At 40.3% G+C, this 72,089-nt stretch overlaps 1 protein-coding gene across 1 annotated transcript; it reads left to right on the forward strand.

The window, feature by feature from the left end:
- The first annotated feature begins 5,563 nt into the window (after positions 1-5,563).
- On the forward strand, positions 5,564-32,168 carry EMB (embigin). Its single transcript, XM_057403078.1, has 11 exons — positions 5,564-5,673; positions 10,693-10,782; positions 13,067-13,156; positions 14,413-14,493; positions 16,900-17,074; positions 19,809-19,897; positions 23,337-23,464; positions 24,640-24,919; positions 25,708-25,741; positions 29,809-29,879; positions 31,723-32,168. The coding sequence occupies exons 1-10, from the start codon at positions 5,589-5,591 to the stop codon at positions 29,861-29,863; spliced, it is 1,107 nt and encodes a 368-aa protein (XP_057259061.1). The 5' UTR covers positions 5,564-5,588; the 3' UTR covers positions 29,864-29,879; positions 31,723-32,168.
- The last annotated feature ends 39,921 nt before the right edge of the window (positions 32,169-72,089 follow it).

A 72,089-nucleotide genomic window follows, 5' to 3' on the forward strand; every position in this document is an offset into this window, starting at 1 on the left:
GGACTAACATAAACTTTTATTTTTTTTTTAATTACAGTACTAAGCTATTCAAGTCTGAGTAGCATTCATTTCAGAGGGTATTCAAATAGTACCTGTTAAATAAATGTTGCATTTGGGTGAATTAAGCGCTATGAGAATTATCACTGCAGTAAACTCTCAGATGGAATTTTCTCTTGAATAGAAACAGTATGGTACAAGAAAAAGGGGTATATTATTGTAGCATGTGGATTCCAGGGTACACCTGCTTGTGCTGCCTCAGATGGTGTACTTCTGACAACCTGTGTACAGTTCAGTTTTAGCAGAGTGAATATTCACAGTCAGTTACAGTGACTACTGCTAGGTACTCCCAGTGCATAGGGACTGAATTCTCTGCCTCTGTGCTGATGAGGAGAGGCACATACCTTACCTATACTCTGCAAAGTTCTGCAGTGATCAAATGACAGCATAGCTCTTCCCACTTCAAGTCTTCAGTTTTGGTTATGACTCTGCAGTCAGTAAAAGGGCTGAACATTTTTATCACAACTTTTGCAATCCTTTTTCTTTTTTCTACTCCTTTTGTGGAGTCCTGTGATTTCAGGAAGAAAAACAAACCAAACGAGACAAACCCTTAGCTTTCATTTAAGAGACAAAAAATTTAAAAAGCAGATCTAATAAAAACTTTTAAAAACTCAAGATTTTGATATCAAAAATAACAGGTTTAGTTACATACTTTTCTCCACTTTTTTTCCTCATTCTAAAATAATACATGAAGACTAAAGGGAAAACTGCATTGAAAGTGAAAGGATGATGTTAACGTTTCTAAAGTTTACTGAGGTTGACTAATAAATGCATGGAGCGATCTTTATTGTGAATGACCTCCCTCCACCTGGAATATTATCACTAAGGCTTAGGTCACTTCCCTTGTTACTTTTTTATGGTGTCTTATCTTCAGGCCTTATATAAAAAGCCTCTTACAATTTTTTATCTTTACCACAAAAGAGAAACCATTTTAAAGATCTTAAAGTTTGGATATTCTTTCTGATATTAAAGCAGTAGTTGAGACTGTGTAAACTCAGCATAATTACAATTATACAGAGTAATTGCTCTTAAATTGTGTCCAGATCAGAAGCTGTCTTACTTTTTCCAGGTACACTACTGTAATGAAAGATACCACCCCCCCCCCGAAAGTGTGGTCTTGCTTGAGATATTTAAAATGTTTTCTGCACACTGTGAAGCAACAGCTTGCAAAACAAACCCTGTAATAGGGTGGCATACATAGTTGTAGTTTCTACATTAAGATAACAGATTGTAGGAAATCTTGTAGGTATCTATATATAAGATTTCAACTGCATTTTAAACACTTTTATTTTTTCCATTATTTACATTAAAAATGTCAGTTTTGTTCAGGCTTCAGGTTGGGATGTATGTGTGTGTGTTTGTGTGTGTGCTTGTGTGTGTGCAAGCAGAAGAGACAAAAGAACTGTTTGCCAGAAATCTTACTTGGCTGATTTTCTGGTTGCCAGTAATCTTACTTGGCTGACTTTCTGGTTGCCAGTTCCTGATGATGGTGGGTTTGCCATGTGAATAAAGCCTTTTCTGAGCAAAGCCACAATATTGCATCATCTGCAACCCTGCACAAAAGCAAATCCTGCACAATAACAACTGATACTGTATCTTGTATGATCAGTATTGCCAATCTCAAAAATTGGTACTGGTAGCAACCTAAGATTTTTAAGAAATATGTTTCTAAAGCACTACAGCCCAAACTTTTGTTTCATCTACAGCTCCGATCTTAGAACATGACACTAAGCATTTGATAAATGGCAGGATTCTCAATAGAGATTATATACTTAATCTTTGAAATTGCCTTTGAGGAGGTTACAGGAGGTACTGGGATTTACAGCTGCTCAGCAGAATGCAGACATCGCAGAGCAGGCAATTGCAGAGTATGCAGATTGCATAATCTGGCCAGTAATTTTAAATCCAGATAAGAGGTCAGTTTAAAATCCTTCAAAGAGGGCAAGCAAAAGATAAGTGTTTGAGGAAGACAATACAATTTTGGTTCTAGTCTTGTTCTAACACTCAGTATATCGCTTTGGCCTTCAGAAACATGTATTATGCATTGTTTTTTTGATTATAACCTGACTGTTACCATAGAATGGGGGACTTGTGGAGATGTTCCATAGCACCTACTCCAGCACATATTTTTTGATAGTGGCCCATACAGATTGGTCACTATCTAGCCTTGCAAAATTATTTCCTGGCCATGCTTACACGGCTCATTTCTGACATAAATCTAAACTGGTTCTCCTATTTCCCACTGTTTATTTTGATATTTTTCCAATCAAAAAAATTCACACCCATAAACAAACACCTACTCGTTACTGTTGGAATGTTAGAAAAATCTAGAGACTAGTATGGTCTTGATGACTCAGCTTCAAATACTGAAAACTGCTAAGCACCATCCTTGAAGCATATCTGAACTGCCACTTCAAGAAGTTTTCAGTCCCTTTTGACTGTTTCTTCCTTTTCCAGGTTCTTCTCACATGTGAGTTAGTTACCTTTTCACAGTTTGAGTGGATTTTATAAAAAAGCAAACATCCAGCCACGGAAACTGCTGGATCAAATATGCCCTTTTGTTATTTTACTTGGTTCGTTTTTAACAGAAATAAAGGAATGCCAAAGACTGGGCTTTGAGAACATAGACTTGGTAGCTGTGAAAGTACAAATTGTTATCCACATCTTTCTTCAGCCAATAATCAGCATGTCACAGCAATTTTCAGAGTATCATTTCAAAGTTTTCTTGTAAACCAGAGTATGGTTCAACAAATGAATGTTGAATATCCTTGTTTCCAGATGACTGTCGCATTTGCCAATTAATTACCATATGAGAACAAGTCAAAGTCTCTCTCTGGAAGTGAGAGAAAAGAATTAGCTCTTAGGAAAATATGCTGTATGTTAACAGATGGAGCAGGATAGTCTTAGTATATAAAATTTAAGTAGAGATACATTTCTTGAAACTCCTCATTACTCACCAGTGTTTCCAAATGCAAACAAATAAAATGGCTGGTTTAAGATCCCCAATATTTTACTTTCTCATAGTTTGTTAATACTAACCTTATAATTTCTGAAATCTCTCACTCCTACACTTTTAATGATCTACCAAATCCAGCAGCAGCACTGGATTATTATTATGTAATAATAGTAACTATTCCTAGCTTATTATTCTGTACTAGCTTATTATCATGGTACTGCAAACTCTGGAGCACTGAAAGCTTTAAATAACTGTTTAGTTCTTTGCTCAATCAGTTCCTCCAAATTCTGCTTCCTCTTTGCCTTTCTCCCTTCCACTGCTTTGTGGTTTGTGCATTTCATGTAATGATTATAGGAAAATACAGCACTCTCAGAAAAAGTTTAGTAATCAGTTGTTTTCTTCCCTCCACAGAATTAGGTATGTGTTGGATGTACCTTCAGCAGAGGACAAGCCCTGAAGAAGAGTTGAGAAGGAATCCTGAAAAGGTCATCATGTCTCCAGACTGCTTTGATGCTCTCTGCCCAAGATGACTTGGTGGGAAAGACAGAAGACAGTTCTATAAAACAGGACATAATGTCAAGCAACTCAAAATGAATCACCTTCATCAGAACCTCTATAATTTTCACTTAGCAAGGACTGACGAATTACAGCTAGGTCCTAGATGACGCTGCCCTCACAGCTCCACTCCTGCCAGCTTGTGGAGTTTAGCCACACAGATTTCCACACAGACTCACCCAACACTGTGAACCCATCCACATGGTTCACAGGTGGATAAAATCTGCCTTACCAGTCAGGTGAACATAAGGTTTTCTTTTCCCCCAGTTCAGGGAGAGCTAACTACAAACCAGCCCCTTCATACCTAAAGGAAGTCAACATACCCTTTTCTCTCCTTTCTCCCCCGAGGAGATGAGGCTATTCACGCCTAACTGGTTCAGATAAAACAGCTTCCAAGTTCCATCTTTTTTCCTGTTAAAAGCTGACATGTTCCACCACTCCTAAATAGCCTTATCTGAATTGGATTCTCTCTCCGAATTTCATTGCTCTGTGCAGCTGTAGCAGGCTGGCAGATTAACAAAACTGGGGGTTCAATCCCTCCCTAGAGCACACTGGCACTATCACACCACAGAACTATAGGTTGGAGCTATATTTCAAAAGCAGTGGATTTGCAGCTGTATAGTCATCAATGTCCATTGACTACTCATATGTATGACCTCTTACACTTTGTACGTGAGCTGAACCGCCTTAGAGCTGGAGCACAGAAGGCTCCACAAACATATGAAGGGCGTTAATTCTTCTAACAACAGAAAAGACTCCTATCTATACGTGGTCCCATTTAGCCAGCAGGAAACCTGAGGCTTCCTGTGACATGCAGCACGGGCTTAACAAAACAATCCTGTTCCCAGTCTTTTGCCATTAATTTTATTTATGGGGAGATTTTATGATGGAAAACTTTAATCTGAAGGACACTGTACTGGTATTGGAGTACATGGATGGCAGCACGTCAAACATGGGCAGTGCTAGAAAATCAACACACTGGGCATTTGATTTCTGCTCTGCATAAACTTCTACAGCTCTGTTAGCACAGGAGAGCTAAGATGATGTATCGGCTTAGTTGCAGTGACCTTTTTGCATCATTGATAGAGACCTCATACAGAGTTCCAACTTCTGCATTAGCCAAAGCTACCGTATCTTAATAGGAACAGGCAGCAAGCATCTCATCATCGAGATTCTCCCTCAGAGAATGCCGCCCTGACAGCTGTAAAAGTCAGTTATTTATCAAGTAACAAATGCATACATACTTATATGTATGACAAGATTTACTATACATGCACTTATATATAGATTCAAACAGTCTGAGCAATTAAACTATTTTGAAGGCTCCAAGCCTTCTGGATTTGATCTTAAGGGTCTTTTCCAACCTAGTTGATTTTATAGTCCAAATCCTGAGGCACGTTTGTTAGAACGGTTCTCCCTGGGCACTGCTGCCCGAACCCGGCGATGAAAAGCCACAACTCTCACACACTACAATCCACCCGCCCTGCTGCGGCTAACCTTCTAAGCTGGGCTCTCCGTAAGAGCACCTGCCAAAGCAGGAGGCCGGCTGCGCCAGGCACACTCCCCCAGACAGACTCTACCACAGCCAGCGGCCGTCCGGAGGGCTGCTCGACTCGAGGTGGGTCCCGCAGCAACACCTGCTCCCAACCACAGGCAAGACTGGACCCACCCCCACCCGCGCTCTTGTCAGCTCCAGCCGCCCCAGCGAGGCTTCGAGCTGGGTCAGCTGCGGAGCACCCACCAATTACCAAGTGGTGGTTACACCCGCCCTTCCGCCCGCTGCAGAAAGCACAGCGGGGACATGCTCTCTCTGTGAGGCGCAGCGGTGGTGCCTGTGCTTTTCTCGCAGTCGTTGCCTGACACTTGCCCTGTTCTGCTTTGTTTTGGTTCTGATCCGTGCCGCAGCCGACTGTGCCTCAGAGCCGCCCCTGCCCGCTCGAGGCTTCCTTCCCCAGTGACCGCTGCCGAGCCAACTGCCTGTGCGTCGAAGGGAGCGGCAGATCTTGGCGGCTGTGGCGCTATGCTTGCCGCCTTCGCAGGGAAGTGCCTGGGGGGGCTGCTGCTGTTTTGCCTCTACCTCAGTCTCTCGGGCGGGAGCTCAGCAGGTAAATGCCCCCTCGTTTCGCGGGTTGGGCTGGGCTAGGTGGTTGCCATGCTGCAGCCACCCTGTCCGCCCTAAGAATCGGAGTGGAATGGAGCAAGGGGGCCACGGGTGCGACCTGGGAGCTGCGGCCGATCTAAGGTTCTCCCTGCCCTGCAGCAGCCCCCTGACTTCCCTGGGAAGGAGGCGGTGGCGCGGCGAGGCGGGTGTTCCTCGACCTTGCTTGTTCAAATGATCGAGGCGTTTCTTCTCGGCGACACCGACTCCCCCCCCGGCGTCGGACCGCCTCGGTGCCGTCTTCCCTCTGCTTCTGCGTGCTCTCGCCTTTAGTTTCATAAACGTGCTTGGGTTTCTTATAGGTCTGCTGGCAGTAGGGACCCCCTCCCTGTCGCCATCTAATTGGCGGTAACATGGTGGTCGGCGCGGTGCTGGCTGAGGGGCAGAGGGCGCACTGGGGCTGGGGTCTGGCAACATCCCGGCTCCCTCCCTCGCGGACGGGAGGGTTTGTTAGTTCGCAGGTGCAGGACAGTGTTTTATTGCTGCTTTATGATTATCGGGTAAAGCATTGTTTTAAGTTCTGAAAAAAAACCTCAAATTGGTAAGTTGCATAAACTATAAGTGTGCCTGGCAGGTTGTGAGGAATGTTCCTTGGAGGATTTTAGATTGGGGTTTTAAATGGGGCATCTAAAATCCAAGAGGGAAGAGGGACTGTCTGGGCTCTGTTCTTCCTTTAGTAGTTTTCAACAGAAATAGGAGTTTGGTGGGTTTTTTGTGTTGTTTTTTTTTTTGTGGTTTTTTTTTTTCCCTCCTTCCCTAAAGCTAGTGTATTTCTGTTAATTGCTGGTTTTGGAGCATTGCAGAGTAGTACAGAATGGTAGTGGAAGGAAATATCAGATTGCTAATGTCTTCTGTGCAAGACGTGACTGTTGGAGTGTGTCTTATCAGGGTAGGAAGTTCTGCCAGTGCATGTATGTGAACATTATTGCTGAGATTTCAGTTCACTGTCAGTGGTTTAGCTGCATTTTCAGCATGTGATATATAAGCAATTACATACCAACACAAGTTTTTGTGCCTCTGTTGGTTTTTCTAAGAGAAGCAGTACTACTCCCTGTGTATGATAACTTCTGTAGAATTTACAGTAGTTTCATATAATACATAAATATGATTTTTATGAATATATAAGGACACAAAATGTGTTTTACACTTATTAAGGCTTGTTTAAAATACATATATTTATGTATGCAAGCAGAGGAAAATCTGTAGTTCTTAAGCTGTAAAATACAAGTATATTTATGTATACAAAGGTTTAAGTCCTTTCAGTTTATTTCATTAATCAAAATGTTTTGTGACTGTAAATGGCCTGATAATTGTAGGAGCATGAGTCACATTATAGCAAGTTAGCCACATGTTGGTGACTGCTACTGCTGAAAACTACCTAAAGGTAGTTGAAGCAGTTCTAAGTTCATGTAAACACATCAGTGATACATAATCTTCTCGAAAACAAACAAAATATATATTTTTTTTAAAAAGGCCAAAAGCCACACAAAAAAACCCAACCCAACAAAGTCGTATTTGTGTTTCCAAAATTTCCAGAGTCGTACCTTCCTGAAGTGGTGGATATCATGTCTGGCTTTGAGCAAACTTCAGAAATAAGCCACCTGCATTAGTACCCTTTATCTGTATAGAGGCTGTTGTTTTTCAGATTTATATTAAATGCTTTTATAGTTGTATAAACTAGGTAGGAAGGCTTCATACTTCCTACCGTGGTGATTTCCATGGTGGTTTAAATGTGAGGAAGAGTGTTTTAAGCTTTCATTGATTATTAACCAAATGTACAAAAAGCTTGTCCGGCGCAGGGGCTATCAGCACACGTGCAGTAAAGGGGAATATCATGTTCTTTTGGAGGGTGGAGAACTAAAATTGCCTTCCTGTGAAGTCCAGAAACGGTATGCGTTCAGGGGATGTGGGGGTTCAGCAGACTTCTTCAGGCAAAAGGGGTGCTTGCAGTAGAAACAACCAGAGGGAGTAGTAAGTGCACAAGGCCAGTTGCAGAAAGCTGGGTTGCGTAGTCTTCTGCAGCTGGTCAAGCAGAAACCACAAGAGGCCTCTTCGATTTTATTTTGATAAGTAGCTTGAGAAGAGTTCTTCTTCTGTTGCTTGAAAAAAAGAAAACCACCACTCTTAATCTGTACTGAATTGAGAGTAATTTCTAAGGGAGGGTGGTGTCGCAACACTTTTCTTCAGAGTTTGCTGTTTCATTAGGCAGCCTTTGTGGTTGCCTAGTTTAGTTGCAGCATTCCTTGAGGAAAAGCAAACCCCCCACATCTCATCTCCCAGCTTCTGCCTGTAAAGATACTAAGGAGTTACAGGAGTAGAGGATGCACCTAATTTCTTAAAGACTTGGCTTCCAGGTTGGATTTTTCTGGTTTGTCCTGAGGGAAGAGCTTGTATCTCAGGGCATTTGGGAGTCTTATTTATGTGAATCCTTTGTTGCTTTCAGGAGCACTCAGCATGCAGCTTTTACCTTTCCTAGGAGTATTGAGAGGTTCTGGTGGCTGGTTTTGGATAGTGAATGCTGTGTGCTTGCATGGACTTGTGAAATTGGTATGAAATAAATTGGCATAAAATTAAACATAAAATTGATGATGTTAAATTAAACCAAATTATATCTCAGTGCTTTTCTATTCAGCTGCTTTTCTGGCTGAAAAAGAATGAATAGATTTTAAAGCCTGAAATTGCTCTGGTGATAACTGCTCTGGTGATACATCTACACTCTATCCCTCAAGTACTGGCTGCAATATAGAGCAGAGGTAAGGCAGAACAAACAAATTAATGACCTCATACTCTCCGCAGCTCCTTCCTGCATAAAGATCAGGGCACCAAGAGAATAGCAAGCCACCACACTATTGATTAAATCTAATGCACATCAATTGTAGGCGAAGGTATGCAGCCATGACTCAGTAGTTTGAGAAGTTACTCTGTTTCACTTGCTTACATTACTGCCTGACTTGGTGACCCTAAGCATGCAATGCTGGGTTGTCTTGATTTCTGATGCTATTCAGCAGGTGTGTATGAAAGGACAAGAGCAGTGCAATGTTATCTCTGTTATGTAGTTTGACATGTGGACAGATAAGAGCTAAGATGTGGACTAGAAATAATGCTACTTGAACTGTTCACTTGGTACATGAATCAAGGAAGACAGCCAAGATGAGAACCGTATTAGTATGCAAAACACGTTGCAGGTTATCTGCGTTCCTTGCAGAGCGATAACAGAGCTGCTGTATAGCTTGGCTCTAGCATCTCCTAAATTAATCATCTTTTGGGATTTTAATTACTGTGCAGGTGATGCATCTACTGAGCTGACAGTCAGGTGATCCATGACATCTTTAGAATGCCTCAAGATGCTACAGATATAAAAATTCATGGACCTTTCTTCAACCTTACCATGAATATTGGAAGCATAATGGCTCTCCGTGCTCTCAGCAGCTTTGTTAAGAAGATAATAAGACTTGGTCTTCTTGCTGGCTGGGTCATAAGTGAGCAGATAGCCAGAGCAGATTTATTAAGTTTTTTGCTTAGGTGAAGCGCTGTGAGAGAACACTTGGCTATAGGACCAGTGGATTGGTGTGGAGAAGTATGAAGAATTAAGAGCCTGTTACTAAGAACTGCTAATGCTTAAATTTTTAATAATATTATTTGACTATCTTGTTTTACTTTTGAGGCAGATTGAGAAAGCGGATGCTGCAAGCTGGTCATGACTGATGTCTCAAGTAACTGCGTGCTGGAGATGCCAGTGGAAGAGTCTGTAGGTGGTCTATGCCCATCGTGCTGAAATGAGGCAGGAGTGTTAGTAGTGTTGATCACTTGTAGGAACTGGCGGGGTGCTGACTTTACCTTCTGCTGAAGGCAGGCAGCTCTCGGCAAGCTTGGGCACACTTTAAAGTATGATGTAGCTTTTGACTTTCCATCTATACTTGCTGCTGTCTTGGATGTCTAGCATAGATTATTACCCCTGCCAGACTTTAATTACAAATGCAAAGCACATGTCCTTTTTTCTCTGTGTGGGTACCAGCCAAACCACTTAAGCTACTAATGTTAGATTGCTCTGAGTTTGAGAACAAGTGTATCCTATTGTTATGGCAGTAGAATATGTCCTGGAATACATAAGCATCTGAAGGTAGTAGCATTTATTTTATAATAGCTAGTTCTGCCACCCAGATGTGGGAACAGAAAGGAAGGGATAAATATCTTGATTTTTGTAAAACAACTAGGGACCTTTAATTCTTAATAGAAGGGCGATGCAGCAATATGCTTAAGCTAAGCAAGTCTTGTGCCTCTTCCCCTGTCCTTTCTCCAGTCAAGACCATAAAGCAAAACCCTAGAGTCTTGCCTGGCTCTTGCAAAAGCTGTATTACAAGAACAGTATCAGGTTTGCAGTGGTGATAAATGGAAATAGTCATTATGACTACTTGAACTCCATATTTAAGATAAATACTTTTGCTTTTGCTCACCAGGGTAATAGTAGTAGGAAAGGGAGTTTTTCACTGCATCACAAAACAGGCTAGATGTGTAAGGTTGTAATGAGGTCTTTATTCTATTAGTGAATTCTGCTAATCTTTGTTTAAAAATAACCAACTAGTGTTAGTGTCATAAAACATGGTAGTCTAAACCCATAAACAAGACAGAATAAGTACAGCTTGTAAAGTTTATTGACCTGGTGGACTATCCTGAAGAATGGTTTTGCCTGACTATAGGCTAGCTACAGGAAGAGATATGTCTGCAGAAATTAGAGGTCAAATACTGCTCTGTTCTTTAATCTTTTCTTGCAGAAAGTAAGCTAAAGAAATAATGAAAAGTAGTTCTTGCACACTTTGGCTTTATATGTTCAGAACTTTGGGGAAAATGTAGGTAGTAGGCTGTGGTGACGAAATTCTGTTTTAATTATTTTCATTAACTAGATGGTTCTGACTTAGTTCAACTTAGGGAGAGTAAAGTTTCTTTAAACCCTTTTTTCTTTCTTTAGATCCAGCTATGACAACACAAGATGCAAGCAGTCAGTCTCAGGCAAACTCTTTGACTAATATGAAGAATGAACTTAATGAGTCATTTCTTGGTAATCGTTTTATTTCAATACACCTAAAGCTATAATACATTTTCCTAGTGATACTAAGTTATGGTGTAGAGTTTACATTTTTATACTAAAGTCTTTCAAATAAGATTGTGACTTTTCAGAGGGAAGAGAAGTAAATATGTAATCTACGTCTTTTAAAGCCACTGCAAGAGCTAAGGTGTAAGCATCTTGAGGACCGGAAAAAGCTGTCTAACTGCTAATTGTGTGATCTGTTGCCTTTATGCGTATATGTGATAAAAGAAGGCAATGACTCTGGAGATGGGATAATTCCCAACCTAGAACCATTGTTGGAGGTTCTATTTTAGCACTCGCCCCAGATAATTTTTTGTGTGAGGAATCTTCCTCTTGGGCTAGTGAGAGGTATAATAATGCCCTTGCGCCAGGGCATTAATTATATATATTATTAGCTAACTAACTATATATATACACACACTAACTATTCTATGATTCTGTTAATAATGCCAGGCACCTTGCTGCTATCTTCCTCTATTTTTTTTTTAATTATGGATGTGTCAAAACCTTTGGTTGTCCTGCACTTTATTCATCGTATTCTGGGCCTTAACTGTGGTTTTGATAGGGAGCAGAGAATAAATTCCAGGCAGGAGAAGAAACTGATGATTGTTGATTCCACCTCTCCTTTCTCATAAACACAGAGAAGCAGGAATTCAGCAGTGTACCAAAGCTCACGTTGGTTAGTGCTTATCAAACGTGGACTAAGTTATATTTATACATGAACTCAAGCAAGTTTGGACAAGTTATTGTGCCTACAGTTTTATTGTATTCAGTAACTCTTTCCATTCATAAGCACACATATACATAGAATCACAGAATGGATTGGGTTGGAAAGGACCTTAGAGATCATCTAGTTCCAACCCCGTTGCTATGGGTAGGATCACCTTCCACTAGGGGTTGTATAGAAAGATGTGATCTAGAAAGGACTACAAATATGTTTTTGAAAGCTTCCATGAACTAAAATACACAAGTATTTTATATAATGTGACCTAACCTGATTATTTCATTTATACATGAATTGAGAAACAAAGTCAGGATAATGCTCCTGTTAGTGTGCAGGACATTTTAAAGGTGGTTTTGTTTTTTGTGGATGGATAACAATTACTGTATGGCCTGGCACTGCTGCCATCTGAATGTATCATCATGAGAGATTTCAGTAACAAATAAAGTGATGCATGTACTAGACTGAGATAAACTCAAGTGATCCATGACAAAACAGGGTGTTTTCACACATAAGCAAAGAAAGATTCTCCAGAATTCTTTCGGCCTTCATGTCTTGTTTCAGGGGTAAACACTTGGGCTAGTTTTTCTCCGTCAGGTCGAGATCAAGGCTTGCTTGTGCTGTTACCTAGAGAACCAGGACTTACTGTCTAGTGCTGGGAGACAGCTTTATAATTTTCTTTTTCTTAAAATAACATTTTGTAATAGCACCTGAGATTGACAAGTCTACTGTTAACAACAACCAAATGTAGCTGTTCTTCAACGTCATCCACCTTTATATACAGGTTTATTGTTACTTGTTGAAGCAGGAGGGAAGGTATGAAAGTGCAGATGGAACAAGCCAGGCAAAAGGCTGATTGCCTGTGGCATAGTGTTCTTAGTGTTGTGAGCTGACATGCAGATAAAACACTGCTTTACAGAATGGTCCTGCAACTAGGAAGGCATGTGGTAACTGTGCTTATGCTTGCTCAGAGACCTTTAGATTCAAATCACTAGCAGGGCCCTCCTTCAGCACAGCCAGATTCTCTCCAATTGTAGCTGAGAGAAGCATGTTCTAGAACGTTGCCTCAAATTTCAGTATTTTATGCAGGAAAAGTGAAGGAGTAATTCTGAGGACACCTAGGCTTTCAGAGACTGTTTTTACTGCACAGTGATCAACTCTGCCACCCAGTGCTTCTGTCAGTAAGAAATCAAACTGTAGGCCAGTTTTCTCCATTTTCCTGACTGAATATGCACCTTTTCAATCCATGAATAGGAGACATAATGAAGCCCTCATTCTTCTACAAAAACTAGTATAATTTTCCCCTATAATGTTGTATGATAATCAGATTTAATATATAGTTACTATTTATATATTTCTGAAATGCATTATAAAATTGACGATAAAATTGCTTTGCAAGCATGTGAAACTAAAAACATTTAGTGTGTTTTATGTACTGTGGGGCAGGAGGAATCTCTGTTGCTTTTGTTTCTTTACTAAATTGAAAGAAAAAGATTTTTTTTGGTAACAGGTTTGTTTTTTGTCACCTTTCAGAACCCATGGCAACTACACAAATTGTCAGTTGGCAAACGCAGGGGCGCCCTTCGGATCCTGTGACACTTGAACATGAAGTGTCTGTACCTGGTAAAAGCAATCACATCATTCTACTGAAATGGTTGTTTCAGCTACCCTAAGGTTCTACCTTGTTTTTTTTTTTGTTTGTTTTTTTGGTTGTGTTTTTTTAATTTTATTTTTATATGAAATGGTTATGGAGGGTTTGTATTTGTTGGTAATTACCAAGATAAAGATGTTCAAGCTGTACAGAAAGTAACTGAAAACTGAAAATAAAATTGCTAGAACTGTGTTAAATTAACCTTTCCTTTAAGCATAACTTCTAATGCCTTCTCCCACAGTGTGTTTCAGTTTACTAGGGATTTGTATGCAGATAGTACAATATTAAGGAAACAATGATGTGTGTAGATGTGGAAGGATGATGCTTCCTTAGTGGGGCTACATCTGCTGTTAATGCTGTAGTTTATCAATTTGCTTTCTTGCTCTGTCCTGGAAATGCATGGAGCATGAAAACAACTAGAATAGTGGGAACAGACTGTTCATGCTTAAAGTTGCCTGCCTGAGAGCCGTATTGAGTTTTACAAAGGTAGTCCCTGAAAAGTAGGCTATCCATAGCCTGACAGAAAAGACTTTTTGCAGGCTGTATTAAACTTCCTAAACACAGTTTTCCTTTGCAGAAGGAAATGAGTATATTTTAGTCAGGCAGATGATGGTCATTTATTAGAGCTACATCTAGATTAGATAGCCTACCTCTGTCTTTTTGGCTGTATTGTTAAATTGTAGTGGCTTTGGGAATGGCAGTGTTCTGTCCTTCTGGGTTATGTTGTGTGTGTGTGTGTGTTTGTGGTTGTGTTTTTCTTTTTTGTTTGTTTGTTTATTTGTTTTTTTGTGGGTGGGTGTTTTTGTTTTTTGCCTTTTTTTTTTTTAAAAAAAAGCTTATTACTTTTCCAAGCTGTACTTAAACATTGATGTAGTTCTATACAGTTCTAGGACCCACCTGTAATCTTTGAATCAGGCTTTGTAATGGATTGTTACAACTTCTTCAGAGTATTGTCATTCATAGTTACAGTATATTAAAGCTAGAAACAATCTTCTAAAATGACGTAATTACTATAGCAGCAGCCGCACAACACTCCAGTTTTCAGATTCTCACTTCTAATCCACAAGGTATGTGAAAGGATCTCCACAGTAGTCTGCATTTAGCAAGGTCCTTTTCTTTCCCTCATATTGCTGTAAAAAATAATTGCAGCACTGTATTGATGTTCTGCAGTATGTTTACCTTTACGGGGTCATAACATATAACTTTGTTTCCTTTGCAACCTTGTTAGGTCCAAATCTTGCCACAAAAGAGTCCAGGCAGACAAGCAGTCAGAGTATCACTTCTGTGCAGTATGAGTTACTCCTACCTGGTATGTAATTTTTCCTCTTCCAGTTATGTTATATTGAATGCCTATGATTATGCACAATCTTTTATATGAGTTACGGAAGTAGCTAGGATGGCACTTTCTTGATAAAGTTACAGTGCTCACAGTAAGCATGTGATGAGCCCAGTAAAGGGAAATATTAATGTTTGTTGCATTATTGAATATTGCGTTCTAATAATTATTTTTATTAGTGGAGAATGAGATTCTTACTTTTTAATAATAGCAAGTAAAACCAGCTCATAGCTATGTGTTTCCCCCAAATCAATCCAAGTGACAATTCCTTTGCACTAGTGAAACCGCTTCTGAAGACCACATAAGTTAGGGTACTTGTTAACCAGCAGGTGTTAGTAAACTTTGCAGCATTACAGGATTTAAAGCATGGAGAAAAGGCAAGATAAAGATCTTCCTACAGGTGATGTGAAGCTCCCATAATAATAATTTATAACTAATTTCTTGGACAACTGGAAAAATTAATCTAACTGAAATATCTCTCAATGAGAGGAGATAATTTATTATTCCATTGCAAAATTCTGGTATGATATTTTAATGACATTATTGTACAGCATTTGCACCGTATTTCTTCTAGGAGGAAGCTTAAGTTAGTATCTCTTGTTCTGATACATGTACTCTTGGTACAGAGGTGTTCCAGATATCGGTTGTGGTAGTGGTTAGCCTTCAACAGCATAGGGTTTTCACATTCCATTCATTTAAAGTGTGAAGTTTTTAAATAAGCTCAAAGTACAGATTCTGCTTTTAGCCAGTGTAATTAATCTGACTGTAAATGTTTAGCTACTCTGAAACCAATTCCATTTTAAAATAACTTCTGTCGTAAACAACAAGGTGAGTTATGCTTGGCTCATTTATTAAGTGTAGTAGCTCTAATAAATGAGATGCAGTTACTGACTTTCCTCTGCTATGGAAGCTTAAGGTGTTGCACCTGTAACTTTGACCCCGTTCAACAGATCTGTGGTATTTTGGCTGGGATTTGGATTTTTGCGCGTGCTGTTCTGCAGGCTGTAAATGTGTGTACCAGACCCAGTGAAGTTTAAATATTTTATGGGAGTAACTGGGTCTTCTACTTCAGCCAGTCTTTGCTGCTGCTTAGGTATGACTTGCAGTACTAGGGCAATGAGCTGTACCTTAAAACTTGGTTTTTCTCAAAGAATTTGAGTGAGCTGTGAAATACAAGTGTACCCTTGACCGTCAGATACTATAGGATAGGCATAGAGTTGAGGTGAGGCCTGGAATAATTTTTGGTGGAGTATTTGGATAGACTAACCAGAGTTGTATCTAAAAGGTATGACAGAAAATGCCAATTATGAAATAAAATGTCAGTGCTGACCAGTAAAAAGTCAGGTGTGTTATTTATAAAAGGCTGAGTAGATCAGAGAAAATACAAGATATTCAGATGATCATAGACTGGTTAAGGTTGGAAGGGACCTTAAAGATCATGTGGTACCAACCTCCGCTGGCACGAGCAGGACATTTTCCACTAGACAGGTTGCTCAAAGCACCATCCAACCTAGACTTGAACTCTCCCACAGATAGGGCAGCCACAGCTTCTCTGGACAACTTGTTTCCAGTGCCTTAACACCCTTGCAGTATCTGCTGTTGCAATCTACTTTTTGGATACTCTCACTTTTGCTTTTAGCAAGCTTCATAAGCATAAAAAATGTCGGGTAGTTTTACTGTATTGGAATGTTTTCATACTGTACTGGCTTGCAAAGGCAGCTGTAATTTGAAGATGATCTGTTTTCAAATTCAGCAGCTGCAGCATGAAAAGCCAGATGCAAAAATGTTAAGGCTGTGGATTTTTGTCAGCATCTTCACTAGCAGCAGGACATTACCTGTGGTCTTACAGTATCATAAAAATATGCAACTGGCTGAAACTTGGGTGCTTGTATATACTTACAAGTCAAACATTTTGAGATTATTAATATTTTTCTTATGCTTACTATTTTTAATCCAATAAATCCTGCTTTTTAAATACCACGTGTGAATTTCAAAAGGAAGTTTAGACTGGGAGCAGATATTGTTGCCCCTGGCGAGAGCTAAGTGCTTAGTATACTTTGGTTTGGGTTAAATTATGTAGAAGAATGTCTTCTCTTGCTTTCAGTGAAATGAATATCTATGTTTGTATGTTAGAACTCCATAAGAATTTTACCTACAGAATGAATGAGTGTAATTTTTGTAATAGATGTGTATCATAACTCAGTTATGGCTTAAGAAAATTACTGGCATTGTCTGATTTTTGCAGTTTTAGCCTGGAAAGTATAACAACAGCACAATATATCCACTTGTAATCCAGCATATGTAAAACACAAATTTGAATCTGTTCTTCCTCCACAATGAAGAAATGTTTTTTGTAAATATAGTTTTTAAACTTTTTAGGTGCTTCTGGTACTTCTGTGGAAACAACTATCAGTTTGGAAAAGGTAGTTGAAGTTGAACTTACTTGCATATTGGACAAGGAGTATTCTTATTTGAAAAGTTTTCAAGTGTCTTGGAAGAGGGGAAATGAAACTATCAGTCATACCAATAAAACTGATAACAGCTGGAGCATCAAGTAAGTAACATTCTTTACAGTTTGACTTGCAGGCTCTAATGAGTTATCCCATGCATATACGCTGCTAGCACTAGTCATGTGTGTCATAGAGCAAGATGCAGTGATTAATATATGTCTGTAACTGGCATATTGAGGCTGTAGGAAAGGAGAAAGGTGGCAGTTACCACAGGCATGAAGGAAGAACTGTATTACCGAGAACTTAAGTCATCTTAGTCTGAGATTGCTAAAATATCTCAATTACTTTTTCAAGTTCCCTGTTTTTCCACATTCTCTTTTCCATCTCAGTGCTCCTTTGCAGTAATCTGAAAGTCATCAGTGATTAAGTCATAATTAGCAAAACAAAAAAGAAAACAGCTTTACAGCTAAAATGTTTTGTTTTAAAGATTTTCTTAACTCTTTATAACCTCTGAGGAGACTCAAAAAATGTAGAAATCTTCCTCAGTTGATACTATTTACTGTTGGACTCTAAAATTAACCCCTCTACAGATATTTAACGAGGTAGTCTCCAGTTGATTTCTGCATAGCTTTGGTTAGCGTGCAGCAAGGTCACTGCCCTGGACTTCAAAAGAGCAGACTTCGGCCTACTCAGGAACCTGCTTAGTAAGGTTCCATGGGATATAGCCCTAGAGGGCAGGGGGGCCCAGGACTGTTGGTTGATATTCAAGGATCACCTGCTACAAGCTCAGGAGTGTTGCATCCCAACCAGAAGGAAGTGCAGGAGGAGGGCCAGGAGACCTCCTTGGATGGATAAGGAGCTGCTGAGGAAAATTCAGTTGAAAAAAGAGGCTTCTAAAAAGTGGAAGCAAGGACAGGCAGCCTGGGAAGAGTACAGGGATGTTGTCTGGGAAGTTAGGGACCAGGTTGTCGTGGTTTAAACCCAGTCAGGTAACTAGGAAAGCTAAGGCCCAGTTAGAATTAAACTTGGCTAGGGGTATTAAGGATAACAGGAAGAGATTCTACAGGTACATAGCAAATAAAAAACAGACTAGGGAGAACGTAGGCCCCCTCAGGAAGCTCTCAGGAGAACTAGCTACACAGGATTTGGAGAAGGCTGAGGTTCTGAATGACTTCTTTGCCTCGGTCTTCACTGGCAAAGGCCCTGACCACACCACCCAAGTCTTGGAAGGCAGACGCAGGGACGGTGAGAATGAAGACCTTGGGCCCACTGTTGGGACCGGTCTTGTTCAACATCTTCGTCACTGACATGGACAGTGGGATTGAGTGCTCCCTCAGCAAGTTTGCTGATGACACCAAGCTGTGTGGTTCAGTTGATAGGCTGGAGGGAAGGAATGCCATCCAGAGGGACCTTGACACGCTTGTGAGGTGGGCTGATGCCAACCTGATGAAGTTTAACCATGCCAAGTACAAGGTCCTACACCTGGGTTGGGGCAATCCCAGGCACAGCTACAGGTTGGGCAGAGAAGAGATGCAGAGCAGCCCTGTGGAGAAAGACTTGGGGGTGTTGGTTGATGAGGAAAATGAACATGAGCTGGCTTCAGTGTGCACTCGCAGCCCAGAAAGCCAACTGTATCCTGGGTTGCCTCAAAAGGAGCGTGACCAGCAAGTCAAAGGAGGTGATCCTGCCCCTTTACTCTGCTCTTGTGAGACCTCACTTGGAGTATTGTGTACAGTTCTGGTGTCCTCAACATAAAAAGGACATGGAACTGTTGGAACAAGTCCAGAGAAGGGTCACGAGGATGATCAGGGGACTGAAGCACCTCCCCTATGAAGACAGGCTGTGAAAGTTGGGGCTGTTGAGCCTGGGGCTGTTGAGCCTTCTCTTGGCTGCATGGAGACCTCATAGCAGCCTTCCAGTATCTGGATAGGGATGCTGGGGATGGACTCTTCATTAGGGCCTGTAGTAATAGGACAAGGGGTAACGGGTTAAAACTTAAACGAGGAAGTTTAGATTGGATATAAGGAGGAAATTCTTTCCTGTGAGGGTGGTGAGGCACTGGAATAGGTTGCCCAGGGAGGTTGTGAATGCTCCATCCCTGGCAGTGTTCAAGACCGGGTTGGACGAGGCCTTGGATGATACAGTTTAGTTTGAGGTGTCCCTGCCCATGGCAGGGGGGTTGGAACTAAATGATCTTAAGGTCCTTTCCAGCCCTAACTGTTCTATGATTCTTAACATCAGTAGTATTTATCTGAAATTTCTATGATGGGAAATGTGGTGAGAACATATTTTACTTTTCTGCTACACTGTACACACAAGCACAGCCATGTAAATCTTTGTACGAAGTGCCTGTGAAATGTTTACTGACAGAGATGCTGGGCTTCAGTAGGTGGCAGCTCTTTTAAATGTTCTGTGTTTAAGCTGTGCTAGCCATTGACTGACTTTAGAAAGAATGAACCTTTTAAATAATCTGTTCTGAAGTCCTACATTGGACATGGGTTTGCGATGTGAATTATATAGTATTTTGTGTTTGCTAAACTGTAGATCATACTGCTTAAAAATGTTTGGCCTTCTATGAGCATCAAGGTTGAAAATATTTATGTTCACAGCTGTGCTTGTGCTTCTCTGTTTCCTTAAAAATGTCATGCTGTTTCTACATTGCAGTGAATCTGAATCCAGTGTTTCAGCAGTGTCTGTTCTCTGTTCCACTACTAATCTCTTTGCTTATTTAGAATGTTAGCCGTCACCAATAGTTGTAGGACAGAAGAGAATACGATCAGAAAACCAGATTGGTGATTTGTTTTGTGTGTTGTTTTTTTTTTTTCTTTTTCTTTTAAGAGTTAGTGTCTCCGATAGCAGTAAGTTGGGAAGTTACAACTGTACCCTGAAAGGTGAAAAAGAGCTCAGTGGTATTTTTCACTTACAAGGTAATTGTATTCAATTTTAACTAACTTTAGTTTTATTTTACTTTACATTTGCTTCACTTGACTGTTGAAATTGTGTGTTATTATGGCTTCTGGATAGTATGGAAATTAGGTTAATTTGATAAGCAGTGACTAATATAGAGAAGCTAAGTGATACTCACTATCAAAGGTGTGGTGGGAAGAAGAATTTTGAAGCCTTTTTAACAAAACTTGTTAGCAACCAAAAGAGCATATAAACCTACTTTTTTCCTAAATGAGCAATGATTTCCCTTTCCTTTTCTATCCCTAAGCAGGACTAAATGCTTATCACTTTCTGGGGGTTGGGAGGAAAGGATGGTGTCTCAGATAAATCCATCAATAAGCAGAGCCAATGACTTAGAAGTTTGGCTTGAGATTCTTTGTTACAAGAGGAGCAAATAATTGGCAGAATGGAGGCAGGTTTTTGAACAAATTCGGTTCTATTTCCGAAACACCAAATTACTGCTTTAGTGCATCTGTCATTCTGTCCAATAACAGCACTTACATTAAAAGTTACTGTGTTTAATTGGGCAGTAGGAATGCCCTTTCTTCTGTGTTACATTCTTTTCTCCAACAATATTGTCCCAACTGTAGTAGGTGAAATCCAGTTGAATGTAAGATGTGGGAATGGAACAAACACAAGCTGCTGAGAGCCTTCATATCTTAATGAGAGCTATTGCCTTTTCCGTTCTCACCATCCAAATTTTGTAAAAAAGCAAGATAAACATTTGATCTGTGAAAGGTCCACGGGATGATATATATATGAGAGAGATTCTCACTGAACACAGGCTTCTAAAACTGCTGCCTCTTCAAATACTTACCCTTACCTCAGCTGGGCTAACCAGCACGGCATTGCACTGTGCTGCAAGCTGCCTTTGTTCAGTGGGATCTCTGCTCATATAACTTGAGAAAACTCTCATGTATGTTCAGCTCTTGAAACAATACCTGTTTTCAAGCCTTCAGCCAGGGAGACTAGCTTGTAATATTGAAGAAAGTCAAAATTGTAGTTTATTCAGGTTTTTTAATCTCTAAAAATGATTTTATGTTTTTCTTGTCAGTATATGCTTAAAGTTTAGTTGAATGTCTACCCAATTCTGTTTAGATTAAAAAAGTGAAAGGAGGCCTTATTCGTTTGAAAGTAACTGTTTCAGTAAGGGCAGGAATGACTCAATAGGGAAGTCATCTTTTCCAGAACAGTGCATAGGACTGCTAAATTTATTACAAGAAGATGGGACAATTGTTTCATAATGGTTGAATGCTGCCACTTCTGGTGCCATAAAAAGTACTGGTTTGACATTTTTTAAGATTAATGTAAGAGTGAAGGAAATGAGAAGGAGAAGTCCTTGAATCTTCCAGTCAGTAATGCAGAGAGAACAAATCTCAGACTGAAAGATGAGTAATATGTTGATAGACTCGGTGGCTAAAGTCATCACTGTTGTAACTAACTGCAATGATTTTCCACAAGGCAGTTAGGCATTTTGGATGTCTTGCCTCTCCTCCTTTTCCTCCCCATTCTGGCATGGCATGACCCTGCAAATTTTGAGGCGTTAAGCTTTTACCCATATCTGCAGAGAACAATGAGGTACTTATAGGAAGATCAAATTATTAAATATGGAGACCATTCATGGGTATTTTGAAGTATTGTAGTAGCTATATTAAAGGGTAGAATAGATTAATTTGTTTGCCCTTTGTTCAGGGATCCTTGAGCACCTGTCCAGGTATATGCACTTTGAAACAACTCTTGTCTTTATTAACTAGTGTGGAACTCTTGACTGGTGCAAACGCTGGTGTGATCACCTGTCTGCTCATCTCAACATTTTTCTGTGCAGCACCAGTGCTGGGTAAAAATTCTTGCAAAAGTATCTGGAACAAAGCACAATATTTCCTTGCACATTCAGGATTAACCACTCTGTTAAGAGCTCATGATGGATACTTGTGTCCTTGTTCATGGTTAATGTGGTTGTATGTGTTGTTGGTATGCCAGTAGCTGTAGTTTGTTTGCCACTCATCAGAATGGCTAAATCTTTTTGACTAAAAAAACCCTACTGTGCTGGGTAGGAGGGTTTTCTGTTTGCTTTCCCCTGTTAAGTTCTTTTTTTCCTTAACTTTGTTTTTTCTCTTCTATAAATTGCCAGGGAGGTGTAAACAATTACTGGCAGTTACCTGACAGGAGTGAGGGTACTCTGTCACAGCTCTTTAGAAGGAAGGATAGTGTTTAATGATTAAAACAAATATGTATGGAGTGAGAAGACTTCACTAGTAATGATGCTGGGTTGATGTATAGTGCAGCAAATTCTGAGGTTTTAAGCAGTGTTCTTTTTAAGAAATTGGTTTAATATCTGTTTCTGGAATGGGAATTTTGAAGCTTGGTTGCTCACAAGAAGTGGACTTTTTGTGGAAAATTAATTTCTGCTCAGCCAATCAAGAGGGGGGTGAACAAGCACAATCTTAGTTTATACCAAATTGTTCCATCATAACTGCTGAAAACAAATTCTTGCCCTGTTTAGTCTAGTGTGACCAATATAATTTAAGATGTACTGGATTTGTACTTACAAGATAGAACAACGAAACTTTTACGTAAAATTTAAAATAAATGGATCTGAAGAAAGCATGCTGGTAAACATCCTAATAAAGAGGAAGAAGGGGGAAGGGAAAATACATACCCTAGCATGATATAATTGCAGCTGAGCAAATATATCTGTGGCATGCCTGAATATATTCAACAACTCTTGGCTTTTGCTGTTGGAAGGCTGTGGGTCATCTGTGGTTATAGTGGCTGGGACAAGTAGCTCTGAAGTTACGAACGGATGCCATGTTTCTTCTGGCAGTGTTGTCTCGTTATCAAGATTGGACTGACATTCTTTTATATTGGCATGCACCTGAAAGCCATGCTTCAACTCAGAATATTTTTAACTGCAGAGTTCTATCAGTCTGTTTTGTCTTAATTGCAAAGAGAAGCTCCCTGCATACGCAGTCATTGCCACATACCATTATGTTGTAGCATTATGGCTGGAATAGACTTCTATGACTTTTTGCTGATTGAGTGAAGTTGCACAAAAATTAGTATGTTTTTCTAGTGTACTAGAATTGAAGCATGTAGCTCACAGCTTTTAAGGAAAGAGGAAATGGCCAAGGGTAGAAATCTCAATCTGAGTATCACTCAGTTTTCAGTTTTAATTGGCAACCTTTAAGATCAGACAGCAACTGCGAACAGGATTCTTGTAGTTTCCATATAAATTCTGTATGTGTAATGTCAGCCTGAAAAGACTCTTCATTTACATCATGTTTTGAATGATAGAATCATCTGTATTTTAAGGGAAAAGGAAGTGAATGGACTACTGTAAGTAGATACCTAAATATCTTTTTGCAGTATTGTAATTAAAACTTATAGCTCTCGCATAATGAACTTTTTCCCACTTTGTAGTACCGAAAATTAAAGGAAAAGAAAAACCCACAATCAGTTACCTTAGAGATACAGCTGTAATGACTTGTGAATGTCCTGGCTATACAGCCATTTCTTGGACCTGGTATATGACCAATGGAAGTAAACAGGTAAGGTTTCCATCTGTTTGCCAAGCAAAACATGGCAAAATCCAAGTACAGACACTTTGTAAAATATGATGACTTTTTTGCTGTAGGCTCTACTAATTGAATTTATATTAAAGCTCATTGAAATCTCTGTACATGAGGGAAAAAAAATCTGTGATATTTAGGAACAGTCATTATTACAGGGATTTAGTTTTTGTTCTGGTTTTTATGATGTTCGCTTTCCAGAAAGTCCCTGCCATACTCTTACAGACCAGATAGAAGTGAAACAAATCAGGTGGGTCATTAGGTATTTCATTTTACTATATTAATAGTCATATTTTTTCAAATTTTGCTGCTTGATACCAAGAAAAATCTTACAGCACGACATTTCTAAAGACGTGAAGGGTATTGGAGGCTTGAGGTGAACAGGCACATACCCATTTTTCTCCTTCTCCATATACAAGTAATTCTGTATTTCCCAGTCTGTATGGCCTCTGGGGCACTGGAGCTAAAGGAGGTCATCCCATTGTGGAGGCTGCTGTGCTGATGGATTCTGAAGGAGCTGAAACCTCTTCTCACTTCTGCTCTTGCCTTAAAGGCTGTAAGGAAAAATCTTGCTTAGCAGTTTCCCGCCTTCACATACCCATGTTTGAAGATCCCCATTAGTCTTGGAAGTATAGCCACTTTGTTCTAGCCCTTTTCTGGGGGAAGCAGCATTTAATTTCTAAAATAAGCTAGAGAGGAGGTAAATAGATCTGTCTCCTCTCTGCTGCTGGAGAGTAGCACTGGCTTGTAAGACTGTCAACATAATTTCCAGTGAAGCAGCATTCTCGGTTCAACTTGAAAGTACATGCTTTGTGCTGTGGTAAAACCTGGGTATTGCATCCTGACACGTGAAGCTGCTTTTGTCAGTGGAGAGTCAGTAGAGTCAGGGCTACCTTTCATCTGATCTTAAGTAGACTAAAACAGGTCAGGCAACTTGCTCATTGAAAGTGTGTGTTTTCCTCCACTGAATATAAAGGGAACACAGGCAGACGGCTAAGATAATACTTTCCCTTGGAGGTGCAGTAAACATAATTCACAAATGCCACTTGTTCTGAACTTGTTTTTACATCACTCTATATAGAACTGTCTATTGATAATAATTTGGTTAGACACTTTCTCATTACATTAATAAGACTTGTATTTTTTAATTTCAGATTGTCATTAATGAGTCTTTGCTGGCAGACAGGTATGTAATTAGTAAAAAGTCTGCCAGTATAACCCAGCTGAAGATACTGAAGCTCACCAAGGAGGATGGTGGTGAATATTGGTGTGAAGCTACTTTTGAATTAGGGAAAAGTGAAGGAAGACTGGAGCTTAAAGTTCTGTCCTTCATGGCACCTCTCAAACCCTTCATCGCAATTGTGATTGAAGTTGTTATTTTAGTAGCTCTCATTGTCTGTTATGAGATATATTCAACAAAAGTAAAACGTACAGGTAAGCCTTTTCTAGCTTTCCTTTGAAATTGCAGACAAAAGTAGAAAGACAGGACATGAAACACTTCATATATGAAGGTCAATGTGATATTTATTTTTTTTTCCCCCCACATCTGTTTTTTCTGATAAAATACTTTCTTCTAGAACACTGCATTATTTTTCGATTTTAAAATCTCTTTCATGAGTCTTGAATTCAGGTATAAAGTGCTTTCAGTAAGCAGTGCTTTTCCGAAAATGTTTTGATACAGTCATTCCGTTTTTCTTTACAAGACAAAATAATCTAGAGGCTATACTTGTTTAGGCATGGAAGTAACTCTTGGTAGTCTTGAAGAGAGAAACTTCTGTTAAGCAATTGAGTAAGAAGTTAAAAATGCATTAAACCAGAAAGCACTAATGTTGGTGGTTGAACCTAAGGCACGTATAGGTGAGCCAAACTAGGTGTACAAGATGAAACAGAAGTGATACATGCATAGGGGTTTTTACATACATATATGTGTCTATATTATATGTATATGTGTATATGTTTTTCAGTTTTATACATACATGTATATATATTATATATATAAAGTATTAAAATCAGGCTAAAACTTGATCAAAGTAAGCTTTTTGAAAAATTCACAGGTGCTTCTACTGAACAGAGGAACAAGATAATTTGAACTATAAATCTAGGAAAACTAATAAAATGAAAAAAATGTTTTGCTTAGACATGGAGTAAATAACATAATAAGGCAGAACTTTCCTAGTGTTTGCTAAATTGAGACCTTATATAATTCTTTTTCTGTTATGCAGAAGCCGAAAAAGAGTTTGACCAAATTGAGCATCTGTAAGTAAAGAATTTGTGTGTACTCTAGTTAAATATTTGCTCTTTTGCATATTGGTATGTTGTATAAAATTATACCTTGTTGTTGATACAGTTGATGAGGGTTAGTGATGAATAAGAAGGTATAGCTCATTCCTTTCCTTGAGACTTCCTTAAAAATTCCAGTGTGTAGAATGCTGTTTCCTAGGCAGCACTTAATTTTGGTGTTCAGAATATATTTCAGTTTTTGTGAAAACACCATGTATTCTCATTATGAACTCATTCTAAAATCATAGAATCATAGAATGGTTTGAGTTGAAAGGACTGTCGTGGTTTAAACCCAGTCAGGCAACTTATTCACTCACCCCCCCCCCCTTCTTTTCCTCCCCCTACTCCCGGAGGGATGGAGAGGAGAATCAAAAGAATGCAAGTCCCACAGGTTGAGATAAGATCAGTTTAGTAACTAAGGTATAACACAAATCACTACTGCTACCACCAATGATAATAATGATAAAGGAAATAACAAGGGAAGAGAATACAACACCTCATCACCAGCCAACTGATAACTCCCCCCCCCAGCCCGACCAAGCACCAACCGATACCTCCTCCAGTCCCAGCCCTTCCAGGTAACTCTCAGTTACATCCTGGGCATGACGTGCTGTGGTATGGAATACCTCTTTGGCTAGCCTGGGACAGGCGCCCTGTCTCTGCTTCCTCCCGGCTTCCCCTCCCCCCTGGCAGAGCATGAGCCTCACAAAATCCTTGGTCAGGGTAAACATCATTGTTATCAGCTCTGTTCCCAAGCCGGAAGTCAAAACACTGCACTGCACCAGCTACCAAGAAGGAGAAAAATGACTGCTACAGCTGAACCCAGGACAAAGGACCTTAAAGGTCATCTCATCCTATCTCCTCCTGCCATGGGCAGGGAACCTCTATGATTAGGAGGAAAATCACTTTCAGGTAGAAATTTTATAAAAGAGTCTTTGAAATTTTTCTCTTATCCATGTTAACATAAATTTCTCTCACTTGCATGTGGTCAAAGCCCATATTATCCTGGGTAAGCCTGTAGTTGCTGGGTTACTGGGAGCTGGTGTTGTTGCCTGTTTTGGTGGGTAACACTAGCCTCTGGAGTAGTGCCTCTTGTGGTGCTGATAGCTTGAGCTCCCTGGGCCCAAGGATGGCTGCACTGCTGGAGCTAAAGGGGCAGGTGTAGGTACTTCTGTTGCTGTTCTGCTACTTGAGTGTTGGTGCTCCCATGTAGGCTTCCCCATCCTGAGGATGATGCAAAGCTTGCTTGCTAAAAATAAGCTATACCTCTCTCCCTCAGCCAAGCCTTTGAAGCTCAGTCACTTTATCTGCTTTTTAACTTTCCTTTAGCTTTGAGATGCAGCCTAGCAGTTCTTCTTCGATGTGTCCAGTCTAATGCATGTTTTACTCTCAGTCCCTTCACTTACATTTACCTCTTTGTCCTTCTGCATGGCACCCTTCTTGAATTTCTTGCTGCAGTGACCTTTGTTTCCCTATGTTGTGTTCATGCTTCCATTCCTATTTGCAGTGATAGATAAAAGAAAAATATTTTTAGTATTTATCCCCCGTTTTAACCAGTTTTGAAATTCAGTTACATTATAAACTGGGAATATGTCTTGGAAATTTATTACGCTATTATACTGCTGTTTCGTAAGGATCATAGACTAGTTAGGGTTGGAAAGGACCTAAAGATCATCTAGTTCCAACCTCCTTGCCATGGGCAGGAACACCACACACTAAACTATGTCACTCAAGACTCCATCCAGCCTGGCCTCGAACACTACCAGGGATGGAGCATTCACAGCTTCTCTGGGTAGCCTGTTCCAGTGCCTCACCACCCTCGCAATAGAATGATAAAATCATAGAATAGTTACGGTTGGAAAGGACCTTGAGATCACTAGTTCCAGCCCCACTGCCATGGGCAGGGGCACCTCACCCTAAACCATGTCACCCAAGGCTCTTTCCAGGCTCACCTTGAACACCGCCATGGAGGGAGCATTCACAACTTCCCTGGGCAACGTATTACAGTGCCTCACGGCCCTTAACTTCCTTCTTATATCCAATCTAAACTTCCCTTGTTTTAGGTTTTAACCTGTTACCCCTTGTTCCCATCACTACAGTCCTTAATGAAGAGTTCTCCACAGCATCCTTATAGGTCCCCTTCAGATACTGGAAGGCTGCTATGAGGTCTCCATGCAGTCTCATCTTCTCCAGGCTGAACAGCCCCAACTTTCTCAGCCTGTCTTCATAGGGGAGGTGTTCCAGTCCCCTGATCATCCTCGTGGCCCTTCTCTGAACTTGTTCCAACAGTTCCATGTTCTTAAGTTCAGGACACCAGAACTGTACACAGTACTCCCAAGTGAGGTCTCACAAGAGCAGCATAGAGGGGCAGGATCACCTCCTTCGACCTGGTGGTCACGCTCCTTTTGATGCAGCCCAGGATACAGTTGGCTTTCTGGGCTGTGAGCGCACACTGAAGCCGGCCTGTGTTCATTTTCTCATCAACCGACAGCCCCAAGTCCTTCTCCGCAGGGCTGCTCTGCATCTCTTCTCTGCCCAACCTGTAGCTGTGCCTGGGATTGCTCCAACCCAGGTGTAGGACCTTGCACTTGGCATGGTTAAACTTCATAAGATGGCACCAGCCCACCTCACAAGCGTGTCAAGGTCCCTCTGGATGGCATTCCTTCCCTCCAGCGTATCAACCAAACCACACAGCTTGGTGTCATCGGCAAACTTGCTGACGGCGCACTCAATCCCACTGTCCATGTCAGTGACAAAGATGTTGAACAAGACCGGTCCCAACACCAACCCCTGAGAGACACCACTTGTTACTGGTCTCCAGCTGGACATTGAGCCATTGACCACAACTCTGTGTGCAGCCATCCAGCCAGTTCTTTCTGCACTGAGTGGTCCACCTATCAAATTGATGTCTCTCCAATTTAGAGACATGGATGTCGTGTGCGACAATGTCAAATGCTTTGCACAAATCCAGGCAGGTGATGTCCACTTCTCTACCCCTGTCCATCAGTTCCATAGCCCCATCATAGAAGGCCACCAGATTGGTCAGGCAGGATTTCCCCTTAGTGAAGCCATGCTGGCTGTCACCACCCACCTCATTGGTTTTCATGTGCCTTAGCATGCCTTCCAGGAGAATCTCCTCCAAGATTTTGCCAGGCACAGAGGTGAGACTGAAAGGGTCTTGGGTTGAAAATCGCCCTTGTTGTGCAGCCCTGCACAGCATAAATAATGTTTTCAAGCTTGATGAGGTGTGGGATGTGGTTTTGATCAGCTGATAAATCTTTGGAGTTCTATCTTAGATACACACATGTGAAGTAAATCTACTAAACCTTGTATTTTTTGCCTGATTTTAATAACTGAAAGTTTTATCAGCTACTGGCTGTTTAGAAGATAGAATTGTGTATCAGAGTGACTCCAAAGGAACTTCTCAGGTCTGTTATGTCAAATGATGACTAATATACATCTGAATTTGGTTGATGAGGCTATAATTAGAGTGTTACAATTCTAATTCTATATATATAATAATGCGACAGCTCTATAATGCTATAATGCCACAGTTCTAGGTAGGAGGCTAGTGATTCAGAGATACCTTTTTTTTTTTTTTTTAGAATATTGTTAATATAAGTCTTTGTGACTATCACCCTATCGGTAGTTGTAGGTACTCCAGAAGAAGCAATTATGTAGTATTTCAGCCAATATTCTGAGGAAGTTGACGTGTATATTGTTTAAGCATTCACTTTATATACAAATTCTATACACTCTATAAAATGATAGTACAGCAAATGATTTCTGGGACTACTGTCACTGTTACACCTTAGGCACAGAACTTTGTGGGGTTTTGAGGGAAATTGACTTGTGTTTACTACTTGGCTGAAAGATGTCAAGAGTTGGGTTTTTTTGGTGCTTAATTTTTTTTAATCTTATAACTTTACGTGTTTGAAGAGGGAAAATCAACTGGATGTATTCTGTTACTGGGTTGTGGGACTGGAATGACTGTGCTCCTACTAAACAGTTGAGTTCTGGGGTTTAACATCTCTTTCTTATAGTAAATCAGAAGATGGTGGTCTGGAAAGCAGTGAAGCTAGGCAGAGAAGAATTTGATCTGGTGCCTAAAAAGGTATGTAGAGATGAAATGGAGACAAGAATTCACTCTTTTCTTCAACAGCCTAATACAAGGATGAAGAAATCCATTGTGCCATCCCAGTGTCCCAGTGTGGTTGGTTGTTGATTATTATTTTGTTTTTGTGGGTTGGTTTGATTTTTATTTTTATTTTTTAAATGTGGGAACATAGGAATAGAACCATTGTTTAGATAGAACAATATATAGTAATTTATGATGTATTATCAGCAAGACAATGAGTCCAGTCCCTCAGAATTCAATGCTGTCATTATCCTTGTGGTTTAGTAGTTCTGTTCACCTATGCAATTCTTAAAATAGGACCTGGATTAACTTGCTTAATAACCTGGTTCCTGATGAAATATATCTGTAGTTGGCAGGGTAAGTGCTGAGGTGCATAATTGTTGATATATCTAAGCCCCTACTTTTTAGGCTGTGTTTTGGGTTTTGAGTGAGTTTATGGAGGAAGCATGCAAGTGGGGAATGTGACAGTACCAAGGATATGAAACAAGGGATTATAGGAGTCTAGGAAAGTAGGCAAAGTGTAATAGATGGTGATGGAAGGCTTTAGTGGTAGAAGGAAGCAGAGGATATGTAGCCCTCTGGTAGCTATATAGTGAACACCCTCATCCTTGTTACTCTTTACAGCATAATTGCAGATTGCTTCTACTTATGCCAGATGGAAATGCTTGTTAGAGGATGGTGTGTCAGTTGAGCACCAATCCTACACAGTAGCTATTTCCTCTTGTTATTCTCCTTCTGCATCTGGCGCCCCAATCTCTTGTCTCAAGATGAGGTATTAATGACTTTGTATTCATGTCACAGCTTGTAGTGTTTCTCCTCATCACCAGCCATCTACTTGAAGGAAGATTGTTTCCATACCCTTTGTTTTAAAAAGCAGAAAGAGAAGTGGCAGGTGAAGAGTAACAAACAGAAAATAATACTTTCACAAGAGCATATTCTCTCCTCTGTTTTCCTGCATGTTGTACTTGTGATTGCTGTGACTTAGTTTTTCAAGGTGTTATGGCTTAACCCTGGGTAGCGACTGAGCCCCACCCAGCTGGTTGCTCACGCTCCCCTGGTGGAATGGGGGAAAGACTCAGAAAGAAAAGTGAGAAAACTCATGGGTTGAGATAAAGACGGTTTAATGGGCAAAGGAAAAGCTCCACACACAAGCAAAAAAATTGGTGAATTCATTCACCACTTCCCATGGTCAGGTAGTTGTTCAGCCACCTTCAGGAAAGCTAGGCTCCATCATGCATAATGGTTACTTGAGAAGACAGATGCTTTAATTCCACATATTATCCCACTTCCCTTCCTTCTTCCCATAGCTCTGTATATTGGGCATGTTGTCCTATGCCGTGGGATATCCCTTGGTTCATTTGGGGTTGGCTGTCCTGGCTTCCCTTCCCAAGTTGTTGTGCACCCCCGGCCTGCTCGCTGGTGGGGCAGTGTGACGAGCAGAAAAGGCCTTGACTCTCTAAGCCCTGCTCAGCAATAGTGAAAATGTTCCTGCGTTATTTATGCTGTTTCCAGCACAAATTTGAAACACAGCCCACACCAGCTACTGTGAGGAAAATTAGCTTTATCCCAGCCAAAACCAGAACAAAAGAATTTATCCAGTAGTGGTTCTAAGGTCCTGTTTTTATAAAGCCCTTTTTGCACAATACTCAGTGAATCACTAAGGATTCAGATTTGCAAATTGGACTGTTTACTTTTTTATTTTTTTTAAATCTGAACTATAACTTATTTTCAAGCTTATTTTCAAACAAATATGGTAAAATATTAAGCAGCAAAATAATAGAATTGATGTTATAAGGAAATATGTTTATCTTTCATTCAGAAGATTTAGGGCAGCAGAAATGGAAATCATCACAAAGCTACAGAAGTATGCAGCTGTGCATTTTAAACATCCACTATGCTTCTAAGTAAACTCCTCTACACCTTAAGAAAATAAGATGCTTTTAAAATAGCTGTGAAACTGTTTATTTTATACAGATGATAATGTATTCCAATGTACTGCATTTAGATCTCTGATGTCTGTAACATTTGTAATTTTACTACTAAAAGGCTTTTTTTTTTTTATGTGATTAGACTTCCTGTTGTTTGACTGATGTGTTTGATTTTATGTTCTAAATTGGAACTAACTTTGCATTCACTGAGTGAACAGATGATATAGAATGGGCCTGTAAGTGTTACAAGGCTGGACTTGTAAGATCAAAAAAGTAATTCCACCAAAGAAAATGCCTTTTACTAGAAGATGAAGCAAATGTGACACAGCCATTTTTTTACAAGAGAAATTGTCAAAGGGAAATCTTTATCATTATTTAAATTACACATTAACAGGTTTGCAGTTTGCTCTGAGCAGTAAAATGTCTTCGTTCTGACTTTTCTTAGCTTCACTTAAATGAGGAAGATAGGTACATTCTGAATACTTAAGATGCAAATTTTCTGAGGATGTCCTGCCACATATATGTACTGCTATACTGTAATTCTGAATAGGCTAAATACTTACATACTGTGCAGATCGGGTATTTTAGATTATTCCAGAGTAGATGAAAGAAGCAAAGGGGATACAGTACCATATGCGAAGAAACTGAAATAATTCTTTACGCTTGTAAAATTACTGCAGGATCTGAGGGCTGCAAACCCAGTTTTGTGATTCTACAGAGCACAGAAATTTCACAAATACAGCTATGTGGTTCTTACGTCATGTCTACTTGATACAGTTTCCTTCTTGCAGCATGCTGTATTGTTCCTTAAACTCTTCTTAAGGCACAGAGTAGGTCTTGAGCAGCTAAAATTTTTGGAGTATTACAATAAAGCAACATGGGTACCACTAGTTCTCTTACACACAAAATTGTGACACTGCTGTTATGACTTAAGATACTGCTTTAGAAGAGGTAGTTGCCATAATTCTAAATATACCATTTACTTATACAATCAGCAATTGAAAAAGGTGCAGCTAATAGAATATCAGTTGATTGCCTTAGTTGCCTTTTCTTGCTAATCTAAAAGAAAAAAAAGAAAAACTTAAATTTTAAGAAGGGGACAAATCAAGTCTTCAGAATACTTTCTTTTCTCAATAAAAATGTAAGGAAAAAGCAGGCAGCATTTGCAAACTCCCAAGGGAAATGAAAGGAAAAGACATCTAAACAGAATTTCCTCAAACTGGTCATTTTTCTTTGAACATAGATAAAGGAATACAGAAAATAGGTTTAATTCCCTTCCTTTATTTTTCTGATTTTACTGTTCTTATGGATTTGAAAATAACAGGAAGCCTAGCATTAGCTGTTGGAGATGAGGGGACAAAATCCAGTCTGATGTATGGTTTTTTGTTTTCATTGTTTATTTTGTGTCTTTAAAATGACAAGTTAAAGGCCAGGTAAAAAATGATCACAATTAAGTGATTGACTGTAAGGGCTGAGCACTGATGAAGATTTCCCTTTGTAAGATACTGTGTTTATTGTATTTTGCCTTGAAGTTTCTATGCACTGTAAAAGCCAGAATGCATTTACAGCTTTTCATGTAAATTTATCATTGCTATAAAGTTATTTTGTTGTACCAAGTAAATGGTTTGCAGTTTGGAAAGACTTACTTCTGTGTATTGTTTGAAACAATTTTTGTAGCTGTTTCAGTAGTGAAAAAGAGTAAGCTTAAATAGATCTAAGAATTAGATTCTGAATAAAGCAGGATTAGTATCTCTTGCAACAAAAAGGAGGCTAGGTACTATCTGGAAAAAAGACCACCTTTTAAGCAGAAACGGTAACAATTTATTTCTGCATTCATGGAGCATTCCTGTCTGATACTGAAGTTGTGATATGAAGTCTTGGCCAACATCAGCCAGGCTTAAGATATTTTTTGGTGTTAGCAAAAAAGGGTTGCACTGAAGTCAAGCAGGAACTGTAAAACCTGGATTAAGAATGGATTTTACATCTATGATGTGTTTCTCCTGTCAGGACTTTATTAGAATGTGGTCAAATTGGCTTCTGTAACTATTGTTTTGTCTTGACCTGCCTCTAGCATGTTGTGCTTGCCATGTCTGCAAAGGGTTTCCTGTTTGGTTTTAGGTTGGTAAAAAGCTTTTCATATTGATAAGTGGTTTTATTAATCATATGTCTGCTTAGTTTTAAACCTTGGGTTCCCCTACAAAGGGCAATAAATAGTATTAAAGGATACATATTAGAAAACTGACATAATTAGTGGTGTCTGCTACAAACAACAGAGCTAAGTGTAAGGATCCACAAAATTAGTTTTAATAAGGTACACTAATCCATAATTGACCTAATGGTTAGGCTCAGCCATATACATTTGTTGGGCTAATCTTGTCTTCCAAGATGAAATTGTTCTTTTCATGCACGAGTTTATTGGTTTCTATACCAAAAAAGCCTTACCAGTTTTTTAGAGGAAGAGACTATAAGGTCTGCAAAACAATCCTGAAGGGCTGTTTCCTAATACTTCAAAGTGGTCACTGCAAATTCCTCCTGTACATAGGTCCAAAGTAAAAGCAAGCAGCTGTGAGGCCAGATTCCATCTGAAAATTGGCAAATAATAGAGTTTCCAAACTTTGAGCTCAGATAGTGCTGTAAGACTGTTTCTTTAGGATGGAGAACCTAAGAATTACCCAGTAGTGGGGCAAGATAATTGATTACTTACAGGACATTTGATACACGCAGTCCTGAGGAAGAGAGGGAAAGCCCATCAGTATTGATGCTAAAGGTGAAATCAGCATCTGTGTGCCTTTAACTCTTTTTCAGCCAAAGAAAATAAGTTTTGTATCCTGCTTTAAATTCACCCTCAAAGCTTTCCCACACTGACTGTTGAGCAATTAGAAGGAAACTGATTGGTGTCTTAACTGAAAGGGGAGTTCTTGAGTAGAGAGGTCCTTTAAGTGTTGAGCTATGTGGCACATGCAGGCTCACCATGGTTAGCCATATAGTGTTGCAGTTAAAGGTGACAGCTCCCCCAGATTAGGAATGGGCAAGGAGTGAGGAAAAAAACAGTTGAACAGTTGTAGGGACATGGGAAGGACCTGCAGTTACTCCACAGGGGTCCTGAGGGACACACAGCAGAAACTGAGATGACTTGCAGTTAAGATGTGTACAGGGAAGACTGTGCAAATCTGTAGGGAAAAAAAGCCAATTTTTTTTTTTAACTGTGCCATTCAGAATTTTTGTGTAGGAAGTTCTGTACAGTGACTGAAAACAGTCTGCCACTGCTAAGCACTTGCACAGGTGGAAAAAAACAAGTGATACATCTTGCGTTGGAAGCAATATCCTTGAAAAATGTTTCTCCACTGGTTTTAAATAGTTTTGAAATCTTGTTATTATTCTTACCCAGTTTGTATATATCTAATGCATTAAACAATTCTTGTTACTGAAACTGAGTTTAAATTTACTGTTGGCAAGTTCATTTTTGTAGTTGAATTGTATAAGACTTCATACTTGTTTGTTACATCTTAGCCAAAATGATTGGGTTTTTTCCATATGGAAACATATTATGATTTGTTTTTCCATTCAGCCTTTCATTTAACCAAAGAAAAATTTGGGGGTTTATTTGTTTCTATATATTTTTTTAATTATTGCTGGGGTAATACTTCTGTCAACTGACTTGCTAGATTATTTTCAAATTGACATTAAAAGTAACATAATAGTGCCTTGAAGGAGTATGTTTACTGGAGTTAAGTTCTATTCTCTCATTTGCAATATGCTTGTTAAAAGTTTCAGAGGAAACCTGGCAGCAAAATCTATTTTTCTAGTGAATGACTACTAAGCTTAATGCTTTTATCACACTTGCCTTATTTTTATGTTCCGATTTTATACTTTGTGCTCACTCAACTGTTTTATTGTTTTGCTTGATCCGTAAAATGTATACAGAAATTGAAATAGCCTCTGTTTGATGTATATGAAATAACAAGGAGAGTAGTTACGAGTAGTATGAATTGTTAATACTGTACCTACTAATTCCAATAAACTTAACCATTAAGAAGCCATTAAGTGGAGAGTGATCTTATGCTTGGTGCCTTAGAGAAGCAAAACCAGGCTCTCATTTGTTTTCTTGTCCATACCCCTATATCTTACGCTAGACATAAACTGCTCATTTGCTTGAGTAACAAACTGCCTTTATTCAGAGCTGTAACCTTCTAGGTAGATTGCCAAAGACAAGTAATGCCTAAGTAATTCCTGTCTAAATGCATACACTGCATTTGGCCTAGATTAATCCCTTCTAATTTGGCCATTCAAGTTAGGAACCTGTCTCTTCTATTTTCTCAGTTAATGAGGGGTGGGTGGGCAGGATTATCTTCCAGTAGAAAATAACAGCCTAAATGGAATCTGGAGTTAAGCAGGATAAATCTCAGCCTCTGAGTCAGTATTAATTTTTTTTATATCAAAACGTATTTAAAATGGTGTTAGTCTTCCCATGAAGACAGATCTTTGCACCTGGCTTCGAAATTGAAGTATTTCCTAGTTTTACCTCTCAGTTACGATTTTAAAGGGAACCTGAAGATATTTCATTAGGTTGCCTTCTACTATGTTTACAAGAGAAGTAATATTAACACTTTCTTAGTACATATTTATGCTATCTATGCTGTGTTAAGTAACACATCTCATCATTGCTGATTGCCCTGTTTGCCTGAGGAGTTCAAATGAGATTAAATAATTAAAATAAATTGCAAAGCAGTGAGTGTACATTCAGTTTCCCTTTTGGCAGTTGTTTTGAATGTTTGTGAGCACCTGTTTCCCCCCCGGCACAGGATAGTGAGGTAGGCAGGAAGATGTTTGGAAGAGAGTACCATTAGCTATATTACTGCTAGTTAGAACTTCTTTTACAAAAGTACCTGTCTAGGCAAAAATAGCAAAGGCTAAACCTAACTGCTGCTGATAAACAGTCTCATCCTAAGCAGATGTAGGATCTGCAGCCCCGGCTCTTGGAGGACAATTTACTGTGAGAGAGTAACACAGTGAAGCCATATGTTTGTAATACCACATAATTCTTTACTGTCTTTTTCAAAAATCTGCCATAGGAAATGGAGAGTAATAGCAGAGGGAGAAAGTTTGGAGTTCTTCCAAGAGAGGAATAAGAGGATTTACATCCTTTGCTCTTTATGATCATAGTCTTCTAAATGCATCATACTTCTGAAAACCATAAAGGAAAATTTATAGAACAGTATTGCTTTAAAAAAAAAAAAAAAGCTCAAACAAGTACAATGGATTAGAAACAAATAATCTCCACAGTGCAAATAAAATAGCAATAGCCTTCCTATATTGTTTAATATGTGTTGTTCAGTCCCTTTAGTTCTCCTCTGTCTATAGGTAAAGAATTGATGATCATGTCCAACATTTTAAGATACATTAGCTTTTAGATTTCTTGATAGATGAGCACCTACAATGTTATCCTCAGCTCCCACTGAGACCATCAGAAAAGATGAAGTCATGCATCTACTCTTTGAAAGTTGGGAATTACTGTGGTTTTATGGTGGTGTGCTTGTCTTGATGGGCTGATTTCCATTTGCCACGTAGCTCAGCCATTGCATCCACTTGCACAACTGGGACTTGGGATTGTTCTAGCTTCAGGTGTGGTAATTTTGCTCAGTGAATGGCCATACAAATCTCTGTAACCATAAACTCTTAGGACACAGAAGGGAAGTAAATAAATAATAAGAAAGAATCAGGAAAATGCTATGAAGCAAGCAAGCCCAGGAGATAAAACCACCAATTCAGAAATGTACAGTGTATGTAGAAGTTTTTACTTGCCTCTTTCCATCCACAGAGAATCACAGAATCATAGAATCATAGAATTGTTAGGGTTGGAAAGGACCTTGAGATCATCTAGTTCCAACCCCACTCCTGTGGGCAGGGGCACCTCGCCCTAAACCATGTCATCCAAGGCTCTGTCCAACCTGACCCTGACCACTGCCAGGGAGGGACCATTCACAGCTTCCCTGGGCAACGTATTACAGTGCCTCACCACCCTTACAGTAAAGAACTTACTCCTTATATCCAATCTAAACTTCCTCGTTTAAGTTTTAACCCGTTACCCCTTGTCCTATCATTACAGTCCCTAATGAAGAGTCCCTCCCCAGCATTCTTTTAGGCCCCCTTCAGATACTGGAAGGCTGCTATGAGGTCTCCACACAGCCTTCTCTTCTCCAGGCTGAACAGCCCCAACTTTCTCAGCCTGTTTTCATATGGGAGGTGCTGCAGCGCTCTTACTGTCCTAGTGACCCTCCTCTGGACTTACTCCAACAGTTCCATGTTCTTTTTATGTTGAGGACACCAGAACTGCACACTACTCCAGGTGAGGTCTCACAAGAGAGGGGCAGGATCATCTCCTTCGACCTGCTGGTCACGCTCCTTTTGATGCAGCCCAGGATATGGTTGGCTTTCTGGGCTGCGAGCGCACACTGAAGCCGGCTTGTGTTCATTTTCTCATTGACCAACACCCCCAAGTCCTTCTCTGCAGGGCTGCTCTGAATCTCTTCTCTGCCCAACCTGTAGCCATGCCTGGGATTGCTCCGACCCAGGTGTAGGATGTACTTGGCATGGTTAAACCTCATGAGGTTGGCACCAGCCCACCTCACAAGTGTGTCGAGGTCCCTCTGGATGGCATTCCTTCCCTCCAGCGTATCAACCGAACCACACAGCTTGGTGTCATTGGCATACTTACTGAGGGCGCACTCAATCCCACTGTCCATGTCAGTGACGAAGATGTTGAATAAGACCGGTCCCAACACTGATCCCTGAGGGACACCACTCCTTACTGGTCTCCAGCTGGACATTGAGCCATTAACACAACTCTGTGTGCAGCCATCCAGCCAGTTCTTTATCCACCAAGTGGTCCATCCATCAAATTGGTGTCTCTCCAATTTAGAGACAAGGATGTCGTGTGGGACCGTGTCGAATTCTTTGCACAAGTCCAGGTAGATGACATCAGCTGCTCTACCCCTGTCCATCAGTTCTGCAGCCCCATCATAGAAGGCCACCAAATTGGTCAGGCAGGATTTCCCCTTAGTGAAGCCATGCTGGCTGTCACCACCCACCTCATTGGTTTTCATGTGCCTTAGCATGCCTTCCAGGAGAATCTGCTCCAAGATTTTGCCAGGCACATGTGTATAGAATAGAAAACATGGAATTTGACACGGCTTGCCTTTGGAGAAGTAAATAAAAGCATTTGTCAGATCTTTTAACTTGGGAAACTAGCTTCCTGATCTATTCTTGTTATGTCAGGCTAAACAGAAGGAACTTTGGGTGTCTATAGCCCCATCAGATGCCATTGTGAGGAAGTAAAATACTATGGCTGAATAAGCTCAGGTGATTTTTAACTTCTTCCAAGCCTCAGTTACTGATTGTGTAGATATAGGAACTAATATTCTGACTTTCTTCCTAGAAACCTTCAGACTTCTACACCTTTGGAAAAGTTTTACATTGCTTGGCTGTTTCCTGGCAGTAACAAAGTGTGTGCATTGAAAGGAGAGCAAGCTTTCTCCTAACTCACATTTTGGAAAGAGTGGCATTTACTGGAGTACGTCACACCTAGTAAAGGATGACATGCTCATTGTTCATTCAACAGGAGACATAGATGTTACGTCAAGTAATCTGTGGACTACTTTAGGGCACTGTACCTTGCTACATACAAAGGAATACTACAAAGGTCTCAGAAAAGGGGGGAATAAAGGGGAACAGCTATGGCTTCATAGAAGGCTTGCTGTTAGGTGTGGTGCAGCAGTCATCTCTGTGCAAATTTTTGCTGCAGAAGATGTGATGGTTCAGGGCTCAAGTGATCTTCTCCTCTCTCCTTCCATCTTCCACTGATGATGTGGGAAGGAATGGGAAGATTCAGTTCATGAACAATTGGCTTCGAGACTGGTGCTACAGGCAGGGCTTTGGATTCTTTGATAACGGCTGGTTTTATAGGGCACCAGTCTGGACAATGACAAGTGAGAAAGGTTTGTCTCACAGAGGGAAGAGGATGCTGGGGCACGAAAGCAGGGCTCATTTGGAGAGCTTTAAACTAGATTCGAAGGGGGATGGGGTTGCAGCTGGGCTTGCCCCAGTGGGGCAGCGCTCCAGAATTAATGAAGACTGGGAGGCCTCCTACAATCCTAGGGTGAAATCAGTGTGCTCAGCTCGCTCCCTGAAATGCCTGTACACCAATGTGCGCAGCATGGGAAATAAGCAGGAGGAGTTGGAAACCTGTGTTAAGTCAGGAGATTATGATCTGGTGGCAATTACAGAGACGTGGTGGGACAGCTCACATGACTGGAATATAGTCATGGAAGGCTATGTCCTTTTCAGGAAAGACAGGCCAGCCAGGCGGGGTGGTGGGGTTGCTCTTTATGTGCGGGAGGAACTACAATGCACCGAGTTCTGTCCAGGGACAGATGATGAGCGAGTTGAGAGTCTGTGGGTGAGAATTAAGGGGCAGGCTGGCAGGGGGGATACTGTTGTAGGTGTCTGTTACAGACCACCGGATCAGGGTGAGGAAGTTGACGAGGCCTTCTACAGGCAGCTGAGAGCGGCCTCACAGTCACAGGCCGTGGTCGTCGTGGGGGATTTTAACTTCCCTGATGTTTGCTGGAAGGACCACTTGGCAACCCAGCCGCAGTCCAGGAGGTTCCTCCAGTGTATGGATGATAACTTCCTCCTGCAAATGGTGGATGAGCCGACCAGGAGAGGAGCGCTGCTGGATCTCATCCTCACTAACAAGGAGGATCTGGTCGAAGCAGTAAGGGTTGAGGGCTGCCTTGGTTGCAGCGACCACGAGATGGTGGAGTTCAGGATCTTGTGTGGCAGGACTAGTAGAATACCAAGTAGAATTGCAACCCTGGACTTTAGCAGGGCAAACTTTGGCCTTTTCAAGCAATTGCTAGGGGAAATCCCATGGGCAAGGCTGCTTGAAGGTAAAGGGGCCCAAGATAGTTGGTTGACATTCAAGGACTGCTTTTTCCGTGCTCAAGATCGGAGCATCCCGACACGTAGGAAGTCAAGGAAGAGGGCCAAGAGACCTGCGTGGCTAAACAGGGAATTGCTGGGTATGCTCAAGTGGAAGAGGAGAGTTTACAGGTCATGGAAGGAGGGGCTGGCCACTTGGGAGGAATATAAGGCTGCTGCTAGAGGATGTAGGAAGGCAGCTAGGAGGACTAAGGCATCCTTAGAATTAAACCTGGCAAGAAGGGTCAAGGACAGCAAAAAGAGCTTTTTAAATACATGGCAGACAAAACTAACACCAGAGGCAATGTAGGCCCACTGATGAACGGGATGGGTGCCCTGGTGACAGAAGATAAAGAGATGGCAGAGTTACTGAATGCCTTCTTTGTCTCTGTCTACTCTGCTGCGGGCAGTCCTGAAGAGCCCTGTACCCCTGAGACCTTAGATGAAGTCAGGTCGACGGAGCGGTTTGCCTTAGTCGATGAGGAATGGGTTAGAGACCAGTTGAGCAATCTGGACATCCATAAATCCATGGGTCCAGATGGGATGCACCCGCGGGTGCTGAGGGAACTGGCGGAAGTCATTGCTAGACCACTCTCCATCATCTTTACCAAGTCTTGGGAAACGGGAGAGGTGCCTGAGGACTGGAGGAAAGCAAATGTCACTCCAGTCTTCAAAAAGGGCAAGAAGGAGGACCCGGGTAACTACAGACCGGTCAGCCTCACCTCCATCCCTGGGAAAGTGATGGAACACCTTATCCTTGGTACCATCTTAAGGCATATCAAGGATAAGAAGGTTATGAGGGGCAGTCAACATGGCTTCACCAGGGGGAAATCATGTTTGACCAATCTCTTAGCCTTTTATGAGGAAATAACACGGTGGATGGATGATGGCAGAGCGGTGGATGTGGTCTACCTTGACCTCAGCAAAGCATTTGACACAGTCTCCCACAGCATCCTCACGGCTAAAATGAGGAAGTGTGGACTGGATGATCAGGTAGTGAGGTGGACTGCGAACTGGCTGAAGGAGAGAAGCCAGAGAGTTGTAGTCTATGGGGCTGAGTCTAGTTGGAGGCCTGTAACTAGTGGAGTGCCTCAAGGGTCAGTACTGGGACCGGTATTATTTAATATATTCATCAATGATTTAGATGAGGGAATTGAGTGTACTATCAGCAAGTTTGCTGATGACACTAAGCTGGGAGGAGTGGCTGATACACCAGAAGGCTGTGCTGCCATCCAGCGAGACCTGGATAGGCTGGAGAGTTGGGCAGGGAGTAACTTGATGAAATATAACAAGGGAAAGTGTAGAGTCCTGCATCTGGGCAGGAACAACCCCAGGTTCCAGTATAGGTTGGGGAATGACCTGTTAGAGAGCAGTGTAGGGGAGAGGGACCTGGGGGTACTAGTGGACAACAGGATGACCATGAGCCAACACTGTGCCCTTGTGGCTAAGAAGGCCAATGGCATCCTGGGGTGTATTAGAAGGGCGGTGGTTAGTAGGTCGAGAGAGGTCCTCCTTCCCCTCTACTCTGCCCTGGTGAGACCCCATCTGGAGTATTGTGTCCAGTTCTGGGCCCCTCAGTTCAAGAAGGACAGGGAGCTGCTGGAGAGAGTCCAGCGCAGGGCAACAAAGATGATTAAGGGAGTGGAACATCTCCCTTATGAGGAAAGACTGAGGGAGCTGGGTCTCTATAGTTTGGAGAAGAGGAGACTGAGGGGTGACCTTATCAGTGTCTATAAATATATAAAGGGGGAGTGTCACGAGGACGGAGCCAGGCTCTACTCAGTGGCAAACAATGATAGGACAAGGGGTAATGGGTACAAACTGGAACACAAGAGGTTCCACTTAAACTTGAGAAGAAACTTCTTCTCAGTGAGGGTGACGGAACACTGGAACAGGCTGCCCAGGGAGGTTGTGGAGTCTCCTTCCCTGGAGACATTCAAAACCCGCCTGGACGCATTCCTGTGTAACATTATCTAGGTGTTCCTGCTCCGGCAGGGGGATTGGACTAGATGATCTTTCGAGGTCCCTTCCAATCTCTAACATACTGTGATACTGTGATACTGTGACATCTGGGCAGCGCATCTGCCTGAGGCACATGAAAGGCAGATACAGGAAAGCTTGTCCACCAGATCAGAGCCTGCTCTGCTCATTATTAGTTAAAGTTTGGAAAGTATCTGGAAAAAAATCTTTCAGGTGATAGGTCAGTAAAGAAATCAGCAAACGACTAGTGATACAATGAGGAAGAGTCAGCATAGGGGTAGTGTCTCCACAGAAGTCAGTAAGAGTTATTTGAAGGAACCGATACACGTGGGGTGAAATCGTGTACTTTGGCTTTCTAACGAGGTCCCATACCAGTGATTCTGAAAAGACTAGGGAAAAAGTGAGGGACTATTTATAAGCCGACAGTTGCTTTTACAGGAAACAAGCACACATGGTTTCACAGAGAAAGGAGGGATCAGGGGTAAGATTCATGTTCTATATGTTAACAAAAAGGGTGCTTAGTGAGATGAGGAAGTTTGATGATAGTTCTTGACTGTAAATCTGAAACTGAGTTCTCAGAATTGTAGAAGAATGACATTTAGAACAAGATTAAGTGGCAGATAACAAAAGCTGATACAAGCAAAACTAGAGCTAGTTTACATACATATTGTTAGGTTGTAATTTTCCCATGAGATGTCATTAAACTTGAGAACTAACTGTTGCAGCATACTGTGAATATCAAAGCTTAAACAAGCTGAAAAAGTAATTATGTAAATTCACAAATGAAGATTCTGCCATTAGCAAGTACTGAGAAGAGCCTTTGTCTCAAGGACAGTCTAATCCAAGGATGATTCAAATCATGGCAGAGATCCCTGGAGCATATCACTGTGTTCCTGCCATGCTTTCAAGAGATCAAGAGAAACCAAGGTACAGTTTGTCCAGATTTTTGTTTTTACCAATGAAAAATGGTATGTAGCAATCATTTATATACCTAATCAAGCCACCAGTGTTGTTCTTAACGTGTGATTTACTTTGTGATTTTTTATATGAAGGTAAGTGGTAGACTAAATGTTTCAGAAAAGACAGTTGAAATGCTGTTGATTTTCTTCAGTTATCTTTCTTATGTTAGAAGGGCTGTATTAGGGATACATGCCCTCTAAGTGTACACTTTCCATGTTGGTCAGTAGCCAGCTTTGAGGTTTTGACCTTGGCCAATAGTGGAATACCCACAGAGCTGCTCACTTGCTGCACTCCCTTCTGAGACAGGGAGGAAATAGAGGGAAGGCAAAAAGACTCTTCTGTCAATACAGTGACACTTTTAACAGGGGAAGAAAAGGCTGTGTGTGCAAATAAAGCAAAATGAGGAATTAATTCGCTACCTGCCATTGGCAGACAGATGTCCAAGCAATTCCTGGCAACCAGGGCCACAGCATGTGTAACACATGCTGGGAAAGACAAGTGCCATAACTAGAAATATCCCGGCTTCCTCCTCCTTGCTTTGAGTTTTTATGAGTGACAAGGATGCTATGGAATATCGCTTTGGTCAGTTTGGGTCTGCTGACCTGGCTAGATACCCTCCTAATGTCTTGCCCACTCCGAGTTTACTTGCTGAGGGGACAGAATGAGAAAGCCTTGATGCTGTGCAAACACTCTTCAGCAGTGGCCAAAATACTGCTGTGTTACCAGCACTGGTTTAGCCACAGTTTTGAAGCACAGCACTGTATGGGCTGCTGTGAAGGACGTTAACATGCCACCCAGACCCAGTACAGCCGTATCTTCAAAGGCTGTGCACCCTTTCCAACACTCACCCTAAAACAGACCACAAAAATTTCTTTTTTTCCAATGATAAACCAGTCAAGGGTTCTTGCCATCTGAGTTATTTGGCAGTAAATTTCTAGCAGCAGTCAAAACCCTGAAGGTCTAAGTAATGAGAACAAGTTTTTAAGAAATATAGTGAATATTTCCCCCCCTCCCCCTGAAAACACTGAATGTATAATATGTCATTCTTTAAAGCATGTCATTCAACATTTGGCAATAGGTAAGGCAAACATGTATTTGGGATTTTACATTTTTTTCAAATAATCTGCATCTGCCATTGGTAGTTTTCAAGATTTGAGGGATTTCTAGAACTAAACACTTTTCATCCATGCTGAAGACGCAGTGTTATGGATTTAAGCCTGTTAATTGGTTTTTCTTCTCTCTTCCACAGACCTTAGAAGAAGACAAAATGTAATCTGCTTCAAGGCTCAACTAGGAGATAGATCTGCAGTCCGTGTTGTCATGTTTCATTTCCTACACACCTTCCTGTCAATCAGCCTACAAAGGAAAGACCAAAATTATTTTCTATATATAGAATTGTAGAATAGTTTGGGTTGGAAGGGACCTTCAAAGATCATCTATTGCAACCCTGCTGCAATGAGCAGGGACATCTTCAACTAGGTGTGGGAGTGAATCAAGCAAAATAAACTCCTCATAATTTTGTACTCCACAGATGAAAATTTAAGATTAATGAATTGATAAAATCAAATCACAGTACCTTGTAAATGGGTTTTCCTATCTGATTTTAATTAAATCACAGAAAAGCACCTGAGGCCCTGGTGCAACATGTGTTTGGTCATCAATTGCTTACTAGATTTTGGACATTAAAAGATAAATTAAGACTTTGGAGCTGGCTGATGTAGCTCAATTGATTGATTTGTCAATTCAATGATTTCACTGGCTAATGTAACCTACATTTAAATTTATCTGTAAAAAAAAATAAGTATCGTTCTGGAGAAATTGGGGAAGAACTATTTCTGCAGTAGTCAAAAGTGACACAGAAAATTCACTCATAAAGAGAACCGAGTCTTTCTCTTCTCATGGCTGGCTCCTGCTAGTCGTGAGGTGACTTCTCTAACCTCTGAAAGGAAATTCCCATAGCACAGTGCTGACTGCTAGAAAAGGGTTCATGGCAAACTGTTCAGGGATCAACTGAGCTAGCTGAGGAGTTGCTTTGACAGGGTGAAGCCAGTCAGGAAATACAACACTTGATGTGGCTTTCTAAGGAAACTGTTCAAACTGTTGGACAATTAAATGAAAAGTACCAATGAAGGAAATCTCACATCCTGTTTATCAAAACTTGGTAACTGCAGTAAAAATACTGCTTCCTTGTTGCTACTGTAACACTACTGATGGTGAAAAAAAAGATGGCAAAATTTCACTTGCATGTATGCTGTCACTCAATTTCTCACTGAAAGCATCCAATATCCCTTATAAATACTTATCATCATCATCGCTGAATGGAAAGAATCACAGAAACACAGTCCAAAGACAAACATGCAGCCTAGGAAGAGATGCGGTGCAGTGGTTTTACTGAAAGCAGACAGATTATTGCTGAAAAGAGTGCAGCAGAAGTGATTTCTGGTAGCAGTCAATATTAACGTAGCATTTGAATAAAATCCTGTAAGCAGAAGTGAGATTTCATATGATGGTTTGGTGAATAATTGAAGACCCCCAAGAATCTTCAAGTTACACCTTGTTGAAATTAAGGGCATTAGCAAAGCACCAAGATGTCTAACTAGGAGCATGATCAAGGTCTGTTATTTGGTTATCATGCTACTAAAGTTGACTCTTTATTTTGGGGCATTGCATTTAATCACTGTCATCCCCAATCACCCTACTTATGAAAAAGTGCGGTACGAGTCTATTTAGTATTCCACCTTTCTGTTGTAACATCAGGTCAAGTACTCTAAAGAAAATCCCCAATTTGAATGAGTTACTAAGTGCCAGACCAATTTTTAAGAGAGTAATATTTTTTCATTACAGTGTTCCATAAAGTCTCAGTTGATCTACAGTACCGGTACAGAACTGACGCATCAGCTGAGTCAGCCAACAAACCTCCCTGTTATTTGATTCCCTCTGTTCTCACCACAAATTCTGCTCGTAAATGTCTATACTGATAACTAACATTTCAATCAAGGAGATCTTACGATGACTTTCTGAAGATTTCCAGCAACTTCAGTACGTGGAAAGAATAAAATAAAGTTTTATCCAAGCTACATTATCCTGGCATAATTCTCAGCAGCCTAACCTGTCCATCTGTCTTCAGACAGTGAGAGAAATTGGGTGTTGGGGTTTGCCATCTCTATCATAATCTGTGAAACTCCACATTGAATGAGAAGTCCAGTCTGTGTCATGCTGAGCACTTGCTTGCCACATAGCATTACGATGAGGCAATAAAATACCATTACCATATATCACTAGAGATGTATTATTCTCTCCGTTACTTCAGTAGTGAATATTCATTAGGATTTTTAAACCAAAAACGGTTGAGAAAAGTCCTTTTCACTTCTCAAAAGTTCATTCATTTAGTTCAGCTCATGTCAAAAACACCAGCAGATAAATACCCGCAGTACAGCATCAAGATTGCCAGCACTAGGAGATTCGGTGATACCAGTGGAAAGTAGTTAGGTATCAATATCAATAAAAGCAAATGACGGCAGGAGAGATAATAATTAGTCCCCTGCCATCCCTGCACGACGGGAGGTACGCCAGTTTGGGGTTTGCTGTGCACATCTCTCCTTTGGCCAGGAGGTGTCACTATCCTACCGCTCTTTGCAGCCCTTCAGGTTAAGAGCGAGCCGGTGCCGGTCTGCGCAGCCCAGCAGCGTTTATGGCTCAGCGACCCGCCGGAGGCAGCCGCACGGGAGAAGGGGTCGGGGTGCCTGAAGACTGGGATGGCCTGAGCTCTGGGATGGCCTGAGCTCTGGGATGGCCTGAGCTCTGGGATGGCCTGAGCTCTGGGATGGCCTGAGCTCTGGGATGGCTTGAGCTCTGGGTTGGCTTGCGCTCTGGGTTGGCTGGCGCTGTGGGATGGCGTGAGCTCTGGGATGGCCTGAGCTCTGGGATGGCTTGAGCTCTGGGATGGCTTGAGCTCTGGGATGGCTTGAGCACTGGGATGGCTTGAGCTCTGGGATGGCTTGAGCTCTGGGATGGCTTGAGCACTGGGATGGCTTGAGCTCTGGGATGGCTTGAGCTCTGGGATGGCTTGAGCTCTGGGATGGCCTGAGCTCTGGGATGGCCTGAGCTCTGGGATGGCTTGAGCTCTGGGATGGCCTGAGCTCTGGGATGGCTTGAGCACTGGGATGGCCTGAGCTCTGGGATGGCTTGAGCTCTGGGATGGCTTGAGCTCTGGGATGGCTTGAGCTCTGGGATGGCTGGGATGGCCTGAGCTCTGGGATGGCTTGAGCTCTGGGATGGCTTGAGCACTGGGATGGCTTGAGCTCTGGGATGGCTTGAGCTCTGGGATGGCTTGAGCTCTGGGATGGCCTGAGCTCTGGGATGGCTTGAGCTCTGGGATGGCTTGAGCTCTGGGATGGCTTGAGCACTGGGATGCCCTGAGCACTGGTGTGGCCTGGGCACTGGAATGCCCTGAGCAGTAGGACGGCCTGAGCACAGGGATGCCCTGAGAACTGGTGTGGCCTGAGCACTGGAATGCCCTGAGTACAGGGATGGCCTGAGGAAAGGGATTCCCAAATTTCCATACCCAGTTTAGGACTTAGTTTTCTTTCTGCCAGCATTCAGAGACTGGTTGTGGAAACATGCACATCACAGGAAATTAGACTGCTATCTGTGCAACGAATTGTTACTTAAGTTTCTGAGTCATATTTTGTTTTTTGTTTATTTTGTCATAAACTATTGGAGATAGTGTTGCATTTGACAGCTATCAGATGATAGGAAAGTGTGTGATCAAAGACAGCACTGTCACTGAGAAGTGAGTGGGATGTCAGAGAAGTACAACAGCAGTGGATGCTCACACCAGAATTTTTCTTTCCTAACTTTGAGCACTAATCCTCCCAGTTTAGCCATCTGTTTAATTTACTTCCTCTGCATTTCATGGAGAGCCAGAGCAAGATGCTTGCAAGAAGCAAGCAATGGCAGTTCAGATTCAAGACAGCCTTAAAGTTGCCCTCTGTTAATCAGTCTGAGCTAAAGGACTTCTAGTTCTTCACCACAGTGCTGAAAGTTAGCACCAGGATGAATCTGGCCCACCTTTTCTTCACTAGCCCTTTTCATCAAAAAAGGGCAAGGATGCAAGGCTTGAAACATCAGATTTTATTAATCATAAAAGGTGTAGATCTCTTTTTTCCCTGACAAGACTCCACTTGCTCCCACAAGTATTTTCCAGCAGCACAGATTTTATCCAAACAGAACACGGGAAATCAGCAGGAAACTGCGAGTACTGGATCTGTGCAAAACCTCTTGCAAATGTTCTGGGGAGTAGCAGTTTCTAGATAATCACCTTCTGTACAGACTTCACATGATTTCCCTATCAGGTCTGATTAAAATCACTGTGAATAACACTAGCTGTGTTACTCCAACATTATAACTCACTGTCAGTAGCCATGCTAGTTAACGATGTGCTGTGCTAACATGAAAGACATGACCTTCCAGAATGAAGGTCAAATAGCAAAGCATTAGGCAAGCATACTCATTCTATAAAAATTGAAATATGTAGCATATACCATACAATATATGCACAAAACCTGCTACTTGGTATGCTTTCACTCTTTATGATATGTTATGAGAAGTAGCAAAATGGTTCATTGTATTTAAGTTTAGGAACAGCAATAAAGTTCACTGAGTATGTTTGCTCCTTTCCATTGTGATAAAGAAAGTGGGAGAGTCTCTCTAGCTCACAGGTATATTAAAAGAATATGAAAGAGCTCTTGTAATTCACTATCTTAAGTAATGCTTTATGGAAATGTTAAAAGATGTGGAAAAAAAGTACAAGGAAAGCTTTGCCCTTACGCAGTATATTGGATATCAGGTTTTCCTGATTTTTCCAGATTGAGTCATGTAGTACCTCAAGCTTAGTTTAGGGTACCTATTTGTTAAGGTACAATAGGCCAAATCTGAAAAAGATTAGCATAACCGAAACATATTTTGTCCCCACAGTGTTCCACCAAGGAGAAAGCCACACACTCTTGAGAAACCCTCAGGAGCTTCTTCCTTTCTGAGAAAGACTGCAGTTCCAAGGGGATGCCAAAACATGGCCACTTTCCAGCTGTCTGTAAGCTCACTGCAAAATAGACTGTGTTAGGATATGCACAGTGCCCAGCATAATTTGCTGACAGCTAGTGTAGCATCATTATACCAACGTATATTATATGAAATTTCTACATTTTCTAGTTCACTGGCCAAAAATGTGTTTCTTAATCATTTTGCCAACCTGTATCATATGACCGATATACATTTCCTACTGTTCTGATTAAATGTATTACTATTTGAAATAAATCTTGACTATTTTAACTTTATTCAAGCTTTTCTTTACTGTGAAATATCTTTAGTTCCAAAATGTTCATGTAGTCAAGTTTGCTTTGTGTGCTTTCTTCTCAGTCCCTTGAGAAAAACAGAGTTCCATTTCTACCTGAAGAAATCTAACACCAAGTTTAAGTTTCTGAGAGAAATGAAGACACAACATGTTTCTTTCTTGAACACAGCTTTTGACTCAGTTTGGGATGAGTATCCTGGCTAAAATTCAAAAATATACCCTTTTCTGTCAAAAAATGTAAAGTTGCTGCCAATTTTCCTCTCTTTCCTTCCATTACGAACTCTATTTGAGCAATCTAAAATAGATCATGCCCCAAAATAAATTAAGACAAGAAAGAATGTTATGGCTAATATTGATGGAGAGTGGAAAATTAAGAAAGCAAGTTAAAATGCATAAGAAAACTGTGTTTAAAAGAAATGCATGTTACGAAGTGAATATTGTAGGACCATACTTTGTTCTTAGATATGGAATATATTAATATTTTGCTTCCTTTAATTCCACAAAAAACCAGCTTTGCTCAGCCGAAGTCTTTTATCTAACTATGTTGTTCTTAGGGTAAGCTCACTTACCTCCTGTTGGTCTCCCAAATTTAATCAGATATTACTGTCTTCTATCATATGTCTACACTGGGATTTTGTTTTTCTCTGATGATTAGGCTGGGTGGAGGTTAATGAGGAACACAGTGTGCATAGACTGTGACCTTGCAAAGCTGTTCTATCCCCTAGCAGCTCACAAAAACCAGTCTTTTCTCGTTTGCAGCGAGCCATTGATTTTAGCTGACAGACCTGAAGGCAGCATAGATATTAGCGTGCAGCCTGCAAGCCACCTCTCTCTGCTGACTTACCCAATGAAATCACTCTAATTTCTACTGTCTTCTCCAATTTACCAGCAGTTCAGAAAAACCTCTGTATGTCCCCAGAGACGCCTTTTCAAAATGACCCGAACCTCACAGGAGTACGTACGTGTGTAAGGGACTCCCAGCTGTCCAGCCTAATATGCAGGAACAGTAATTAATATTTCATGTGATGCACCATCAATTAAAGAGGGAAATATCAAATTGGTAATAATTTATTGACGAGAAGCTGAAGTTACTCATAGGCTTGAGGGATTTTTTCTACTGTTGTTTGGACAACGATTAAAGGACATTCACCAGCATTCTGTAGTATACACCACTCACTTATGAGTCCTGATGTCTTATATTCTCTTCCTCAGTGTCACACCAGGTATCATATTATTTGTTCAAAAGCTTTAATAAAATTACAACATTAATATGCATGAGACTCACTGACAGCTACAAGGAGTAGCATACATTGATTATGCTGCATGATTGATAGCTTTCTCAGTCCAAACAAATGCAGCTGGGAAGGACAAACTGAGACAGGATGTTGAAACATCTAAACAAGGACACTATTTTCTAACTGCAGAAGTGAAAAAGCAGGCTCAGCTGCTAGGGATTACTTTCATAAATAAGGCTTCAGATAGACAATTTCTAAATTTACAGATCAAATTTCCTGTCTGTTTTTAAGATGGTTTACTTGCGTTTTTCCATTATCTTTTCCAGTCCTTCAAAACTGGAGTTTTGTCTCCATGGGAAAGTTTATATTATCTCAGTGTAGATAGGGCAGTAAGAAAAATTTCCTATTACAGGTCAGGAAGCAGAATTATGCTCTGGACACTGTCAATTCCCAAAGCAGAAGTTCCTTTTCCCTAATTTTCTTCTGCCCAAATTAGATTAGTTTAGTTTATATGGATGTCTGAGTTCATCTCACTGGCACTTCTTGCAGTTATGCATTTTGAACATGGTAGCAGCAAGTTTCCAAGTACAACTGTCTCTTCACTATTTCTTTGAGGAAAGCTTAAAATGTCCTGTGGGGTGATTGTTTCCATATATTTCTTTGTGGCACGTTATATTGATGTAAAAAGGAGACATTGAAGCACCCAGTGCCATGGGCACTAAGCCCTCCTGCATGTCTAAGCTTCCAGGTAGAGCTTAATCTGCTGACTGCACCTTTGTAACAAAGCCAGCAGAAGCAGTGACACCTAGAAATGCTATTATGTGTGTGGTAGTGGAGGAATGCCGAGATATGATAGAAGTGCAATCCTGAGGAGAAGCTCTGTCCTGATCGTCAGCTTGTGTTCCTCCGTTGCTGGGTAGAAGGCTCACAAACCTAAAGGAAGAGGGAAAAGAGGGGTTTTGGCTTGAATGAAGATACATAGAGCTGTCTGCTTCTTGAAGATGCAAATAAAGATCATAGAAACAAGTCAAAGGAGCCTCCATATGCTCTAGGCCTATAATGGGGAATGACGTTTTTAACCTCTACCTTGATAGAAAAAGTTAATGTTATGCTTTTAAACCTTGACAGTGCACAGCTTTGTTTCTCAGGGGTGCACTGTATCATTCTCAATGCACATCCCAGGTTTTGGAGTGCCTCAAAATCTGCAGTACATGCTTGTCAAGTTTCAAGGACTAAGACTGAAATATCATGACACCGGGTGCCATACTTGTGAAGTTAGATTTGTCCTGAGAAGGGTTAACTAGAGCTGATTTACAAATGAATAGAAAATGGGAAAAGAGCCTAAAACTCCAGGCTGACATAGTCTCTGCATTTAGGGAGGCTGCAGGCTGATGCGCTGGCTCTGATGACCCAGCTGCCGCAGATGACATGGTGACATCTCCCTGTTTCTGACATGACCTTTCCTATCCCACTGGTGCTGATGTGAGCTCTCAGCCTGTTCACAGAGTTCATAATAATAATAATTTTTATTATTATAAAAATAATTAAAAAATGAATAATTTTGATTTGCAGGGTTAGTTTTCTAAAAGTGTGTCTGTGAACTGACTCACTGTTCCCCAAAGTGGGGCACAGGCACAGAGAAGTCCATTCAGGTTTGGGAAGAAAAAATTTTTTGTGCTGTTAATAAAAAAGATTTTAAAAATTTATTTTAAAGCAGGTGTTTGTTTCCTTATTCTCATCCTTTTTAATCTCTATTTTTGTGCATGCTTTGTAGTGTACATGATATACAAGTACAGTAGCAAATGTGTATGATTTATTAAAGAACCAAATACATATATATTATGAGGGTGTCCTCAAAATGTTTTTACTGATGGGGTGCATGATCAAGAAAGTTTGGAGACCACTGCATTAAGGATTCAAACAGTTGATAAAAAACAGTGGAATGAAGGTGCAGCCCACACAGAGAGGTTGGCACCCCTCTTGACAGTATCTGGCTACAAGGTTATCTTAGTCGCACTGTCAAGTCATTCCTCAGTTGTGAAAGTCCTCCACTTCCTTTTCTCATTAGTGAGGTTAACAGAATAAAAAAACCCCAAACAGGTCAGATCCATAGCCTTGACTTTTTAAATGTCAGACTTCTCTGTGGCAATGATCTGTGACAGAACAGCTTGATAGACGTGGGAATCACAGCCTCCTAAATTGTTCTAACATAAGTGGTTATAACAGGTGAAGTAAAAAATTTCAATAGTATTTATGTACATAAGTTTTTAAATGCATGCTTATTTTTAAAATAATGATGTTTGTTTAATTTCAAGCTTTCAGACATCCTGCCTGTGCTTATTTGGACATTATCATTCCTCTTGGCCCGGAATCTACTATACTCAGAATGCCAACTACAGCTAAAGGATCAGATATCTAATTTAAAATGGACAACGAAACAATGCTTAACCATGTTACTCTCCTGAGATATATTTAATACCTGCAGTGGAGGAATCACTGTGCAAACTGCAGTTTTAAGAAGACATGATATGTCAAAATCTACTTTCACAGTATTTTACAAATGTAGTTTTCTATCATCTCAACAATGCAGCTGGAATTGAAAATACTAGGAAAATAATTTTGTAGAGGGTAAAGCTGTAAATACCTACCTTATTATCTGGTAAGGTTAGATAATAAATAGAAGCAATACAATTGGAAAAGAAAGAACAGGATTTTTCTGTATTTTGAGAAATCAGCATCTGTGTTTGGATTTGTGCACATTATAGTTCTTGTTAGACTTACAAATGAGTTAAAATGCATCCCATTAATTTCGAAACCTTGGAAGAAATAATCACTAATGGCAAGCTGTATTTGAGCTGTATTTGCCAGATGAAACTTTCTGGTGTGGAAAACTTTCATTATAAGAAACAGCAACATTTGCTGCAGTAATTCTGAAGGGTGGTTTTGTTTCAAAGATACTACTGTCAGCATTCACACTTCATAGGCAAGTGACCTGGCAGAGTGAGGAGCACATGTTGCTAATGGGATTTTTCAGTTAAAAGACCTTTGAATAACTGTGCTGGCAGCTCTTACATCAGCAAGAAGAGCGTGCCCACTTTATGGGTGTACAGACCAAAACAGTTCTGCAATCTTTAGAATGCAATCATCCTACTGAATGTCCCTGATGAAAAACTGTGATTCTAATCTGAGTTTTCATGTTTTCTTAGTTTTGGTAAAAGCCTACAGAAAGTAAAACCAGAACAAACTAAAATGATGCCAAACTAAAATCAGGACAGTGCTGATCTAAAGGGCTGCATAGATCGGATGTCCGTCTAGTCCATTATACATTCTCTAATAGCTGACCATAGTGGATGCAGATGCCTGAGGAGGAAAATTAGCACAGAATGAACAACCAGTACTTTTCCCACATGCTCTTGTAACCATCAAAAGAATGCAGGTCTAGGGCTTACTGACTGAGCGCAATGTCTCAGTGTAAATAGTTTGCAAGAGAATTTTCTCCCCATTGCTTTGTTCATAAACTTCATGCACACTTTCATTGTCCACAGCAGCTCATGACAGTAAAATCCCATCACTCCATAGTTTAACTAAACATTATGCAAAAGATCACCTCCTTTGGTTTGTTTTCAGCCTTTCCGCAATAGCTTCATTCAGTGTTCCCTAGCATATACACTGGAAAACAAAATGTACAGTCATTGCTTACTCACTCTCATGATTTCACAACCCCACCACATGCTTTCCATAAGCTGGAGAGTTTTAGTCTACTTAGTTGTCTCTGATACACCTGTTTGTGGATTTCTAACAGTAGAAAGTATTTACACTAGAGTTCTTCAGCCCAAAAGAGTGACTGTTAGAAGGATTTTCTGGAGACCTCTATGTGGCACAAAAAAGGTGAATGCAGAGTAACTATTCCTAGTCTCTTCCAGTATCAAAATTAGTAGTGAATTGCAAGTAATTTTAGTTGAGCTTTCGAAATTCTCAAAGCAAGATGCTATAGAAGTTAAAAGCTTATGGAGCATCTGAACAAACATTTGTTCAAGACAAGTGCCTCAAGATACTCTACCTGAACCAGACAGACCTTTAGTTATGAAACACTGGGTGTATATCCTGGGGAACTGCTACCCAGTTCCCAGTCTTCATCTTCTTTCTCCTTTGCTCCCCTTGGCATTTGTTTTCAATCTAGGATTTACAACTTTCTTAAAAAAACAACAACAACAATAACAAAAAAATCCCACAAAAAAAAAACCTAAAAAAAAAGATCGTAAGGCAGAAGTCTATGCATGTATCTTCTCTGGTTATTTGTCTGTCAGGGTCTCTCAAACAGTTATTTCTTTTGAGAAAGAAATACCATCTGATAACCTGTGTTATGGGTTCTTTGGGGCCTCAAATAATTTTGAATGACTCATATCAGTTTGCTAAATACTGATTTACTTTGACCAATAACTTTATCAAGTGCAATAAAGAACAGGACCTAATGCATTGTAATTTTCTTTATCATTTGTGATAATGGTGGACAAAACAATAGAAAAAAGGTTGAAACCATATTCTACCTATAGTATATGTTGTCTCTTATCAAGTTTATCTCAACAGAAGGGAAGTCCTTCCTCTGTAGAAGGGATTGTGTTAGAACTCATTCTTTATATATGCCTATTGACTCACTAGGAGTGAGTTCTTGCACTGATTGAAAGTTAGTAGAGAAGATATGTAAAAACGAATGTAAGCATAATCTTTAGTCTTCTTTGTAATCTTATTTTCCATTATTTTTTCTTTTTTAAATCATTCTAATATGAAAGTCAGCATAGTATGCTTTATTGGAGAGACAATATTCTGATGCTCTTTGCAGGAACAAAAAACCCCCCGTGGGTTAATTTTCACATTCTCTTTCCTCAGAGTTCTTCAACTAGGACAATAAACTGTTCAGACATTCATATTCTTTCTCTATGTCTTTTAGAACTACTGTGTGATGCAAGCTCAAAATCAGAAGAAACTGCTTGAAATCAAAGACCTATTTCGAAGCTGATGAACTACCAAAACTGAGTCATACTTTCTGGCTGTTTTCTGAGAAGTAGCTAGAATGTACTAAGAAGATGTCTGGTAGTTCTTCAGAACTAGATTTTTTAATAGGATTTTACTGTTGCACAATCTTCTATTAGGAAGTGTAAGATGAGACAAGAAATCTTGGAGGAAGATTACTGATGGTTAAACGTTCTTGTAAGGACACTTGAATTATAGTTTTACTATGAACAAATGAAAGGAGAGGGCCACTTCAGAAAGAAGTTTAGCTAAATCACAAGGAAATAAATTGTTTTATTACAGTTAGGAATTCTCCTCCCACAGTTTCTCTACCATAAGTAATATACAAATAGCTTAGGTGTGAGCAGTGCATTTAGTTATTCAGTGACAAAATTGTACCATGTAATGCAACTTATGCTGAAAAGGTTTGTCTGGTAGGAGACATGATACAATTACTTTGCAATTAATTACATTAATAGCCTGTGATGAAAAGAATATGATGTACACTGGATAGGTTAATTCTCAAATGTAAACAGGCTGAAATTTCTGCTAAAAGCATCAATACTGAAATAGACTGTGAAAGTGGAAGATTTTGTCTGTGTTAGGATAAAAAAGATCCCTCACATATTCTCATGAGTAATCTGAGATATTCACCTTAAATAGAGTGCTTTGGTCAGAAGTTCATATAGTTTCACGTAGTTTCTCTTTATCTTACACTCATGTTTGCCCACGATACTGTCGTGGTTTAAACTCTGTTGGCAAGTCAGCCAGGCAGTCTAGACCCTACACCACCCCCCCACCCCCCGGAGGGATGGGGAGGAGAATTGAAAGAATGTAACTCCCATGAGTTCAGATAAGAACAGTCCAGTAATACCAATAGTAACAATGATAAGGGAAATAACAAGGGAAGAGAATAAGATACCACCCACCAAAACGAGCCCGACCGAGCAGAGAGTGCCCTTCCGGCTAACTCCCAGTTACATCCCGGGCATGACGTGCTGTGGTATGGAATACCTCTTTGGTCAGTTTGGGTCAGGTGTCCTGTCTCTGCTTCCTCCCGGCTTCCCCTCCTCCCTGGCAGAGCATGAAACTCAGAAAGTCCTTGATCAGACTAAAACATCATTGTTATCAGCTCTGTTCCCAGGCCGAAAGTCAAAAACACAGCACTGCACCAGCTACTAAGAAGGAGAAAAAATGACTGCTACTGCTGAACCCAGGACAGATACTAATATCTTTAAGTTATTTTAAAGTGAATGAAAACAATCTCCCAAAACTACGGTAAAAATACTATATATTGTAACAAGTAATTGGTACTGACTGCAAATTCATAAAAAGAAACACTATGAAAAAAAATTGTGCTAAACAGAAAAATAAATTATCATGTGAAACTCATGTATTTCATAAACATATAGACTGCTACAGCTACATTTATCTGTTATGTTCCTTATTCCATTTTTTGAGCAGATTAATCTCTTTACACACAGAGGACAAACTGATATATATTTACTTCTATCTACATGCTCTGTTCTGTATCACTGGAATAACACTTTATTAATCCACTTGCTGAGGACAAGGCTGGCTCCTAAAGCATTTCAACAAGGCGGTAGATTTTGACTTCCATGTTAACATCTCAAACCAATTGCAAAAAAAAAAAAAAAGGAAAGAAAGAATAAATATTAACTTTTGCTTATGCAAGTGTTGGAAATTTCACATGTGAGTGCATGTACACACGTACAGAAACCATTGGCAGATCTCTAGTTCAGTCAGCAAAACTATGCTGATTACTGTCTATTATCTGGTCTGACACATACAGAATGTAAAAATTCATTGCCCCTGTACAGGGGACAAAAATCCCCCAAACATACCCTGTGCACTGGGCATTTTCCAAAGTTCCTGTTGGAAATTTAATTTATTAAATGCTATGATAACAGTGAAATGCCTGCTCCTATTGCCTGCTTAGAAGTACAGTATCCTGAAGTATATGATATACAGATATATGAGGAAAACACAAGGCATGGGTGACTGCCTTAGCCTTCCAATGCAATTCCTTCCTTGCAATAGAAATCAGAGTAACAGTGGAATTTGTGAGAGATCACAAATCTTTCTGCAAGCATTAATCAGATTTCTGGTGCCCGTAATGAATCATGGAAAGAGCTGTCACTGGTCCCTAATATCATTCTACAGTTAAATTGCCACTATACCACAGAGCTCACAGAATGTAAAAGCAAACAAAGTGGAGAGTCCATTGAGCAGTGGGCATGGGATAAGGCCAGCTGGCATGCTGTCAGAAGATCCCTTTCATCCACAGAAACTGCCACCGACTCCTGAGGCCATGCAGGGATGATTCATCTGCCGCTCCCTATCAGCCTCCAGATGGGCAGCACCTGCTGTATTTTCAAAAAATCACATTCCAAATGGCTGCTCCTGTGCATAACCAGCACATGTCTGCACTATCCTGAGCAATATTGTAGTTCTTAGAGAAAGCAAATTTGGGAATGTTATTCATCCAGTAGGGCAAGGTTGTTACACACGAACAATTGGAGTTTCAGTGTTTTACTCAAAAGTGTGACAGCAATTGTGACTGCCTGCTAGGGACTATAGTTTTTGTTTTCAGTGCAACTTCTCTACATTTAAATTATGGTAGAATTTACCTGTCTTATGTAAGTTTTGTATCTGCACCCTGATATGTATCAGTCTTGAGATTACATTTACTTAACTCCTGGGAATATGTTAGAAGGTGATAGAATATCAAACTGTGGAAGCTTTTTCCAGGCATGTGAAGAAAAAGAAGCTGCTCAGAACTAGTCGGTGTGGGTTTACAACAAAGTCATGCTTGAGCAACCGGATAAGCTAAGATGAAATTACTGGCTTGGTAGATACATGGACAGCAGTGGGTATTGCCCACTTGACCACCTAGACTTCATTAAGGCTTTTAACGGTCTCCCATAAGGTCCTCACAGAGAAGTTGATGAAATACAGGACAGGTGAGCAAACATCAGGGAGGGTTGAAAACAGCCTGAATGGATGAGCTCAGGGGATTGTGGTCAGTGGCATGAAGTCTAGTTGGAGTCTAGTAACTAGCACTGTACTGCCTGGGTCAACACTGTGTCCAGTGCTGGTCAACATCATTAATAATCTGGATGATGGTGCAGGGTGCACCCTCAGCAAGTTTGCTGATGGTACAAAATTGGGAGAAATGGGTGAGGGTTCCAGTGCCATTCCAAGGGACCTCGGTAGGCTGGAGAAATGGGCTGACAGAAACCACAAGAAATCCAACAAAAGGCAGTACAAACTCCAGCACCTGAGGAGGGATAACCTGAGGCATCAGTATATATTAGAGACTTAACACCTGGAAAGCAGCTTCACAGAAAAGTACCTGAGGATCCTGGCAGACACTCAGTTGAACATAAGCCAGAAATGCGCTCTTGCCTTAAACATAAGCAGTACCCTGGGCTGCATTAGAAGTCCTGACCATACATCAAGGGAGGGGATTTTTTGCTCTCCTCAACACTTGTGATGCCACCTCTGGATCAGCGTGTCCAGTTCTGGGATCCCTAATACATGAGAGAGATGGAGTGACTGGAGAGAGTCCAGAGAAGGTGCTGCAGGGACTGGAACATTTCCCATAAGAAGAAAGGGTGAGAAAGCTGGAACTGTTCACCTGGGGGAAAGGGTTAGTGAGGATCTCACTGTACAAATATCTGAAGAGAAGGTGCAAAGACAACTGAGCCAGGCTCTTTGCAGTGATGTCCTCTGATGCGGCAGGAGATTATCGGCACAAACTGACAAATAGGGAGATCCTCTTGAATATCAGGAAACCTCTTTCCCCTGTGAAAGGTGAATGACTACAGGAACAGGTTGCCAACGGAAGTTGTAACATCTCCATCCTTGGAAATCCTCACAAGCTGTCTGGACATGGTCCTGGGCAAGTGGTTGTAGGTGATCTTTCTTGAGCAAGGGGGTTGGTGGAGATTACCTCAGCCCAACCTCAATCCTTCTGTGATTCTGTGAACTTCATAAAAGGGACAGTTGTATTCTATTTTTAATGCTAAAGCTTTAATTTTGTGTGCTTAAAAAGAACTACAGATGTTCTGCACTGGATGAGGAAAGCAGAAAAGTGCTGGCAAATAAAGGCAGTGAATCTCTAACACTGTATTCAGTCTATACAGAGTTTCTTTTTTGTTTCTCTCATTTTAAAAATTTAAAGGTAGAGATTTATCCTCTCCTAACCTTACTGCCTTCACTTTTCTTATCTACTATTAATTATATATGTATCATTTCTTATTTAGATTTAGAGATACTAAGGAAGAAAATCTTCAGAATAAGTAGTACCTTTCATCCTGGGGAAATTGCAAATTAGCCGCATACAGAATAGACTTAAGGATTCCTTAAGAGGAAGTACTTCTAGAATTAATATAGCATTGCTTTTATGAAAGGTATGTTAATAGTCTTGTTCAAGAATTAACTAAGACTGTTGTACCCATTTGCAACTGCCAATAAATTGCTAAATAGAGTGTATATACTGCATGTATAATTCTGCCAGGTCACCATGACAAGTACTATAAATATTGCAGACAGGATCGTAGTCAGAGTTACATGCTCTTCTAGGTTAGGAAACATTATTTAATAGTTACGCAATCTTAAGATATCTAAATCTTTAGTAACCATAAATGTTAAAGAGCATGGATTAATATAATATCCAAATCACAGGAAATTATTTATGGTTCCCTGTCTTATGCTGCTGAACGTATTAGGCTTTATATATCTTAGGGGAAGAATGCCACCTCATGTATCACAGGACTTAATTCAAGTCCTTGGCCAGCTGGGTTATTTTGCAAATGCCACAAAGAGCTTGTCCTAAAGTGATCTGGGATAGCATTACCTATGTATGCTTCTGTTATCTTAAATAAACATACATGTATATTAATTCAAGAAAAAGCTATACTGCTCTGATGGCCCTTTATCAAGATCATACTGGCAGGGACACTCAACGCCTCACAGCACAAGTCTCTCTTACTTGCATAATTAGTGGCATGAGCTCAGGCAAATCACTTCAGCTTACTAACCTGTAAAATACCATGCAAGGTAGTGACAGGTGACACTTCTGGGGATATAAACCATGTTTCATTGTTTTTTCCTGTTTCTCCTCTGAACAGTTTTTTTCTCTGGGTGACTAGAAGTAAACCAGGTGAAATCTGACTTAATTTTTTCAAGATGTATGCAGATCATATATTCAACTATTACCCATTCACAATTAAAACAGAAACAAACTGTTTCTTGAGAAAAATCAGCTTCAGTATTTGGTCAGTGCCTGAGATATGATTTATTTCTAACTCTCTCAGTGATACTATACATCCTACAATAAAGTGAAAGTTTTTGGATAAGATAAAAGCATAGAATCTGTTTTCTTTGACAGAAAAAGGAAGATATTTCCTTAAGGGATATCATTGCCTCCCAAACAAATGAATCCTCATACAGACACCCGGGGGCAGTAAGTCTTCACTATATGTCTAATTTAGGCTTATTCTTACAAAACAATACAAATTGAAAGACTGAAAGAGGAAACTACTATGTAATCCGCAGTCATTTTGCAAACAGGATATAGAGTGCTGTAGGCTTTTATGCCATTGCTAAATCACACACAGCAGTCTCATTATTTGTAATAACTCTACTGAAGGTACATATAAAATGCTTATGCATGCTTTTATTGCCATTGAAGTGGTTTCAGGTGGTTGAAATATGTCAGGGCTTATCTTAAGATCCACAAGAAATTACTTCATATTCCTTTAAATGTTAGATGACCTATTTTTAATTTTAACCTTTATGATAGATGTATGTGCTCCTTTGTGCTTTAATCATCAGGTTTGTCCTTAAGTACTGTCTTCCAGGTAAAAATGGGCTGATGTTTCAGTGTACTCCATATGCTGATATTGGAGACACCATTACTAGAGGTTTGCCCCCTTTGAAAGATTTTGTAATTCTTTCTATTACAAAGCCATCTCCTTAAAAAACAAACTGCCTTGTACCACTGTTCCAGAAAGACAACAAATAAGAGGATATCCTTTAATATGCTTGAGGTGTCTTTTGAAATTACCAATAATAGTTTTTCTACAGACATCTTCTTTAGAACTCTTACTTTCGGATTACAGTAGGTCTAGATCTTAAATATTTTGCTTCCTGTATTTAATCTTTAATATTTTATTTCCTGTATTTAATCCCAGGAATCATACAATCTGATTTATAAATGGAAGAATATTAGTTACTATAGCATTAGATTTCACTGTACTGTACCAGTTTCACCTCCTTCTGAGTCAATACACAAAAACCAATGATGACAGACAAATTTCTGGAGAATTTATTTTGTAAAGAAACAATGTCCCATTTGAGTATGACCTAATATTAAAGAGTTACTCATTCACCAGCACAAATTTTAATTGAATTTCTAAGCATTTTTATGTTTGTATTTGTTTGGTTGTTTTGTTGTTTTTTTTTTTCCTTGGCGTTGCTGGATTTTTTGTTCTGTTTTAGTTTGGTGCTTTTTCTTTTCTTTTTTCTTTTCTTTTCTTTTCTTTTCTTTTCTTTTCTTTTCTTTTCTTTTCTTTTCTTTTCTTTTCTTTTCTTTTCTTTTCTTTTCTTTTCTTTTCTTTTCTTTTCTTTTCTTTTTCTTTTCTCTTTTTTCTCTTTTCTCTTTTCTTTTTTTTTTCTTTTTCTTTTCCTTTTCATTTTTTTTTTTTTTGGTTGTTTCTGTCAAGATACATAGGTTCAGGCAATTTAAACAATGAAGTGAGAAAGTTCCCAAGCTCTGAAAAAATATATTTGCTTTTTATATAGTATGTATACTTATATACTATACTGCACTTATATACCTTTCAAACTGTCTTTATACATTTGATTCTCACACTTCTTGTATTTTGAGTACCGTCTGTACATTCTCTGATTAAGTTATTGTTAGCTTTGAGATAATGCAATTAATATCCTGAGAAAATGTAATTTTAAATCCTTGCCATTAATTAAGATATAATCACATACAAATAATTAGATAATTAACATCACTCACTAATATGGATTTATAGCCATTATTAGTTGCATAGAATGAGAAAGAAATAATAGAATCATAGAATTTTAGAATAGTTTGGTTTGGAAGTGACCTTTAAAGATTGTCATCTAGCCCAACACCCCTGCCATGAGTAGGGACATTTTCAGCTAAGTCAGGCAGCTCAAAGCCCCATCCAGCTTGACCATTAATGTTTCCAGGGATTAACCTACTACCTCTCTGGGCAACATATTTCAGTGTTTCAACATAGAAACATACAATCACAGAATCATAGAGTCATAAAATCATAGAATCCCAGGCTGGAAGAGGCCTAAAGGATCATCTGGTCCAACCTTTCTTGACCAAGCATGACACAGTCTAGGTGTCCTAGCACCCTGTCCAGCTGAATCTTAGAAGTTTCCAATACTGGGGAATCCACCACTTCCCCAGGGACATTATTCTAGTGGCTGGTTGTTCTAATTGTGAAAAATTCTCCTCTTGTGTCAGTTGGAATCTCTCTGGGGACATGTGCCCATTACCCCTCAACTTCCATTTCACTCTTTGTAAAAACTGAGTCTTTGCCTTCTTCGTAGCCACCCTTTAAATACCGGAACATGATAAGGTCTCATCTGAGCCTTCTTTTCACCGCCACCATCATAAAAAATACCTTCCTTATATCTAGGCTAAATCTCTCCTCTTTTAGTTTAAAACTATTACCTCTTTTCCTGTTGCAAGAGATCTTGCTAAAAATGTAGTCCCCGTCTTTCTTATAAGTACCCTTTAAGTATTAAAAGGTCACAGTAAGGTCTCCCCAGAGCTTTCTCTTCTCAAGGCTGAAGAACCCCAACTGTCTCAGCCTGTCTTCATAGGAGACATGCTCCACCCTCTGATCATTTCTGTGGTTCTCCTCTGGACCATCTTTCCCGTGCTGAGGACTCCAGAGCTGAATGCAGTACTGCAGGTGGGGCCTTACCAGAGCAGAGGGGCAGAATCACCTCCCTTGACCACTGGCCACCCTGCTTTTGATGCAGACCAGGACAGGCAAAAGAAACTTAGTTAAAAAGAGAGAAGAAAGATAAGGATAATCAATCACTGGAGACAGTTAAAACTCAGCTGAATGAAGCCCTGAGTAACATGCATAGTAAGATGCAGAAGTAAGTCTTGCTATAAGCAAGGCTTGGACTAGATGACTGTGAAAGTTCCTTTTCTACTTCAGTTATCCTATCATTGTAATTGAAAGAAGTTATCACAACTTATACAGAACCCATAAAAATGTTAAGATCTGAAAGTTATTCTGGTCAAAGCTTTATAAAAAGATGTTGAGAAGACCGTCAGGTCTTGAAATAGCTTCTCAAACACTTCAACAACTTAGACCTACTCTGTGCAAGGCACTGGCACTATGACTGTTGCCAGCAGGTTGAAGGAGGTGATCTCTCCCCTCTCCTCGGCATTGGTGAGGGCAACTCTGGACCACCATGTCTGGTTCTTGGATCCCCAGTACATGAGAGAAATGGAAAAAAATGGAAACAAAGTCTAGAGAAGGGCCTGGAGCATCTCCTGTAAGTGGAAAGACTGAGATTGCTACAACTGCTCAGCCTGGAGTAGTCTTTGGGGATCTCATTGATCTGAAGGGAAGGTGCAAAGATGACATCATAGCTAAACTCTTTCCAGTGGTGCCCATGACAGGTTATGGGCACAGACTGAAACACAGGAAGGTCCTTTTCCCCTCTGAGGGTGAATGACCATAGGAACAAGTTGCCCAGGGAAGTTGTAGAGTCCCCAAGATCTCAGGAGATCTTCACAAGCTGTCTGGATAAGCTTGGTCCTGGGCAAGTGGTTGTAAGGTGCTCTTGCTTGAGCAAGGGGGTCCAGATGATCTCCAGAAGTCCCTGAGAATCTCAATCATTCTTTCATCTCTGGGGCTTTCCCGTCAGTGACATGGGGTGAGTCCCTGACAGCCCTTGGCAGGGCTAACTCCAAGGAAGACACTAGGGTTTCCTACCTACATTGCTGGGCTGCCCGTTGCCAGGCCTTGTACTTAGAGGCACCAGCCTCTCTTTACAGGACCCGAGAAGCCTGAGCTAAAACCCACATCCCACCACAGGGGAAGGCCATATGATGGGGAGATACCTTTTAGCAGGGCCTATTGCGACAGGATGAGGGGCAATGGTTTTAAACTAAAAGAGGGGAGATTCAGGCTGGACATGAGGAAAACATTCATTACAATGAGGGTGGTAAAATACTGAACATGTTGCCCAGAGTGCTGGTAGATTATCTTATCCCTGGAGATAGGCCAGGCTGGATGTGCTTCTGGACAACCTGACCTAGTGGAAGATGTCCCTGGGTTAGGCAGATCCCCACAGCAGTGCTATGTCCTGTCCAGATATGCCATGAATAACAGCATCCCATCTTGGAGGAGGAGGTCTGTGGGGAGAAGTGACAGAGCTTCAGGACTCCCAAAGGATGACCTCCCAAAAGGGTCCTGCAATCAGAGCCTCCTATGTGTGAACCCTACCAAGCGCAGTGGAGCACATGGTCGACACTGGGGAGGGAGCCTCCATCCACATCTGCATGCTTGTGCTGCCACCCATGCATGTGCAACTATCTTTCTGGGGAGCCCAATAAGCATCCAGTTTCTTTACGTAGTATGTGTTTTCAAAACAGGTTCACAGGCCTAACATGTGAAGGAACTGAGTTTGAGAAGCATCCCTAATGGGTCATGTTTTGCACCAGGAAGGACCAACCTGTTATGATCCCAGTGAGAAAGTTAATGTCTCTGAAAATTAATTTTAAAGTCTATCTGTTAGAGCTGTGGCTATGAAGGAAGAGAGAGGTATTGATGATCTTCAGTCCCCTTAGAACTAACACTGGCCATTCACCAGACAGTCAGTTTAGGAGGCCCCTTAAGAATGGAAGGAAACAGCTCCTTTCCAGAGGGTGACACAACAGAAGAGCATTTGCAAGGTCCTCTGAGCCTGCAGCTTGTGCAGAGCCTTTATAGACTTCTGAGCAGGGTTCAGACAGCCAGACCTCATGGGAAGAAGATATCCACAACCAGAGAGAAATCAGCAGAACTGGGAAAAAGACAGAAAGCTACTAAGTTCTTTGAAACCTTGCCAGAAATGAAGTACTTGCCCTGCAAGGACACAACAGGCAGAAAGGAAGTTATTTATAACCTCTTCTGATTTCTCTTCTCATTTACTCCAGATTTTCTTTATGCCATCTCTATAACAAAAGCTAATGAATTTCATTTATGATCTAATAAAGACTGTCTTTGAGTTTCTGTGCCTTTCAGTTTTCTTCCGGGAGGTCATTAGAAGAACACAGAGGCAGATCCACTTCATAGCATTGTTGAATGTGGGAGATGGGACATCATGTGCAAGTATATTTAGGCCAATTTTGTCAGGTGTTCCTATTTGAGATTAAGCATCTGGCAATTTATAGATAAACTACTGAGTTTTTTGTCACCTATAAAGCCAGTCACACTAAGATTTAAAGTTGCTTTTGTGATAATTTTCTGATATTTTTAAAAGGTGAAAGTGTCTCTTTTTTATTTTCCACAGAACAAAATAGTGAAATAACATTTTCCTATAATATATAACATGTTTTCTATAACATTAAAAACTCCCTTGACTCTACAAGAATTTCTCAGAGCTGTCCTGGGAAAGGAGATGACTAGGGCACTGGACAGAGATTCATCAGGTAAGAATTGTCTACTGATTTTCAGAGATATCCTATGACATGTTTGCAGGCAATAAATCTGCTTTAATCTTTGGCTATCCATCTATAAAATGGAAAAAAATTACAGCTCCCAGTCTTTCCAGAAGATTAGGAAGAAAAATCTACTAGCACTTTGTAAGGTAATTGTAAGATAATACTCAAAGAAGATCTTAGAAAGCACTCAAAGAAAAGCAGTTGCTTCTACAATGAAATTTGGAACGTGCAAAGTAATTACTAACTCACACTGTGTATCAGGCAACAATACATTGTAGCCCTGTTGCTTCCTTCAGTGAGTAGGACTGTTCTGTATTACCATGACATACAGTTGCTTTATGAACAATAACTGCCATAAATATAATAAAATATATCTCAAGACATACACATAGGCAAAGGAGGAGAGTTATACATAAAGATGATTAGAAGATGAGGGTACAGAAATCCTCCATATATCCAGAGGGAGGCTCTGTATGTTGCCATGTAGAACAGATGCCATCAAATGTCTGACTCACTTCAACCAGAATCCCACATGGATTCCTCTAACACATACACCAGCTGCATGGATGAATGCTAACACAAGTTCATGGACTAAAAATATAATAAATAAAAAAAATATGAACTTTATTTTTTATATAATAAATAATAAAAAAGTGGTTTGAACACATAGGCTAGGTGTGTGTCTCAAATCAAAAGGAGAAAGCTGGTAAAGTTAGACCAACTTTTCCAGGTGGCATATATATTTCTTCACAAACCAGACCCAACCCAGCCATACTTTCTCCTATCTGTCAGCAGATCACCTTCTATGCAAGATCATTTTGCAGATGAAGTACTTCAAATTGTTGGAAGAAAATACCAGATGAAGGTCCCACTTATACCATATTACATTTGTATTATACGGTTTTGGGGAATATGTTATGTTCTTTAATGATGGATGATAGTCTTCATAACTATGACACTTAAAGCTTTTTATGCATCAATGTAAATAGAATCATAGAATCATAGAATCATAGAATAGTAAGGGTTGGAAAGGACCTTAAGATCATCACGTTCTAACACCCCTGCCATGGGCAGGGACACCTCACAATAAACCATGGTGAGGCACTGGAATGGGTTGCCCAAGGAAGTTGTGAATGCTCCATCCCTGTCAGTGTTCAGGGCCAGGTTGGATAGAGCCTTGGGTGACATGGTTTACTGTGAGGTGTCCCTGCCCATGGCAGGGGGGTTGGAACTTGATGATCTTAAGGTCCTTTCCAACCCTAACTATTCTATGATTCTATATTCTACACACAGTGCAGGAAGACAGCTAGAACAGCTAGTCAGCCTTGAAAGGTCCATATCTGTGAGACAAGTTTTGTTCAGACTCAGTGATTTTCTTGATTTTCTTTCAAGAAAAAGGACCAGCATTACTTCTTAACATTTTGAGCTCAAAGTACAGACTTCAGAATAGGTTTTCTTCCCAATCATCAATAGGGAATAGTCTTGTATTTCCACTGCTTTCACTGATACATAGAATAGTTTTTATTTTGATCTATTTCTTTTAAGATCATTAAATTTTTATAAACTAATAGCCCCAAGAAGGTTTTGAGAGAGAAAGCATCTAAAAATCTTGCAATTTGATGAACAGAACAGCTTATACATCTACCCCATAGGTCCCTCATATTCCCAGGAAATCTGAATTTCTTCCTCAGTGCCCACCTGAGTCATTTTCCTGTGCAGCCCACCAAAGTCTTCAAATTAATCTCATCACCATGTTTCCACTGGAGTTATTTTCCTTTCTCCTGACCCAACCCTAGATTTCTGGCATTATTCCTCTGTTGTAGTGTAAGTAGGATTCAGTTTCTGAAGCTTTTTTCTGTTGCCTCTCTGACAGCTGATCTATATTATGGCATTTATGAGCTGAACACAAGAGTCATCTCTGTTAGGGATAGCTGTATACTTTGCTTCTTGCTCTGTACTTGCACAGGTGTGTTGTTATTGCTGTCTTGTATTGTTCTTTGTAATGACAGAAAAGGTTTAGAGATGCCAGGAAAGCAATAGTAGAATATTTTCTTACCTCTTCTGATCTTTGAGGGTCATTTATTGTTTTACACTGAATTTCCTTGGTGCAAAAAGGAAATACTTATAATGACATAAGTCCAGGCTGGAGCTTTGAGTCAGATCTGCCTGCCTTCTTTTTTAAAGCATACCAAGATTACTGAAGACTGATAAAACCTTGTTGGCTCTTGGTTGAAGATAGGTGCTTTAGGCCTTTCCAAAATAATGAGAGTAGCTCAAAAGTTTGTTTTTTTTTTTTTAAATAAGCTTTTACATTGAAAGGCAGATTTTATCTGAGCAGATGTTACAATATTTGAAATGAAGTAAAAAAGAATTTTCTCCCTTTAAACCCATTGCAGATTTCTGGGTAGGGTTTTTCCTTTTTCTCACATGAATTATCTTTTTAAGTTTTGGTTTTTTGGGGGGGGGGGTTATTTGGTTGTTTTTTTTTCTTTTTTTCTTTTTTTCTTCCTGAACCACAGACATCTCTCCATTGTCCCATCTTTAGCTCACACATGAAGGTCTGTGCCTGCTTCTGGTGTTCCTTAGCAGCCTCCCACTCTCTGCTGTACTATGATCTTCCTTCTTCCTACAATTTATTTTCGCTTTTGATATGTCTGTTTCATGCTGCCTTCTGAAGGTGGAGTTTTCCGTTTTATTCCCTACAGTTTCCACATACTCTTTGGCCAGATGAAGGCCACAACTTTCCAGGATGTGAGCAAGGAAACAGTACAGAGAAAGATTTTATTAGAGCTGAAACTAGAATAATGATGTTTTGAAATGCTAATAAGGATGCAGAACATAAATGTGACAATCATGTTTCCTGTCTGTCTTGGTAAACAGAACCTTTCCCCTCGTCTTGTTGCCAGTTCAGGTGCTGTATGATGGGGTAGCAACAGCCCCTTTCAAGTACCTGGCTTGTTCTGCCCATTGCTTTTCTGCCCACCTTATCCTGTGCTCTCAAAAGCGCTCCCTGGTGACTGCATAGTAGTTACACAGTGAAAAATAGTGACAAATGATCATACGTACTTTAGAAGTAGATAAGATTCAAATGCTACCTTCTAGGTAAGATTAGATTCAAATGTAAATCTTAAACTGCCTTGGCTGGAATAGTACTTTAGTAACTTGTCAGTCGTATACTTTATGTAGAACCACTGGTTTTTGGGGATAGACTTGACACTTTTAACAGTAGTTTTGATTTGGTGGTGTTTTAACAAAATCTGTTCCAATTCTCTATTCTACCCACCTTCACTTTTCCTTAATTACTGCGGTGATACAGGATAATCTAATTTTCTAACTCCATCAATGTACAAAGTCCCTCATCTTTCAGCTCCATATTATATTAAAGTAGTTCATGCATACTCAATTAGAGCCCAAACAATACATCAACACAGTACTTTTAACGCAACATGTACATCAGAGTCAGACATTTCCCTAAATGTTTGAAAAACTCTCTTACGAATCTACAAATGTATTTTTACCCTGTCTCTCAAAGCCTGTGCTTATGAACAAAGCTTCTCTGGCACTTCCTGGAATTGTCTGGAGCAATATTCGGAGTGATATTATCATGAAAATTTGGTCTTGGCTGACAGGCTAAACAAACGTTATTGTGCCAGAGCAGAAATAGTCATAAAATTAAAATTTTAAACAGAGCATCAAAGAAGTCTCACAGCTTCCATGCCACATCCTCTTGGAACGCACCAAACATGGCAGCCGTAGCATACCTCCAGTCTGATGCACCAGCTTCAGGAGAACTTCCATCTCCATCAGATCCTTGAGAAGCATTCCCTAGCACTCCCCTGTGAATAACTCATTATCTTGCAATGCAGAACACAAAGAAGCTGCTATCATCTATTCACATCATTGTAGACATCAGGCTGTCTATTCACTTCATCAGAGAAATAGCACCAGAGTATATGAATCACAGAATCAGGGTTGGAAGGGACCTTAAAGATCATCTGGTTCCAATCCCCCCTATCACAAGCAGGGACACCTTCCACTAGACCAGGTTGCTCCAAGCCCCATCCAACCTGGACCTGAACACTACCAGGGATGGGCATCCACAGTCTCCTGGGGTGACCTGCTCCATTGTCTCAACACTCTCACAGTAAAGAATTTCTTCCTAATATCTAATCTAAATCTGCCCTCTCTCAGTTTAAAGCCATTCCCCCTTGTCCTGTCACTACATGTCCTTGTAAAAAGTCCCTCTCTAGATTTCTTGTCAGCACCCTTTATGTACTGGAAGCTGCAGTAAGGTCTCCTGGAGCCTTCTCCAGGCTGAACAACTCCAACTCTCACAGTCTGTCTTCACAGAAGAGGTGCTCCAGCCCTCTGATCATCTTTGTGGCTCTCCTCTGGACTCACTCCAATAGGTCCATGTTTTGACAATATTAAATCCTCAGTAGTAAACAGACATTGAAACCTTTGTTTTTGAAGTGACAGATAATTACCATAGCAAGAGCCACATTAAATGAAAACTGCTGATAATATATAGAATGAAATAATACAAAACATTTATATAACATCCTAGTGTGGTCATTTGTATTACCTGTTCACTCAAAGAAAAAAAATGCACTGTATTTTCTGCACAAAATATAAAAGCACATCTCTGAAGCAGTGCAGGGGAGGCAGCAAAAGTGAAGTTACTGAATTTAAGAATCCCTAAGAGGAAAAAGTTCTACGGAAAGCTGACAATTAGAAAGAGGAAACTTGTCAGCCATAAATGTCAGGAAAATGACATAGAAAAGCTCAAGGGCTGAGGAATATGTTATTTGCACATGAATAAATGTGAACAAATACTGTTATAGTTTTTCATGATATCTTACCAAGGGCTTTCCTCTACCCAAGATGCCCAAGATAGGTGTTAATCTGGAAATGAATAGATAAGTATGGTGTCAGAGTAAAACAAATTAAACCCAGAAATTAAATTTTCTTCAGATCCATCATTTTCTGATGTAA

This window comes from Pezoporus wallicus, unplaced genomic scaffold (genome assembly GCF_028554395.1).
Source record: "Pezoporus wallicus isolate ANWC-B61680 ecotype Strahan unplaced genomic scaffold, APGP_CSIRO_Pwel_v1 contig_2997, whole genome shotgun sequence".
In the NCBI taxonomy this organism is placed as follows: Eukaryota; Metazoa; Chordata; class Aves; order Psittaciformes; family Psittacidae; genus Pezoporus; species Pezoporus wallicus.

Excerpts from the sequence above, each read along its gene's own strand:
- EMB (XM_057403078.1), top strand. The coding sequence starts at position 5,589 with ATGCTTGCCGCCTTCGCAGGGAAGTGCCTGGGGGGGCTGCTGCTGTTT. Across the intron at positions 10,783-13,066 it reads ACTTAATGAGTCATTTCTTG|AACCCATGGCAACTACACAA; the intron begins GTAATCGTTTTA and ends GTCACCTTTCAG. Across the intron at positions 17,075-19,808 it reads GATAACAGCTGGAGCATCAA|AGTTAGTGTCTCCGATAGCA; the intron begins GTAAGTAACATT and ends TTTTCTTTTAAG.